The sequence below is a fragment of the Bombina bombina genome, chromosome 2 (assembly GCF_027579735.1).
Source record: "Bombina bombina isolate aBomBom1 chromosome 2, aBomBom1.pri, whole genome shotgun sequence".
NCBI classification, from domain to species: domain Eukaryota; kingdom Metazoa; phylum Chordata; class Amphibia; order Anura; family Bombinatoridae; genus Bombina; species Bombina bombina.
This window is the reverse complement of record NC_069500.1, coordinates 549,491,965-549,564,053: the sequence shown is the minus strand read 5'-3', so window position 1 is coordinate 549,564,053 and position 72,089 is coordinate 549,491,965.

The window sequence follows — 72,089 nt, the reverse complement described above, 5'->3', positions numbered from 1 at the left end:
ACCATACATGGAGATCTTAGATTATGCTCCCCACAGGGCCCATGTATCATGTGTATGGTAACAATTGCATGAACTTTGGCAGCTGGTTTACCCAAAACATGTTTCTTTGTGATATCATCAAGAAGTTCTTGAAGGTTTAAATGAAAAACTCTTGCCACTAAATCAGGTCAAAAAATTGAACTGCTTGACCTTCTTTCAAATTAACAACAATTTCAGACCATTTTGGGTTACATGTCATAGTTATGAAAAAAAATCAGGCTTCCCATACTTTCTTACAATAGCCATGGCATCTTGGTAATTCTGTTCCATGTTTCTTGAACTACCTTGGAATGAAGATGGAAGTATAACTACTTTGCCTGGAAGTAAGCCCTGCTCTGCAGTTACACTTTGAAGATGGTCCTTGAGACCTGTATACTTTTCCACCCTCAATTTTGACTGATTTTGTCTAACATAGTTTAAATAATTACCTTCTTTCTTAACATATGCAGCTACAAAGTACTGCTAAGTCAATTTGCCAGCACGCAGAAATGGGTTAAACTTGTGACGGATGGAAAGTATATACCCATAAAATTGTATTTGTGTGACCCTTTCTCTTGGCTTTGCTAAGGATTGAGTTCTTATATTTCTAACAATCGTGTTGTAATTAAGTTTCATTTTAGGTGACCAAATTCCCAAAAGGGAAAACAAGTGGATACAACGTTGGCTCCAAATTTGGATCTAAAATACTTATCCTTTCTGGGGGGTTTTCATTGTTAGGACTTTGACAATGAATAATAAGATCTCAAGTGGGGGTTCACCATCTGCATTTTGGAAAATAATAGCTACCTCATTACACCGAGGAGCATTATTTCTACGTTGATCGTTTTTGTGATCTTGTACTATTGCCATGGTCACAGTTGCAGGTGTAAGACCATTTTGAGATGCATCTTCTAAACATTTCTGTTCTACTTCATACAACATTTTAAATGCTTCAGTAAAAGGATTGTTTAAAGCCATAAAAAAACTCAACTCAGTCATTAATTCAGGGTTACAATTTGTATTTTCATCAATCATAATGCATAATATTCCCCCCATTAAAGCAAATGCTAAAGAATTATTAAAATAACTAATATTTTTATAAATTGTTTTTGAATGTTTGTGACCTGTCATTAAACTTTCTATTAAAGGAGCAACTTTAATAGGTTCAATATTTACTTTTCCTTTGCTGCAGCATTGGCTGAATAGTTTGTCTGATGGCTGCTCTTTTGCAAAATGTACAGCATCACAGTTGGTGCATATAACATTTAGCTCTCCACAGTTATGATGATCAAATGAATCATTATATCTCGCAAGTGCTGCAATGTGTTGAGTATGTTTTGCAAAATTTGTACAATGGTATTTAACATAACTTGCACTAAGTTTCCTTTTATGTTCCCTTTCTGTATTGCTTATGCTAAGCTGTTTTTGTGTCTCTGATTTTTCATTTTCTGTAATACCCTATATCTGCGCCTTTAATGTTATGATCCTCCCATCTTATGATGCCTACTTAAGCTCACTCCTACCATAACACACTGCTTGAATATTGGTAATTGTAGTTGATATCCTAAGCGCCTCCTGACTGAAATTGTTCAGCTAACCACCTCTGGATTTTACCATCTCTCAGCCTACTGGTAGCAAAACCTCTTTGGAGCTGTTCCTGTGTAAATCACTTTGTTGTGATGTGTCCAATACATCATTATTGCAAGGACGCCACCCGCTTTAGCTTCACACTGCCCTCTCAGCTTCTTCCTCTGAATGACAAGCTGTGTCTCTCTGAGCCGTTCCAGTTTACCTCCGGATACTACAGTCAATTGAAGTTTCTATTTTCCTCTGCCACATTGTCAGCTACTGCAATTCTATCTGACTTCATGCTGTGTAAACCGCTAGTTGTTTATTACCATACTCACCTGTTGTATGTTATGCTGCTTACACTGAGTTCTCCTGACATCCACCTTCTTGTTGAGACGTTTGCATATCCTAACGCAAGTGCTACTCACCAAATTCTGTAAATACGCTTCTGCTAAACTTGTGCATTGTTTGTTGCCATCTAATTAACTAACAGACTGTTTCATTACTAACTTTCAGCCAGATTGCGAGTTTGGCGTTATGAGTGAAAAAGCATTGTTATGGCCCATAATGATGCTTTTGCTCAACTGCTGCTATTACAAGTCTTGTCAGAATAGCTGTACCGCACACCTTTTTGGCTGTCATGCAACGTCAGTACCGCACTTTTAAAAAAGTCCTTTTTCAATGGGACGTTCATAGCGCCAGTATTACGAGTTTGCGGGGAGGACAAAAAGTGAGCGGTACAGCCTAAAATGACAAGATCTGTAACGCCATCTAAAGTCAGTAGTAATGAGATTTACGTTACAAAGCTGTTAACATAAAACTCAAAACTAAAGTGCTACAAAGTACACTAACACTGATAAACTACCTATTAACCCCTAAACCGAGGCCCTCCCGCATTGCAAATAATAAAATAAAATTATTAACACCTAATCTGCCGCTCCAGGCATCACTGCGACTTATAAAATGTATTAACCCCTATTCCACCGCTCCCCGACATCGTCACCACTATAAAAAAATTATTAACCCCTAAACCGCTGCCCTCCCATATCAAAAACACTATTTAAATATAATTAACCCCTAATCTGCTGTCCGCCTATTCCGCAGCTATAATAAACCTTTTAACCCCTAAACCTAACCCCAACGTAACCCTAACACCCCCTAACTTAAATATAATTAACTTACAAACTTACCTGTAAAATAAACCCTAAGCTAGCTACAATATAACTAATAGTTACATTGTAGTTAGCTTAGGTGTTATTTTTATTTCACAAGTAAGTTTGTATTTATTTTAACTAGGTAGACTAGTTAGTAAATAGTTATTAACTATTTACTGGCTACCTAGTTAAAATAAATACAAATTTACCTGTAAAATAAAACCTAAACTGAGTTACACTAACACCTAACATTACAATAAAATTAAATAAATTAAATTAACAAAATATAATTATCTAAATTACAAAAAAAAATAAACACTAAATTACACAAAATAAAAAAAGAAATGATCAAAAATAAAAACAAATTACTCCTAATCTATTAGCCCTATTAAAATAAAAAAAGCCCCCCAAAATAAAAAAAAACCCTAGCCTACACTAAACTGCCAATGGCCCTTAAAAGGGCCTTTTGCGGGGCATTGCCCCAAAGAAATCAGCTCTTTTACCTGTAAAAAAATACAACCTCCCAACAGTAAAACCCACCACCCACACAACCAAACCCCCCAAATAAAACCCTATCTAAATAAACCTAAGCTACACATTGTTTTGGATGGGCATTGCCCTTAAAAGGGCATTTAGCTCTTTTACATTGTTCAAAACCCTAGGCTAAAAATAAAACCCACCCAATAAACCCTTAAAAAACCTAACACTAACCCCCGACGATCCACTTACAGTTTTTGAAGACCGGACATCTATCCTCATCCAGGCGGCAGAAGTCCTCATCAAAGCCGGCAGAAGTCTTCATCCAAGTGGGCAGAAGTCCTATGAAGTCCTTTGAAGCCGGCGGGTCCATCTTCAAGATATCCAGCGTGGAGCATCCTCTTCTTACGATGGTTGCTGAAGAATGAAGTTTCCCTTTAAATGATGTCATCCAAGATGGCGTCCCTTACATTCCGATTGGCTGATAGAATTCTATCAGCCAATAGGAATTAAGGTTGGAAAAATCCTATTGGCTGTTGCAATCAGCCAATAGGATTGAGCTTTCTTCCTATTGGCTGATCCAATAAGCCAATAGGATTGAGCTTGCATTCTATTGGCTGCCTATTTGTGTTTCCAGCTGAGTTCGTTTAACACTTAACCCTTACTATCTGCAATTTCCATAGTAATCTGCTCTGTTTAACTAATAATTGGGCAGAGGCTATAATTAGCTACATTCCAAGCTTTAAAAACTATAGTTATTAACATTTAGGAAGCTTATATACTCAGACTATTACAGAATATTAAAGCCCAAAAAGGTAATAACTTAGTAGTGAATATGGATCATAATGAGATAAATAATCAATTCGCTACTCTCAACCAAAAAATAGATTACCTAGCAAGAGGGTTGACTGAAGTACAAGCTGAAAATACAGCCCTGAAAAGCTTATTAAAGGACTTTATGGCTCCGAAGACCATAGAAACCCCAGAACCACACATAAACCCTCCAATTCCGTTTTCAGGGAAAAGATCTGAATTCAGGGATTTTAAAAATGCCTGTAATCTCCTTTTTTCTATGAAACCTCCCACTTACCAAACTGATAGAATAAAATTGTGCACAACCATATCCTACCTTGCAGGGGAGCCCAGAGCTTGGGCTAACCGTTTTTTTTTTTTTTTAAATAACGATCCCATTCTTGACTCCTTGGATAATTTCTTTGCATCAATGACCAGTCTTTATGAAGATTCAAATAAACAAATAAATGCAGAAAATAAATTGCGCTCATTAAAACAGGGAAAACGCACTGTAGTGGAATATGTTACAGACTTCCAAATGTGGACATCTGATTCTCAATGGAATCAAATAAGTTTAAAAAAACAATTCAGATGGGACTCTCTGAAGCTTTGAAGGACAAACTGTCTCGGTTAGAGATGCCTGAATTGGTACTATAAAGGGTCCTTTAACCCAAGAAGAAAAGGCTCATCGATGCCAGGCTAATCTTTGTTTATACTGTGCCAGCAAAGATCATATTGTCACATCATGTCCTATATTGAACCGCCAGAAGAGGGGTAAGATACATACCATTGATTCACTCACAACACCTGCAACTATTAATGAACTTGCCATATCTTTTTCATTACAGTGGGATCAACAACACATCAAGACTAATGCCATAATAGATTCAGGAGCATTTGGTTTGTTTATGGATTCCAGTTTTGCTAGTAAGAATAAAATACCCATTGTGTTAAAGCATAATCCACTTTTGTTAAGGTTATTGATGGATCCTTTATTCAAAAAGGGCCTATTACTCATCACACCATGCCCCTGTTCCTTACTACACCTGATGGTCACACTGAGTATGCAACATTTGATATAATTCCCAAATCTCTACATACTGTAATTCTAGGTTACCCATGGTTGTCTAAGCATAATCCAACTATAGATTGGACTCATAATACTATCAAACTACTCTCACTTTGAAAAAAACCTTAAGAATTGGTTTATCTGGAAACCTAAGTAAGAGATTTTGACTATCCGGTGAAAACATGTCATCTGGAAATTGAAGAAAAAAAGACAAACACAAAAAAAAATTTCTACTAAAGAAACTATAACTAAAGAAATTATACTCAAGAACAATTTCGAAAAATATCCCACAAAAGCCTGGAGAAAATGAAATAACAGACAAATATAAACCTGCACCGATGTGAAATCTCTCCTTTGACTCGTTTCTGACTCATCTTAAACAAAAGCCCAGTCAGTTATTTGGTCCCAAATTATAAAGACTAATGCAATATATCAAAAGCTATCTAGTCCATTTTACAAGTTGAATACTAAAAGGTAGTACAAATTACAGTCTAAATTCATTTATAGCTAATAGCTAAAAACTCTGTTCAATAGAAGCATCTATAGAAACACCAATGATCGATTATAAAATCCGATCAATTTTTCACTTACTCAGAACAAACAATCAACAGTAATCCAACATCGTAACTGAGCACATATCCTCCATAAAATTTTTTTATAGAGGAGCACCACCTTTAGAATAGTATACACAAGCTTAAAATATTCCTGACTGGACCTTAGAAGGACCTTAGATACAATTAAGGAATGACCAAGCACAAAGGTCATGAGGGTAGAATGTAATAATCTCCCCAATTTTACTCGTATCCACGTTTCAAAGGCATACCTAATTCCTATAGGGCATAAGGGTAGAAGGAAATAGCCCTTCCATCTCTAATCTCATCCACATTCATAAAGGTAAATCTAATCCCCACAAACCTAAAAACACATTGAAAAAAACAAAAAGCGAACAAAAATACAGAACATTGAAGCTATAAGACCTATTAGAAAAAACGAGCTTCATGGAGTATCAGGAAAATCTAGAGGTTGGATAATCAGAGAGAGGTTTTGAGATCCAAGAAATTGGCACAATTATAATGAAAGCACAATTTTCATTTCTTTAGTTGAAGAAAATCGTAACTCTCACAATACAAAAACTGAAGAAAACCTGTGAATGAACAGCTTTTAGAAAAAGAGTAAACCACACTGTTTTTAAAAACCATGTTAGCAAAGAGAAAGAAACATATATCTGCATGACGTTTCACAATGTTAATATATAGCGGCTAAATGGAACTAAAGCTCTAACTATCTAAAAAAGTAAAACTTATTTATATCGTGAACTACTAGATCTTACAAAAAAACTCACTAAATGTCAATATGAAGAGTAAATCTGGGCAGACACTGTCAGTTTCTATAGACTGACACACTCACAAAATAAACAAAGAAACACAGCTGATACGGTAAACATACACACTTCTACAAAACCAATAGGGATTACTATAAGGAACACACCTTAAAAATTGACCAATGAGGTAACACCCACACTTCTATAACATTTGACAATAGCCAATGGGAGTGAGCATTTCGGACACACCTTAGGATTTAACTAATGAGGAAACGGAAGTTCAAAGTAAAATAAACATGAAAGAATAGCCCTAGAAAATATCTAACAATAGCCCCAAAGTATATCCAACTAAATACACAAAGAAACAAGTTAGACAAAACGAAGCAGTATAACAAAATAAGGAAAAGTTTTGCGTAACGCAAACCGGAAGTGGTAATCGCCACTTCCGGTATTACGAAAATGCTAATTAAACAGGGTATAAAAAGACCCCAAAGAATAAGAAAAACCAGTCTTGAGAAAGGTCAGTGTATGACCGAAACGCGTCGACTGGTAAGTGACACTCTGGTAGGATTATTTTGTCTAAAACCATCTGCACTATTATTATTTTTGTTTTTGGCAGAAAAGAATAGAGAACTGCTGAGAATTGCACTGACCGTTTGGGTCACCACCTAGAAGATAGATTGCACTTCACACTGGCGAGAGGAACATTAGGAGATAAGTTTCTACACTCCAATTGGGAGGAATAACAAGTACACACTTTTATCCTATTTTGACAGTTTTTTGGTTGTGTGATTGTTCACAATTTTTCAGGACTATTTTTTCATTTATTTTTTCATTTTTTCTTTTTTCACATTTGGAGTTTTATTTATTTTTGCTCTCTATCACTATTGTCTGTGATCACCATTTTTACCAACTACTGAATATCAAGTTTGTTCACACAGCATTTTAACAATCGTTTGTTCACTTTGTTCTCTAATAACATTTGTTTTTCAACATTGTTTGTTTTTCAACATTGTTAGTTTTTTAAACACTTTATCGTTTGTTCACCTTATTCTCTGAATATCATTTGTTGTTCAACATTGTCAGGAAACACCTTTAAACACTTTATCTTAGACACAATTACTATTATTATTTTTTGATACTATCAAACACTCCTTACTCACATTAGTTGATTGGGAGTTTATTGGGAGACCAAACTAGTAAAATTTGCACAACTAGTAAATATTGTACATCATAATTACCACATGATGCAAGACATTTAGTTATCTTTAGACAGACAAGGAAGTGTCTCTCTAGCAAAACCACCTACACTGTAATTTGACTTACATAAAATATTGTATAAGTAAACAATTGTTTTTATTTCTGATTTTAACTCATTGTAAAATCTTGGATCCTTGATTATTTAATTTTATTTTGATTTTATGGTTTAACGTAATGTTAACTTTTATGTATGTGTACAAATGAAATGACATAATTTTATATACCCTAGACCCGGCCATTTGGTTTTTGGCGCTTTAATTACCTCTTATCCTACTATCAAACTACAGTCTACATACTGCCAAAACACTTGCTACCCACAGTTTCATATCTCTCATATAGAAGCTGCCATTCCACCTATGTATCAGGATCTTATGGAAGTGTTTGATATCAAACAAGCAGAAACTTACCACCACACAGGATCTATGATTGCCCCATAGATATCATACCTGGTTCACAAGTCCCATTCGGGAAAATGTATCCTATGTCACAACAAGAACTCCAATACCTTCGCAAATATCTATATGAAAATCTAAAGAAGGGGTTCATTACTCCTTCAACCTCATTTACAGCAGCAGACATATTCTTTTTTAAGAACAAAGATAAAACACTTAGACCAATTATTGATTACAGAGCCCTCAACTCTGTTACCATAAAAAAACAATATCCATTACCTCTCATACCGGAACTCTTCGAACGGTTAAATGAAGCCACTATTTATACCAAATTGGATTTAAAGGGAGCATATAACCTTATTAGAATTAGAGAAGGTGATGAATGGAAGACAGCTTTCAGGACCAGGTACGGATTATATGAATATAAGGCCATGCCTTTTGGGCTATGCAATGCCCCAGCTACGTTCCAGCATTTCATAAATTATGTCTTTAGAGATTTGATAGATATTTGTGTCATTATCTACCTCAATGACATCCTCATCTATTCGAAAAATATTCATAAGCATCAGAAACATGTCTGATGGGTTCTCACTCGACTTCGAAATCACAGGCTTTTTGCAAAATTGGAAAAATGTCAATTTCATTACATTTTTAGGTTATATTATTACTCCTAACAGCATTCAGATGGGACCAAAAATAAATTCTATAATCATCAATTGGCCAACTCCTACTTCAGTCAAATCCATTCAGAGATTCCTAGGATTTTGTAATTTCTACAGAAAATTCATTTTCAACTTCTCCTCTATAGTTAAACCACTAACTACTTTGACAAAAAAGCAACCAAGGTTTCAATAGACGCCTGAGGCTCAACTTGCTTTTGCTCATTTAAAGAAGTGTTTCACTAGCGCTCCAATACTATGCCTACCTAATCAAAACTACCAGTATATTGTTGAGGTCGATGCATCAAACACAGGCATAGGAGCCGTTCTATCACAGTGTAAACAAGTCTCCACAAAACTTCACCCCATAGCTTTTTATTCAAGAAACCTGCTCCCTGCAGAAATAAACTATTCTATTGGAGATAAAGAATTGCTTGCTATTAAGTGTGCCCTATTAACCTGGTGACATTTATTAGAAGGGACCTCTAAACCATTTCTGATCTAAACAGACCATAAAAATCTTGAATATTTGAAAAGTAGCACAACTCTGTCATCACACCAAGTCAGATGGGGACTCTTCCTTGATAGGTTCGACTTCTTAATTATTTACCCTCAAGGCACAAGTAAGCACCAAAGCTGATGCTCTATCCAGACTCAATGACTGCAATAAAGAGACTACCAACCCCACTCAAGTCATACCTCTTGAAAAAATTGTAGGATCTCTCACTACTTTGAAAAAGAAACGCTAAACTCCCTGAAGACTGATCCTGAGCTACCCAAAACTGGAATTATGAAAACTTTCTCTGGTCTTTCTACCATGTTGATAGAATATACATACCCAAAACCCTGAGACATTCCATTTTCAATCACTTTCATGACACTCCACTTTCTGGACGTCAAGGAATGACTAAAACCAGTGAACAGGTTTGGAGACATTTCTGGTGGCCTCAAATGGATCAAGAAGTTCTAGAATACACCAGGAGTTGTCATACCTGTGCCAGAAACAAGATCCAGCAGTAGCAAAACCCAGACTTTTTATATATATATATATATATATATATATATATATATATATACACGTGTGTGTATATATATATATATATATATATATATACATACACGTGTATGGATATATATATATATATATATATATATATATATATATATAACCAACAGATGTAACAACACCCTTATTTTAAGTTTTTTAAACAATATTTTATTTGTATAATTAAGCTACAAAAGTAGCAACACTGTATTTTAAAAAAAAAAGTGTTTTTATATCTATTTAAATTAATCTACAGGTCTCATTAAACCCTATTTGGATGATCTACCATCCTAAGTATATAATTAATATACAGGTGAATTTGAATGGATTGCTGTCCTAAATATATTGAAAATATGTTATTTCTAATAAAGTTACAGGATATATAATAAAGCTACCAAAGTAGCAAAAATGTATTATGAAAACTGCTTTAATCTATATATAAATATTTCTGCAGGTGTAGCAACAGCCTTTTTTATGTTCAACTGTCCTATATATGTAATAAATATACCAGTTTAGCCAAACTTATTGAAAATGTATATATATATATATATATATATATATATATATACTTATCTTTAGCTTTTATAAAAGCTTTTTGATTGGAATAGCTAATAATGCTAAAAAGTTAAACAAAATATGATCTTCCGCTATTAAACTAATTGATCTCTCTCTACAGCAACTCTCCTAACGGACTGCTTTTTCCTTACTGCGTCAGATAATGTTAAAACGTAATATTTAAACTGACTAAACGACGCAAGGAAGGGGCATGGTTAGTCACAAGCGACACACATGATTTGCCACAAGTGAGAGGCGTGGCTTTCCACAAATGTTCAGTGTTTGATTGACACTGACGTTTATGTTAATTTCTATACCATTAAAATATTTTCGGAAGTTGCGATCAGCAATTTCCATAACTCCACCCACACATAATTTATACTGTAACAATGCAGTGTTACTGTATCAATAATGTAGACACTGACACTGAAATAATAAGCATTTAGTGTATATAAATCATGTACAAACTGACACTTATACATACACTTCCTTTCAATACATACGGCTAAATGCAAAATTATTTAGTGTCAGTATGTACATTTTATATATATATATATATATATATAACAAATGCTTATTATTGTAGTGTCAGTGTCTACATTATTTATACAGTCACTATGCATTGTGACTGTATAAATAATGTGTAGACTGAGCCGCCAATATTTCCACCATTACCAATATTTCGACCATTCCCAAAAAATCGCAAGTAAAAATAAAATGAATAATACCAAATCTGAGAACCCCCCACATCGCAATTTACCTAATATACAGGTAGATTACAAGTTGTGCGTTCGTCTTTTAACGCTGAAAAAATGGCCATTTCAGCATTAAAACAGCACCGCAGCCATTACAAGTCTTGCCGGTATAGCTGTCTCGCAAACACCTTTAGCCTGTAACGCAATGTCAGTCCAGCACTCATAAAAATGACATTCCAGCCTATACTGACACGATCCGTTCCGCCATCTGAGAACAGTAGTTATGAGTTTTAGGCATCAAAACTGTTACATAAAACTAAAATGTTACAAAGTACACTAACACCCATAAACTACCTATTAACCCCTAAACCGAGGCCCTCCCGTTTTGCAAACACCATTTTTAAGTTATTAACCCCTAATCTGCCGCTCCTGACATCGCTGCCACTCATAAAATTTATTAACCCCTCTTGCTCTGCTCCATTACATCGTCACCACTATAATAAAGTTATTAACCCCTAAACCTCCGCCCTCCCGCATTGCAAACACTATTTAAATCTTATTAACCCCTAATCTGCTGTCTGCCTACATCTCCCCCACTATACTAAAGTTATTAAGACCTACACTACCGCCACTATAATAAACCTATTAACCCCTAAACCGCAAGCCTCGCACAACGAAATATACTTAGTTATTAACCCCTAATCTGCAGCTCCCAACATCGCCGCCACTCATAAAATGTATTAACCCCTATTGCTCCGCTCCCTGACATCATCACCACTATAATAAAGTTATTAACTCCTAAACCACCGCCCTCCCACATTGCAAACACTATTTAAATATTATTAACCCCTAATCTGCCATCTGCCTACATCGCCCCCACTATACTAAAGTTATTAAGCCCTAAAATGCCGCCACTATAATAAACCTATTAACCCCTAAACCGCAAGCCCCCCACAACAAAATATACTAAATTAAACTAATAACCCCTAAACTGCAAGCCCCCCACATAAAAAAATAAACTAATTTAAACTAGTAATCCCTAAACCTAATGCCCCCCCTAACTTTATAATAAAATTACAATTTCCCTATCTTAAATTAAATTAAAACTTACCTGTCAAATTAAAAAACTAAGTTTAAACTAACAATTAAACTAATATAACTATTTAACTAATATTAAACTAACTACCAATTAAATAAAACTAAAATTAAAAAACACTACTATAAAAATTACAAACTAACAGCTAGATTACAAGTTTTGAGCGCTATAGTGAAATTAACGAGCGCAACAAAAGTGGCATTACAAGTTTTAAAAAACCAGGCTTGTGCGAGCGATATGGGGTTTTTAAGCTCCATACCGCACCAAAAACAAGCGCTGTTTTGACGTGCTCGTGCACGCTTTCCCCATAGACATCAATTGAGAGAGCGGGTCAGAAAAAAGTCTAACACCTGCAATCGGGGAAAGAAAAGCTCCCTAACGCAGCCCCATTGATGTCTAGGGGGAAAATAAAAATACGGTTTAAACGTAACACCCTAACATAAACCCCACGTCTGAACACCCCTAATCTGCTGCCCCAGACATCGCCGACGCCTGCCTACAGTTATTAACCCCCTAATGTGCCGCTCCCGATATCGCTGCCACTATACTAAAGTTATTAACCACTATTACGCCGCACACCAACATCACCCACACTATAATAAATCTATTAACCCCTATTCTGCTGCTCCTCGACATCGCCACAACTAAATAAAGCTATTAACCCCTAAACCTCTGGCCTCCCACATCACTACCACTAAATAAACCTATTAACCCCTAAACCACCAGCCTCCCACATTGCAACAACCTAAATTAAACTAGTAACACTAACCTTAATGTAACCTTAACTCTAACACCCCCTAACGTTAACATAATTAAAATAGAGCTACATTAAACTTACAATTATTAACTAAATAAACCTAATAACCCCTAAACCGCCAGCCCCCCACATCACAACAACCTAAATTAAACTATATTAATCCCTAAACCTAACCCTAATGTAACCCTAACCCTAACACCCCCTAACTTTAATATAATTAAAATATAGTTAATAGTTAATAACTATTTACTAACTAGTCTACCTAGTTAAAATAAATACAAACTTACCTGTAAAATAAAAATAAAACCTAAGCTAGATACAATATAACTATTAGTTATATTGTAGCTAGCTTAGGTTTTATTTCACAGGTAAGTATTTAGTTTTAAATAGGTATTATTTAGTTAATAATTGTAAATTTAATTTAGCTATGTTTTAATTATGTTAAAGTTAGGGGGTGTTAGGGTTATGTTAGGGTTAGGGGTTAATAGTTTAATTTAGGCTGTTATGATGTGGGGGGGCTGGCGGTTTAGGGTTAAAAGGTTTATTTAGTTTATAATTGTAAGTTTATTTTAGCTTTATTTCAATTATGTTAAATTTAGGGGGTGTTAGGGTTACATTAGGGTTAGGTTTAGGGGTTACTAGTTTAAATTAGTTTATTGCGATGTGGGGGGCTTTCGGTTTAGGGGTTAATAGTTTAATTTATTATATTTCATTGTGGGGGCTTTCGGTTTAGGGGTTAATAGGTTTATTATAGTGGTGGCGGTGTAGGGCTTAATAACTTTAGTATATTGGGGGCGATGTGGGCGGGGTTAATTAGGGGTTAATAATATTTAAATAGTGTTTGCGATGCGGGAGGGTGGCAGTTTAGGGGTTAATAACTTTAGTATAGTGGTGATGATGTCGGGAGTGGCGGAATAGGGGTTATTAATTTTTATTAGTGGTGGCGATATTGGGAGCGGCAGATAAGGGGTTAATAAGTTTAATATAGTATTTGCGATGCGGGAGGGCCTCGGTTTAGGGTTAAGATGAAGTTTATGGGTATTTAGTGTACTTTGTAGCAGTTTAGTTATGATTTTTATGTTACAGCTTTGTAGCATAACACTCATAACTACTGACTTTAGATGGTGGTACAGATCTTGTTATTTTAGGCTGTAACACACACTTTTTAGCCTCACCACAAAACTTGTAATACCGGCACTATGAGAATCCCAAGAAAAAACGTAATTTTTATGAGTGCAGTAATGACGTTGCGTTACAGGCTAAAAGGCTTACGGTACACCTATACTGACAAGACTTGTAATGGCTGCGGTGCTGTTTTAACGCTGAAAATACCATATTTTCAGCATTAAAAGACAAACGCACAAACTTGTATCTAATTACAAAAAAAAAAAATACTAAATTACAAAAAAACAAACACTAAATTACTAAAAATAACAAACAAAATTATCAAAAATAAAAAAGAATTACACTTAATCTAATAGCCCTATCAAAATAAAAATAAACCTAGCCTACAATAAACTACCAATAGCCCTTAAAAGTTAAACAACTGTAAAAAAAATACAAAGACTCCCCCAACAGTAAAACCCACCACTCAACCAAACCCCCCAAAATAAAAAAACCTAAATCTAACAAAAACCTAAGCTACCCATTGCCCTGAAAAGGGCATTTAGCTCTTTTACGAAAAGCCCAAACCCTAAACTAAAAAAAACAAACACCCAAAAAAGATTAAAAAATCCTAACACTAACCCCTGAAGATCCACTTACAGTTGTTAAAGTCCAGCTTGAAGGATCTTCATCCCGGTGGCTCCATCTTCATCCAGGCGGATCCATCTTCATCCAGGCGGCAGGCAGCTCCATCTTCATCCAGACGGCATCTTCTATCTTCATCTCGGCAGCGTCTTCTATCTTCATCCCAGCGGTGCGGAGTGGGTCCATCCTGAATACATCTGGCGCGGAGCATCTTCTTCATACGGTCGCCATACGGCGGGTGGTTAGTTTTTTTTAAATACTTATTGCGGGCGGTTATATTTTTTATGTAATGCTCAGTTTGCCTTCGCTGGATCCCGGTGAATTCCGAAAATGGCAGTGTGGTCAAAGAATCCACCACCTTCGGTGGATTCTTTCACCATCCTGCCATTTTCGGAATCCACCTGGATGCAGCTTCCAGGTGAATTCTTTTGGCCTCGTGCTGCCAACATTCCATTGAGGATGTGTTCGTAACTGCCAATGGCGACGGACAGTACAAAAGCAATTATAGTATCAATATATTTAACAAGAGTCAATAAGAGGGTGCAACTTCAATAGAATATCCAAGTAACAGAAGTAAAGAAAAAGGCACTCACTGGTGTTGCAGGGTAAAAATTAACTTTTAATGTTAGCAATTAAAAGCAGGATATATATCTGTATATATCTATACCTATATATACTCATGCGTATATATAAATATATATATATATACATAAATATAGGTATAGATATTGTACCAAAATACCATCAGATATGTGTAGAAATATGTATTTAATGAATAAATAGAACATATTCTTCTATGTGAAGAACATTGGAATGTGAAATATTCATATTTTCATGTTGGGTTAGTGCATTTAAGAATATCTGTTCAGGTTAGCACACGAGTGGGGTGTAAGTTTTTTTCTTCTCCATTGATTTGTATGAGGGAATAGGATATTATGCTCGATATTCTAAATTCAGCTTTTTGCGCGCAAGCGATAACGTTTTACTTTCAACTTGTAATACAAGCGCAACCTGACACATGCAAAAAGATTACTTCTAGCGCTCCGCTCATAATCTGTGCCTAAGTATTTTATTAATCTAAAAATTAATTTTACCCAGCATTTTTTAATCTTAGGGCAATCCCATGACATATGAGATAGTTTGGCTCCAGGAAAGCTGCGACGGGCACAGGAGGTTAAAACATTCTTATTTCATGTATTCATTCTAGTTGGTGTTAGATAATACTTAGTAACTAATTTAGTATGGGATTCATGCCAAGATGCAAATAAAGAGGCTTTAGTGACTCTAAAAAACTATCATTAATAGAAGATACTTCTATATCAGTAAACTCTTTTTGCCAATTATTTGTTAATGCTTGCAAGTAATTTTCCCCCTCAAAAAACTGCACTAAACATTTTAGACCCTTCTTTGCCCATCCTACAAAAATGTATTGTTTAGACCTTCAATAAAAAGAGGGTTGCCAACAATAAGCATAAAATCTGAAACTTTAAAATTACAATCAATTAGTAGTTGAGGCATTTTGTGACTGATCTCCTACACATTGGCAATACGGTTATGAAATTGCTATATGCCAAAAAGAAGTAAGAGATTGTGAACAAGCCCCATTTTCTGTCTGTGCACCAACATGATTACCTGCTTCCTAAATATGACAGTTCACAAAGGCTATTTAAATTACCTATGGAAATATGACAAAGATCTGTGTCTCTGTTTACAGATTTAAGAGTTTAGTGTTAGAGGGCTACAGTATATTTTTTCACCAGTTATCAGGCTTGAGGTTAGTGTCTGAGAAGTGGCAGTAAAATACACTGTGCCAATACACTGGATAGGACCCAGACCATGGCTCAAATAGGAGGTAGTAATCTAAAAAGAAATACTGAAAAAGAGTTACTTACAGTTCAGGAAGGCAGGACCCAGAAGGTTCAGGAAGGACACTAGTAGTAGCCCAGGAGGAGGGGTATGAATGCTGAAGTAAAGTAGTCAAAGAAGCCGAGAACTAGTAACCGTGCAGGCAACAAAGAACAAATTCACAAGACTTAAAGGGACAGTCATAATTAGAGCAGGCGGACAGACATCGCCGCAATTCAACCCGATCGAGTACGATCGGGTTGATTGACACCCCCCTGCTGGTGGCCTGCAGGGGGCGGCGCTGCACCAGCAGCTCTTGTGAGCTGCTGGTGCAATGTTGAATACGGCGAGCATATTGCTTACCATATTCAGCGATGTCTGTTGGACCTGATCCGCACTGTCGGATCAGGTCCGACAGACATTGATAACTAGAGGCCTAAGCATACAATTTTAAACAACTTCTATTTGTTTTATTTATTTTTTTAAATTATTTGCATTATTTAATTTGCTTCCTACTCTTGTTATTCTTTGCTGAAAGGTTTATCTAGGTAAGCTCAGGAGCAGCAAAGAACCTAGGTTCTAGCTGCTGATTGGTGGCTGCCTATATATATACACTGATTGCCATTGGCTCACTCATGTTTTCAGTTAGAAACCAGTAGTGAATTGCTGCTCCTTCATCAAATGATACCAAGGGGCCAAATTATCAAGCTCCGATTTATCGATGTGCGGCGGACATGATACGCTACATCGTATCATGTCCGCTCGCACATTAATAAATAGGCCCCAAGATAATGAAACAAATTTGATAATAGAAGTAAACTGGAAAGTTGTTTAAAATTGTATGTTGAAAGAAAAGTTTTGACTTTCTTTTCCCTTTAAGAGAGCTCAGATTCAGGCTAAGGGGCCGAATTATCAAGCTCCGCTGCTCCATAACTTGTCCACCTGCTCTGAGGCCGCAGACAGAAATCAACCCAATCAAATACGATGGGGTTGATTGACACCCCCTGCTAGCCACCAATGGGCCGCAAATCTGCAGGGGGCGGCATTGCACCAGCAGTTCACTGCTGTCGGCATTTATCGATGTGTGGTGGACATGATACGCTACATTGTATCATGTCCGCTCCCACATTAATAAATAAGCCCCTAAGGGTTTGGTAACAGGCTGGCAACAAATATACAGATTTGAAAAGGAGAAGAGTGTTTATGTTCAGGCTAAAGTTCCGGTTACAGGCTGGGTACAAAGGTACAGATTTATAAGGCAGTAGAGTGTTCAAATTCAAACAGAAGGTCAGGCAACAGTTCAAGCTTCAATAGAATAGTGCACCCAGAATATTGCTGAACAATACACAGGCAAGGAATAACTCCAAGACGCATAGCACAGGAAACTATCGAAGTGTGCTAACCTCTATAGGTCACATAGAAATAGCATGTATAAAAAGTAACAAGCCTAGCAACAGTAGGGCGTCAGGAGAGACACGTTACTAGTAGTGCTAATACTGAGAGAAACACGCTAAAAATGAAGCAAGCATAACACCACACCAGTTTTGTTAGTTTATTATGCATGATTTTTACTGCTGTAATAATGAAAAATGGAACTGAGGATTGCAAGTTATGAGAAACAACAAACTGTACCTCATGTGCACATGCTTCTTTTTTTAAACAGAACAGTGTGTAAGATAAGTGCAGCTTTCTTTCTTTTTTCTTTTTTTTCTGAACAGGATTTTTCTTGCATTGACTTACTCAATGCTGGTATTTCGGGGCTGGACTGACCTTACATGGCGGGATCAGACTGATATACTTCAGGAAAGTTTTCTTCTGTGAAAAGCACACTGGTCTAAAAGAGGCTGCTTCCGGGTGGTAAATCGCCATAGAACAAGCCACTGAGCTGTTGTTCGTTCCTGGTAGAGCGCTTCTCTCTTCGTATGCAAATTATTATGACCCTGGGGAAGTCTCCCTATGGGTGATGGGGGAAACCAGACGTGGACTCCTTGCCCAGTGTGCTTAGAGGAATGTGGCTGCACCTCACTGACGAGGCCCATAGGAGGCCGAAACGATCGTCTGGGGTTGTCATGTTCCTTGTTCAGAGGAGAATTGCCTGGTATTTCGGGGCTGGACTGACCTTACATGGCGGAATCAGACTGATATACTTCAGGAAAGTTTTCTTCTGTGAAAAGCACACTGGTCTAAAAGAGGCTGCTTCCGGGTGGTAAATCGCCATAGAACAAGCCACTGAGCTGTTGTTCGTTCCTGGTAGAGCGCTTCTCTCTTCGTATGCAAATTATTATGACCCTGGGGAAGTCTCCCTATGGGTGATGGGGGAAACCAGACGTGGACTCCTTGCCCAGTGTGCTTAGAGGAATGTGGCTGCACCTCACTGATGAGGCCCATAGGAGGCCGAAACGATCGTCTGGGGTTGTCATGTTCCTTGTTCAGAGGAGAATTGCCTGGTATTTCAGGGCTGGACTGACCTTACATGGCGGGATCAGACTGATATACTTCAGGAAAGTTTTCTTCTGTGAAAAGCACACTGGTCTAAAAGAGGCTGCTTCCGGGTGGTAAATCGCCATAGAACAAGCCACTGAGCTGTTGTTCGTTCCTGGTAGAGAGCTTCTCTCTTCGTATGCAAATTATTATGACCCTGGGGAAGTCTCCCTATGGGTGATGGGGGAAACCAGACGTGGACTCCTTGCCCAGTGTGCTTAGAGGAATGTGGCTGCACCTCACTGACGAGGCCCATAGGAGGCCGAAACGATTGTCTGGGGTTGTCATGTTCCTTGTTCAGAGGAGAATTGCCTGGTATTTCGGGGCTGGACTGACCTTACATGGCGGGATCAGACTGATATACTTCAGGAAAGTTTTCTTCTGTGAAAAGCACACTGGTCTAAAAGAGGCTGCTTCCGGGTGGTAAATCGCCATAGAACAAGCCACTGAGCTGTTGTTCGTTCCTGGTAGAGCGCTTCTCTCTTCGTATGCAAATTATTATGACCCTGGAGAAGTCTCCCTATGGGTGATGGGGGAAACCAGACGTGGACTCCTTGCCCAGTGTGCTTAGAGGAATGTGGCTGCACCTCACTGACGAGGCCCATAGGAGGCCGAAACGATCGTCTGGGGTTGTCATGTTCCTTGTTCAGAGGAGAATTGCCTGGTATTTCGGGGCTGGACTGACCTTACATGGCGGGATCAGACTGATATACTTCAGGAAAGTTTTCTTCTGTGAAAAGCACACTGGTCTAAAAGAGGCTGCTTCCGGGTGGTAAATCGCCATAGAACAAGCCACTGAGCTGTTGTTCGTTCCTGGTAGAGCGCTTCTCTCTTCGTATGCAAATTATTATGACCCTGGGGAAGTCTCCCTATGGGTGATGGGGGAAACCAAACGTGGACTCCTTGCCCAGTGTGCTTAGAGGAATGTGGCTGCACCTCACTGACGAGGCCCATAGGAGGCCGAAACGATCGTCTGGGGTTGTCATGTTCCTTGTTCAGAGGAGAATTGCCTGGTATTTCGGGGCTGGACTGACCTTACATGGCGGGATCAGACTGATATACTTCAGGAAAGTTTTCTTCTGTGAAAAGCACACTGGTCTAAAAGAGGCTGCTTCCGGGTGGTAAATCGCCATAGAACAAGCCACTGAGCTGTTGTTCGTTCCTGGTAGAGCGCTTCTCTCTTCATATGCAAATTGACTTACTCAATTCAGACATTATTCAGGACTAGAATTTATCACAATTTCTCTGAAATTACGCTACACGATGGTTGAGAAAAAGATCAACCTTTTTTTTTTTTTTATATAACTATGTACCAAAAGTGCAAAATGTTAAAGCTCAGCTACTAAATTCTCATAAGAATACAACTGATTCACAATTTTATCAATTTTGATATGTCATTAGTTCTCACTAATTTACTAACAGGTAGATTACAAGTAATGCGTGCTATAGGAAATTTAAAGAACGCAACAAAAGTTGCATTATTTAACCCCCTATAGTGCAGCCATTACCAGTTTTGAAACAGCCGGCTTGTGCGTGCGATATGGTGGTTTAAAGCTCAATACCGCACACAATACAAGCGCTGTTTTGATGTGCTCGTGCACACTTTCCCCATAGACATCAATGGGGAGAGCGGGTCAGAAAAACACCTCACACCTGTTATCGCGGAATGAAATGCTCTGTAACGCAGCCCCATTGATGTCTATGGGGGGGGAAAAAGTTATGTAAAATGTTGGCTGATTTGAATAGCCAATAGAATTTCAGTAGCTCTGGTCATATTGGCTGATTTGAACAGCCATTAGGATTTCAGTAGCTCTCATCCTATTGGCTGATTTGAATTTCCGAAATCAAATCAGCCAATAGGAATGCAAGGGACGTTATTTTGAATCGCATACCTTGCATTAAAGATTCAGAATATGGCGGCGACCATATGAAGAGGATGCTCTACGCCGGATGTCTTCAGGATGGACCCGCTCCACGCCACCAGGATGAAGATAGAAGACGCCACCTGGATAAAGATAGAATATGCCGCCGGGATGATGATGGAGCCGCTTGACGCCTGGATGAAAATGGAGCCGCCTGGATGAAGATGGAGCCGCCAGGATGAAGATGGAGCCGCCGGGATGAAGTGGGACTTCAACAACTGTAAGTGGATCTTTGGGGGTTAGTGTTAGGATTTTTTAAACTTTTTTGGGTGGGTTTTTTTTTTAGTTTAGGGTTTGGGCTTTTCGTAAAAGAGCTAAATACCCTTTTCAGGGCAATGCAAAAGAGCTAAATGCCCTTTTCAGGGCAATGGGTAGCTTAGGTTTTTGTTAGAGTTAGGTTTTTTTATTTTGGGGGGTTGGTTGGCTGATGGGTTTTACTGTTGGAGAGTCTTTGTATTCTTTGTCTACAGGTAAAAGAGTTTAACTTAGGGCAATGCCCTACAAAAGGCCCTTTTAAGGGCCCTTTTAAGGGCTATTGGTAGTTTATTGTAGGCTAGGTTATTTTTATTTAATTGTAATTTTAATATATTATACTATATATTATATATTATATTGTATTATATTAATATATATATATATATATATATATATATATATATATATATATATAATATATATTTTTAATATAATTTAAGTTAGGGGGGCTTAGTCTATTGCGATGTGGCAGGCTTTTGGTTTAGGGGTTAATAGTTAAATTTAGTATATTTCGTTGTGGGGGGCTTGCGGTTTAGGGGTTAATAGGTTTATTGTAGTGGCGGCGGTGTTGGGCTTAATAACTTTAGTATAGTGGGGGCGATGTGGGCGGACGGCAGATTAGGGGTTAAAAATATTTAAATAGTGTTTGCGATGCGGGAGGGTGGCAATTTAGGGGTTAATAACTTTATTATAGTGGTGACAATGTCGGGGAACAGCGGAATAGGGGTTAATAAATTCTATTAGTGGCGGCGATGTGGGGAGCGGCAGATTAGGGGTTAATAAGTTTAATATAGTTTTTGCAATGCGGGAGGGCCTCAGTTTAGGTGTTAATAGGTAGTTTATGGGTGTTAGTGTATTTTTTACACTTTAGTTATGAGTTTTATGTAACAGTTTTGTTGCGTAAAACTCATAACTACTGCTCTCAGATGGCAGTACGAATCTTGTCGATATAGGGTGTAACGCAAGCTGTTTAGCCAGAACAAAAAACGCGTAATGGCAGCGCTATGGGAGTCCCATGAAAAAAACGTAATTTTTACGAGCGCGGGACTGACGTTGCGTTACAGGCGAAAAGGCTTACAGCTATACTGACAAGACTTGTAATGGCTGCGGTGTTGCTTTAACGCTGAAATTACCATTTTTTCAGCGTTAAAACACGAACGCGCAACTTGTAATCTAGGTGTAAGAGTTGTTAAATTTTTACTGATGCATCTAAAATAATAATAATAATAATAACAATAATAATTTTAAAAAAAAACTACTTACTAGTCTACAGCTCTGTATTTAAACTTTGCATAAATACCAGTGACATTGTTCATTCAAGACAACTTGAAGAAAAAAAAATATATACTAAAAATAAAATAAAAAAAAATTTGGCAATATGTTAATCTTAATACAAATTGTCTATGTTCAAGACTGTATTAATGCTTCTAAATCAAATAGTGAAGTTATTGCTATTCATTCACAAGTTTGTGAAGCAATATTTGTTTTCTCCACCTTTGTTAGAACTCTGCGTCTTCCAAGTATCATAATTTTCAACGACTGCATTCCAATACTAAAGTAAACAAAACCTTTGCAGTGATAAAATTGTCTTGTATTCATAAGTGAATTGATAGATGACACTGACCTCTGCAATATATGCCCACTTCATAGAGCCATAATAAATTATTAATCTTTTTGCTCTCTCTTTCCTCAGTAACAGCCCCTACGTTTTCTTTATAGTAGTCACCTTCTCTGACCAATATCTCACTTTTTTTTAACCTGTAAAATGTCTATTGTTTTGCCTGCATTTTTGTTCTGCCTTTCCCCTACAGGTGTATGATTCTTTTGGTTCTCTAGTGAATGTAACCACATTGTCACTGACAATCTATAGTTAGAGGAAAATTTCTGATCTCATTTGAGTGTCTTTGACATCAACTTTTTTATAAGCTAGATATATAATTCTCTATTCCAAAAAAAAAATAGCTTCATTTCATTAATGAGGAACAACAGACTTTAAAGTCAATATTGTATTAAACTCTTATTTCAGGTGTAAACAGTAAAAACAACAATCTAAATTGCAGCCTAGGAAGATTTGGGTTGTTCCTACCACTTACAAATGGAAAATGTTCTAGCCCTTGTCTGTCTTTCTGTCTATCTATCTTCTATCTATCTATCTGTCTATCTATCTATCTATCTATCTATCTATCTATCTATCTATCTACTTAATACAAATGCTTTCTGGTGAATATTTAAACTCAATGACTAGATCAAGGTTGTGTAACCTAATACCTGGGGCCTAAACAACATTTTTCAGCATAGATTTACTGGGACTAAATGTTACCCAGGTTGCTAATGTTAAGCACATGGTTGTGTGAAGTTACTGTGAAGCTTTTTTTTTTTTTAGAGAAAGGGAGAGATAAGTTTCATAGATGAAGAATAATCCATGCAAGGAATTGCCAATAAATGGAAGATCTTGTACAATAGAAAGAGAAGTGGGAGGCTCCAATGCACAACAGAGCAAGAGGACAAATACATTAGAGCATCTAGTTTAAGAAACAGACGCCTCACAGGTCCTCGACTGGCAGCTTCATTAAATAGTACCCGCAAAATACCAGTCTCAACTTCAACAGTGAAGAGGCAACTCTGGAATGCTGGACTTTTAGGAAGAGTTGCAAAGTAAAAGCCATATCTCAGGCTGGCCAATAAAAAGAAAAGATTAAGGGCTAGATTACAAGTGGAGCTGTATTTTATGCTCCCACGCTAACTCTGCTAGAAGTAAGCTTTTTGAGCGTGTCAGGTAGCACTGGTATTACAAGATGAAAGTAAAATGTTTTTGTTTGTGTGCTAACACAACAAGCAAAAAGCCAAACTTCGAACACCGGGTTAACATATTCCCCTTTTGACTTCAATGAAGCATGAAAATAGGAAAAATAATAACACCCTACTCGCACAAATGTGCTAACCCAAATATTTCACATTCCAATATGTTCTATTTATTCATAAATACATATATATGATTTTTTTTGGTAAAATATATATCTTTACATATATATATATATATATATATATATATATATATATATATATATATATATATATATATATATATATATATATTTATATATATAAAATTATATATAGGTATAGATATATACAGATTTATATATGAATATATATTTAAAAATACAGTACATAGAACGTATTCCCCTATGTGAAAAACATTGGAATGGGAAATATTTACAGTACCAACACAGTTAAACAGTTTCACCTAGATTATGAGTTTTGCACTAAACAGGGTGTGAAACTAACGCAAACTCCATAGCGCTGCCATTACAAGTTACTGAAAAGCCTCCTTGTGCATGCGATATGGTGGCGTTAAGCTTCATACAACAGAAAAGCCAAGGGATGCTTTGACGTGCTCATGCCGCCATAGACATCAATGGGGAGAAAATGTTAGAAAAAACCTAACACCTGAAGTGCGGAATAAAAAATCTCTGTAACGCAACCCCATTGATGTCTATGGGAGAAAAAAAAAAATTACGTTTAAACCTAACACCCTAACATAAACCCAAGTCTGAAAAAGCACCCAACATCGCCAAAACTAATAAAAGTTATTAACCCCTATTCAGCCACTCCCCCAACATCGCCGACACTAATAAAAGTTATTAACTCCTATTCCTCCACTCCAGACATCGCCGAAACCTAAATAAAGTTATTAACCCCTATTCCGCCGCTCCCTGACATCGCCAACACTATAATAAAGTTATTAACCCCTATTCTGTCGCTCCTCAACATTGCCACCACAAGCTATTAATCCCTAAACCTCCGGCCTCCCACATTGTCGCTGCTAAATAACCCTATTAACCCCTAAACCTCCGCCCCCTCATTGCCGCTACTAAATAAACCTATTAACCCCTAAACCGCCAGCCCCCCACATCACAAAACACTAAATTAAACTATTAACCCCTAAACCTAACACCCCCCTAACTTAAAATTAAAATTATAATATAACTCTCTTAAAATAAATAAAAACTTACCTATGAAATAAAAATAAACCTAATATTAAACTATAAATTAACCTAACATTACTATTCTAATAAAATAAAAAATACTACCAATAAAAAAATCTCAATTACAAATTTAAAAAAAACCTTACGAAAAAAAATTAAAAATCTAAAATTACAAAAAATAATAAACACTAAATTATGAAAAATAAAAAACACTAAGCTTACAAAAAATAATAAACAAAATTATCCAAAATAAAAACAATTACACCTAATCTAATAGCCCTATAAAAATAAAAAAGCCCCCCAAAATAAAAACACCCCCTAGCCTACAATAAACTACCAATAGCCCTTAAAAGGGCCTTTTGTAGGGCATTACCCTAAGTTAAACAGCTCTTTTACCTATAGAAAAAATACAAAGTCCCCCCGACAGTAAAACCCACCACCCAACCAACCCCCCAAAATAAAAAACCTAACTTTAAAAATAGGATTTCTGAAGCTCTCATCTTATTGGCTGATTTGAATTTGAAGAATCAAATCAACCAATAGGAATGCAAGGTACGCCATTTTGAAACGGCTACCTTGCATTCAACTTCAGTGTACGGCGGTGACCATATGAAGAGGACGCTCTGCGCAGGATGGGATTGGCTTCCAAGATGGCTCCGCGCCGCCGGGATGAAGATAGAAGACGCCCCCAGGATGGATGACGATATTGCCGCCTAGATGAAGACTTCTCGCCGCCTGGATGGAGATGTCAATGGGTAGCTTAGGTTTTTTTAGAGTTAGGTTTTTTTATTTTGGGGGGTTGGTTGGGTTGTGGGTTTTACTGTTGGGGGGACTTTGTATTTTTTCTACAGGTAAAAGAGCTGTTTAACTTAGGGCAATGCCCTGCAAAAGGCCCTTTTTTGGCTGTTGGTAGTTTATTGTAGGCTAGGGGGTGTTTTTATTTTGGGGGGGCTTTTGTATTTTTATAGGGCTATTAGATTAGGTGGAATTGTTTTTATTTTTGATAATTTTGTTTATTATTTTTATAATCTTAGTGTTTTTATTTTTGATAATTTATTTTTTATTATTTTTTTGTAATTTTAGATGTTTTAGGTTTTTTTCCTAGTGTTTTTTAAATTTGTAACTTAGATTTTTTTTATTGGTAGTATTTTTTATTTTATTAGAATAGTAATTTTAGGATAATTTATAGTTTAATATTAGGTTTGTTTTTATTTCACAGGTAAGTTTTTATTTATTTTAAGAGAGTTATATTTTAATTTTAAGTTAGGGTGTGTTAGGTTTAGGGGTTAATAGTTTAATTTAGTGTTTTGAGATGTGGGGAGGTTGGTGGTTTAAGGGTTAATAGGTTTATTTAGTAGTGGCAATGTTGGGAGCCGGAGATTTAAGGGTTAATAGGTTTATTTAGTAGCGGCGATGTGGGAGGCCGGAGGTTTAGGGGTTAATAGCTTTATTATAGTGTCAGCGATGTCGGGAGCGGCAGATTAGGGGTTATTAGCTTTTTTATAGTGTTTGCGATTTAGGGGTTCATAGGTAGTTTATGGGTGTTAGAGTACTTTGTAACACTTTAGTTATGAGTTTTGTGAAACATTTTTGTTTTGTAAAATCCATTACTACTGGTCTCTGATAGTGGTATGGATTGTGTCAGTATAGGCTGTAACGCAAGCTTTTTAGCTGGACCGCACAACCTGTAATAACGGCGCTATGGAAATCCCATAAAAAAGCGTAATCTTTTTGAGTGCGGAATGGAAGCTGCGTTACAAGCTAAAATGCTTGTGGTATAGCTATACTGACACGACTCCTAAAATGTGTTCCTGGCCATTACGCTGGAATTGCCATATTTTCAGCATTAAAAGCCGTACCGCAACACATGTAATCTAGCCATTTATTAAGTATGAATGTTGCATAAATATGTTATTACATGTTTTCAGCTACTTAACTGCAAAGGGCTCCAAAGCAGATATACACATACATATCTAGACATGTATATGTATGTATCTCTATGTTAAAGCCCTTTACCTGCCTTTTTTTCTAACACTTGAGATCTCATATTTTTGAATCCTTATAACTTTTTTGTGCAATATATATATATATATTTTAATTGTATTAGATGGTGTTATTATAAGTACAAGTGTACTTTGTAATGTATTTATAATGCATTTTGTGACACAAGCAAACAGCCGTGATATACCTGATATCGCTTGCATGCAATTTTTAGAGCACCACTCATAATCTAACCCTAAGATGGGCAAAAGAACACAGACACTGGACAGAGGAAGATTGGAAAAAAGTGTTATGGACAGACAAACCTAAGCTTGAGGTATTTGGTTAACAAAGATGCAGACAAAATGAAAAGATGCTGGAGTACGCTATCTGTCAAGCATGGTGGAGGTAATGTGATGGTCTGGGAGGTGCTTTGGTAAAGTGCGAGATTTATACAGGGGGAAAAAAAGGAAGAAGGAATGCTATCATTCCATTTTGCAATGCCATGCCATACCATATGAACAGCACATGATTGGAGCCAGTTTCCGCTAACAACAGGATATTGACCCAAAGCACAGCTTAAAACTATCCAAGAAATATTTAGGTAAGAAGCAGTCAGCTGGTATTCTGTCTTTAATTGAGTGGCCAGCATAGTCACCAGATCTCAACCCTATTGAGCTGTTTTAGAGCAGCTTGACCCTATGATAAATAAGAAGCCAATCTAACATTGTGGGAGGTGCTTCAGGACGCATCGGGTGAAATATCTTAAGAATACCTCAACAAATTGACAACTAGAATGCCTAAGGTCTGCAAGGCTGTAACTGCTGCACATGGAGGATTCTTTGACAAAAGCAAAGTTTGAAGCACACAATTATTATTTCACTTAAAATTAATTATTTTTAACCTTGTCAATGATTATATTTCCTATTCAAACTAATTTCTTGTTTGTTTTCATGAATAATAAGGAAATGTCTAAGTGACCCCAAACTTTTGAACGCCAGTGTGCAATTGCGTGTGTATAGATATAGATATATATATATATATATATATATATATATATATATATATATATATATATACACACACACACACAAACACAAATATTTATATTTATATATATATATATATACACACACACACACACAACACACTATAAAATATACACAATATACACATTCTAACCACTATTAAACTCTTGCTGCTCTTACATCACACAGTGAAGTGTACTAAAATTTCTCATTGCGGGACAACCTTCAATGAATTATCAGATCTCTTTACAACATTTCACATGCACATTCAATTTGCGATACTGAGGAAACAGCACAGCCACAGTCAAGGAATTTGTAGAAGAGAACCAGAGGACCGAGAGTGATAGTGTCTATGGCTTTACCAGCTAGAAGGACACAACATCAGGATCAAACTGTGGCAGAAACTGAACAGGATATAAAGAGAGATGAGAGGGAGGCAGCTTGTAAGAGAGGCCTGTCACACAAATGCAGGTGTGAGGGCGTGAACCCAAAAGAGTAAGAAAAAGGCCCAGAATAGAAATGATAAAAAATATTTTGCTTTGGGGGCGGAGCCGAACAGCTATCGAGATGGTGTCATGAACAGAGAGCTCCATGCAGTCGGCAACTAAAATGCTTTTAAAGTGACGGAAAATAGGTGACCTTTCTGGGCTGAGTGCCTGTACTCTCAGGGGAAGCTCCAGACAAGCTGTGAAGCAGATGACAGGTCGGTGAGCTAAAGCAAACAGACTCACTAGCCGTTGAGAGGGAGCGGCAGAAGTAGGTACAGCGCCATCTTGGATCCCGGCTCTCCGACAAGAAGAAGAGAGTTATAGCCAAAACTTAAAGGCCAGCGTAGCAGAACACTCCCAGCAAGTAAGCTAGCACACATGGTACAGCACACCGGAACCGCTTACAGGCACAATAGTCTCTGGGCAGCAATTTGGGAGCCGTCTGGGCAGCCAGGCGGTTTTGATAAAAGGCCTTTGCAGTAGTAACACCTTAAAGCACGCCACGTATAAACAGCCTAGCAGCTTCAACGCACAGGTGCAAGTCTCACTCTAATATACACCCCAATATATATAGGGGAAGGAATCTGCCCATAAATTTGAAACAAAATGCTTACAAGACAGGATCCACAATACCCAGATATGATTAAATGTTAAAGGTGGTGTCAGAGTGCCCAAATAGCAGAATCTCTATGAGGTGATTTTTTTAGTTCATGTACCCTTCTTAAAAGGGTTCTAACACACCTAGCGCCAAAATGCATAACTTTTTTAAAAAAATGTTGAAACCACCCAGGGGGACCCGCAAGAAGCTGATGGATCTGAGATTGATGACATGGATCCCTCTTCAGATAAAGATGATAGTGCACCGCTCATCAGAGCAGATCTCAAATCATTACCATCCAAAGAGGACTTCTCTTACCTCATCAACCAAGTGAGCCAATTATTCAAATCCAGTTTAACAGAGGTTAAAAAGGACATACATGAGATTGGCAATAGGATTGAAATGCTGGAGGAAGATGAAGAACAAACTAACAAGCATCTAGACTTACATGCTAGGCAATCCACACTCCAGCAAAATCAAATACAGCAACTACAAGATCAAGTTGAAGACCTCGACAATAGGAGACAATGCCAGAATATTAGGCTGTGGTGCATCCCTGAAACGGTGGTAGCTGGACAGCTACTTTCTTATCTACAAAGACTTTTGAATTCTATTACAGAAGGCGAAGAGGAGATAGAGTTCCCCATGGACAGATACCATAGGGCCTTAAGGCCTGTACCTAAGGATCAAGTCCCACCTCGTGATGTAATTATTAAGTTCTCTAGTTTCAGAGACAAGGAAATTATTCTCTCAGCTCCTAGGAAGAGGCACCCAATATCTATCGAGGGGAGTTTGTTCTCCTTTTTTGCTGATCTTAGCCCCATGACTCTAGCCAAACAAAGAGAAGCCAGATTCCTTACCATTCATCTTCAGGATTTGGGAATCCAGTGGGGGTTCCAATTTTGCTTAAGAGTTGCCAAAGGAAATAACATGGCTATATACAAATCGCCAGAGGACACTGTACAATTTTGCTTCTCACTGGATATTCCTATCCCGAAGCTGCAGGGATCCAACAAAGACATCAGCGGTCCTCCAGAAAGCTCACAAAGGCAAGCCCGCCCTATCTGGAACAAGGTTTCAAAGAAAAGGAAAACTAGAGAGCATAATGTCTGTGGACCCCACTTAAATTTCCTTCTGCCTTTCAGGGGCTCTCCTTTAAATAAGAGGACTGCAAAGTTAAGTCTAAATTTGCCTGCCTTTAAAGGTTGTAGGTAGTATATACCCTACTTGTAGTCCAAAGGCACAATATATATTCACTAGAATTATCTTTTCAGTTGAATAGTATTGCTTACCATCCTTTAAGTACAAAGGACATGTAACTCAATACTCAGAGATCTTGATAGTATGTTATATAAGTTTACAAGGTCCACCTATTAGGTTTAAAATGAATATAATCGGTGGCGCACCATTGAGAGATACGACCCTCTCTTAAACAGGAATTTCCTGTAAAAACACTGAGCTAGTTAAATTGCAGTTAATGCATAAATAGTTTTTTAATGCTTGTTTCATTGTTGTTATTATTGTTGAACATCATTTTTTTTTGTTATTTGTTGTCACAGAATTCCTACTGATGCAGTAATGGTCCTGTCCTTATCTCTCTCTCCATCCTCTATACTCGCTTTCTCCTTCCACTTCCGTATGAGTTCACCAAGAATAGAAACGCAAAGGTACGATTTGTTCTTAAACACGGGGATACAGTTTTTACACACAGGGTCCAGACCCTCTCCTACAGTAATGAGTAATCTTAAAGTTAACATATTCACACAAAATGTGAAAGGGCTAAACTCGCCAACCAAAAGATTGGTGGCTCTATCAAACTTTCAAAAAAGGGCGGGTAATATCGTTTTTGTTCAGGAAACACATTTTTCTAGCAATAATACCCAACAATTTCATATTAGGGAATACCAAATAGATTATTTTGCTTCCCATGTGAAAAAAAGGAATGGAGTCAGAATAATATTCTATAGAATGACACAGTTTCAGTTACTCCAGAGAGTAGAGGACACAGAGCTTATTTTGGTGGGAACACTACATAATAGGTTAACTATGCTGGTGAATGTATATGCACCTCATAAGAAACAAGCTAAATTTTACCAAACACAAATAAAATAATTGAAGTACAGAAGGGAGCTTTGATATTAGCAGGGGACTTAAATGTGGCATTAGAGCCAAATATTGATTGCTCATCAGGACATGGTTCCGTTTCTCACACCACAATTCGTAAAATATGCAAGAACTTACGTAAACTATCTCTAATAGATATTTGGCTAACAAATTACCCTTGACAAAAAAAAATACACATTTTACTCTATCCCTCATAAGAATTATTCACGTATTGATTGTTTTTATCGACCAACTAACTTATAGCCTAGTGGTAGATACAGATATTGAGGCCGTAAGCTGGTCAGAACACACATCGGTCAGTGCTAAATTAAACTTAACACATCGCCCTCTCTCTCCGTATGTGTGGAGATTGGATGAGACTCTACTTAAGAAACCCCTAGTTTTGGGAAAAATCAGGAATACACTACAGGAATATTTCAGCTTCAATACATGCTCCCTCCCCTATGGTCCTATGGAAAGCGCATAAAGCAGTAATGCGGGGGGAACTCATCAAGAAGAAAGCTATAATAAGAAAACAGTACATTGCTCAATATACTGCAGCTACACATTAACTACAGCTAGCCGAGTCCCTCCATAAGCAGAACCCATGTGACCAAACATTTAGTACACAGCTGCAAACAGCTAGGGGGCACCTTAATCGTATAATATATAAAGAAGCACAGGATAAAGCGTATTTCCTTAGGAAACTATATTTTGTGGAATCTAATAAATCAGGCGCACTGTTAGCAAGGCTACTCCGGGCGAAAAGAACTAATTCACATATTTATAAAATAAACCAAACTATTGGAAACCTGTTGCAAGACTCCCAAAGTATAGTTGAGCAATTTAGACTCTACTATAAAAAATTATACAATCTCCAACAGCCTGAGTTAGCGAAGGATCCAGATACAATACCAGCCTATCTTAGTGAAATAGACCTACCCACTATCCCTTTGGACATAGCAAAAACTATGGAAGATCCCATCACGATACAGGAAGTGCTGTCAGCTACAAGTTGCCACTCATAAAAGTCCTGGCCCTGACGGGTTCTCTAATGCATATTATAAGCAATTCAAGCATATACTGACCCCATATCTCACCTCCATGTACCAAACACTTGATACAGATACCAGTTGGCCCTTACTATCTTTAGAAGTGCATATTACGGTAATTCCCAAAGCAGGGAAGGACCCCACACAAGTAGGAAATTATAGGCCTATATCGTTACTTAATACGGATATTAAAATCTTCACTAAAATTCTATCCAAACGAATATATTCTATTTTGCCCAAATTAATCCATGTGGATCAATCAGGGTTTGTCCCTGGGCGAGAAGCAAGGGATAATACCATAAGGACTCTACACCTTATATACCAGGTTAAAAGAACAGGGGAGCATACAGTCTTGATATCTACGGATGCTGAAAAAGCGTTTAACCATCTGGACTAGGGGTTCCTCAGGGCATGCCTCGACAGATTTGGATTTGGGAACATAATGATAAAACAAATCTTTAGTGTATATGGAAACCCTTCAGCTAGAGTTAAAGCTAATGGTATTCTATCCAACAACTTTCAGATATATAACGACACTTTCTTTTTGCACTCTAAATAGAAACGCTAGCTGCCCACATCCGGGAAAAACATAATTTATGTAAGAACTTACCTGACAAATTCATTTCTTTCATATTGGCAAGAGTCCATGAGCTAGTGACGAATGGGATATACATTCCTACCAGGAGGGGCAAAGTTTCCCAAACCTCAAAATGCCTATAAATACATCCCCCACCACACCCACAATTCAGTTTAACGAATAGCCAAGAAGTGGGGAGATAAGAAAGGAGCGAAAGCATCAACAAGGAATTGGAATAATTGTGCTTTATACAAAAAAATCATAACCACCACAAAAAGGGTGGGCCTCATGGACTCTTGTCAATATGAAAGAAATGAATTTATCAGGTAAGTTCTTACATAAATTATGTTTTCTTTCATGTAATTGGCAAGAGTCCATGAGCTAGTGACGAATGGGATAGCAAATACCCAAGATGTGGAACTCAACGCAAGAGTCACTAGAGAGGGAGGAATAAAAAAAAAACAGCCAATTCCGCTGAAAAAAGAATCCACAACCCAAATCAAAAAGTTTTAATCTTATAATGAAAAAAACGGAAATTATAAGCAGAAGAATCAAACTGAAACAGCTGCCTGAAGAACTTTTCTACCAAAAACTGCTTCTGAAGAAGAGAAAACATCAAAATGGTAGAATTTAGTAAACGTATGCAAAGAAGACCAAGTTGCTGCTTTGCAAATCTGATCAACAGAAGCTTCATTCTTAAAAGCCCAGGAAGAAAGAAGCTTCATTCTTAAAAGCCCAGGAAGTAGAAACTAGTAGAATGAGCCGTAATCCTCTGAGGCGGGGATTTACCCGACTCCAAATAGGCATGATGAATCAAAAGCTTTAACCAAGAAGCCAAAGAAATGGCAAAAGCTTTCTGACCTTTCCTAGAAAAGATAACAAATAGACTAGAAGTCGTTCTGAAATCTTTAGTAGCTTCAACATAATATTTCAAAGCTCTTACCACATCCAAAGAATGCAAAGATCTTTCCAAAGAATACTTAGGATTAGGACACAACGAAGGGACAACAATTTCTCTACTAATGTTGTTGGAATTCACAACCTTAGGTAAAAATTTAAATGAAGTCCGCAAAACCACCTTATCCTGATGAAAAATCAGAAAAGGAGACTCACAAGAAAGAGCAGATAATTCAAGTAATTTAATGTCCAGAGAATGCATAGGCTCAAACGGAGGAGCCTGTAAAGCTCTCAAAACCAAATTAAGACTCCAAGGAGGAGAGATTGATTTAATGACAGGCTTGATACGAACCAAAGCCTGTACAAAACAACGAATGTCAGGAAGATTAGCAATTTTTCTGTGAAAAAGAACAGAAAGAGCAGAGATTTGTCCTTTCAAGGAACTTGCAGACAAACCCTTATCCAAACCAACCTGAAGAAACTGTAAAATTCTAGGAATTCTAAAAGAATGCCAAGAGATCTTATGAGAAGAACACCATGAAATGTAAGTCTTCCAAACTCGGTAATAAATCTTTCTAGATACAGATTTATGAGCCTGCAACATAGTATTGATCACTGAGTCAGAGAAACCTCTATGACTAAGCACTAAGCGTTCAATCTCCATACCTTCAAATTTAATGATTTGAGATCCTGATGGAAAAACGGGCATTGAGATAGAAGGTCTGGCCTTAACGGAAGTGGCCAAGGTTGGCAACTGGACAGCCGAACAAGATCTGCATACCAAAACCTGTGTGGCCATGCTGGAGCCACCAACAGTACAAACGAACGCTCCATTATGATTTTGGAAATCACTCTTGGAAGAAGAACTAGAGGCGGAAAGACATAAGCAGGTTGATAATTCCAAGGAAGTGACAACGCATCCACTGCTTCCGCCTGAGGATCCCTGGACCTGGACAGATACCTGAGAAATTCCTGTTTAGATGAGAAGCCATCAGATCTATTTCTGGAAGCCCCCCTAACTGAACAATCTGAAGAAACACATCTGGGTGAAGAGACTATTCTCCCGGATGTAAAGTCTGGCAACTGAGATAATCCGCTTCTCAATTGTCTATACCTGGGATATGCACTGCAGATATTAGACAGGAGCTGAATTCCGCCCATGCAAGTATCTGAGATACTTCTTTCATAGCTTGATGATTGACATATGCCACGGTTGTGACATTGTCTGTCTGAAAACAAATAAACGGTTCTCTCTTCAGAAGAGGCCAGAACTGAAGAGCTCTAAGAATCGCACGGAGTTCCAAAATATTGATTGGTAATCTCGCCTCTTGAGATTTCCAAACCCCCTGCGCTGTCAGAGATCCCCAGACAAATCTGAAAGATTTGCATCTGTTGAAATCACAGTCCAGGTTGAACGAAGAAAAGAGGCCCCCTGAACCAAACGGTGGTGATCTAAGCACCAAGTCAGAGATAGTCGAGTATTGGGATTTATGGATATCAATTCTGATATCTTTGTATAATCCCTGCACCATAGGTTCAGCATACAAAGCTGAAGAGGTCTCATGTGAAAACGAGCAAAGGGGATCGCGTCCAATGCTGCAGCAGTCATGAGACCTAAAACTTCCATGCACATAGCTACTGAAGGGAATGACTGAGACTGAAGGTTCCGACAAGCTGAAACCAATTTCAGACATCTTTTGTCTGTTAGAGACAAAGTCATGGATACTGAATCTATTTGGAATCCTAAAAAGGTTACCCTTGTCTGAGGAATCAAGGAACTTTTTGTAAATTAATCCTCCAACCATGTTTTTGAAGAAACAACACAAGTTGATTCGTGTGAGATTCTGCAGAATGTAAAGACTGAGCAAGTACCAAGATATCGTCCAAATAAGGAAACACTGCAATACCCCGCTCTCTGATTACAGAGAGAAGGGCACTGAAAACCTTTGAGAAGATCCTTGGAGCTGTTGCTAGGCCAAAAGGAAGAGCAACAAATTGGTAATGCTTGTCTAGAAAAGAGAATCTCAGGAACTGATAGTGATCTGGATGAATTGGAATATGAAGATAAGCATCCTGTAAGTCTATTGTGGACATATAATGCCCTTGCAGAACAAAAGGCAGAATAGTCCTTATAGTCACCATTTTGAATGTTGGTATTCTTACATAATGATTCAAAATTTTTAGATCCAGAACTGGTCTGAAAGAATTCTCTTTCTTTGGTACAATTAACAGATTTGAATAAAACCCCAGACCCCGTTCCAGATATGGAACTGGCACAATTACCCCAGATGACTCTAGGTCTGAAACACACCTCAGGAAAGCCTGAGCCTTTACTGGGTTCACTGGAATACGTGAGAGAAAGAAACTTCTCACAGGCGGTCTTACCTTGAAACCTATTCTGTACCCATGAGAAACAATGTTCTGAATCCAATGATTTTGAATTGAATTAATCCAAACATCTTTGAAAAATCATAGTCTGCCCCCTACCAGCTGTGCTGGAATGAGGGCCACACCTTCATGCGCACTTTGGGGCTGGTTTTGATTTTCTAAAAGGCTTGGATTTATTCCAGACTGGAGAAGGCTTCCAACTGGAAACCGTTCCTTTAGGGGAAGGGTCAGGCTTCTGTTCCTTATTCTGAAGAAAGGAACAAAAACGGTTAGCAGCCCTAAATTTACCCTTAGATTTTTTTATCTTGAGGCAAAAAAGCTCCCTTCCCCCCAGTGACAGTTGAAATTATAGAATCCACCTGAGAACCAAACAATTTATTACCTTGGAAAGAAAGAGATAGCAACGTTGACTTAGAAGTCATATCCGCATTCCAAGATTTAAGCCATAAAGCTCTTCTAGCTAAAATAGCTAAAAACATATACCTGACATCAATTATAATGATATCAAAAATGTCATCACAAAGGAAATTATTAGCATGTTGAAGTAGCTTAACAATGCTATACACATTATGATCTGGTACTTGTTGCGCTAAAGAAATAGCAGGCCTAAGAAGATGACCTGAACATAAATAAGCCTTCCTTAGCTTCCTATCTAAAGGCTCTTTAAAAGAAGTACTATCTGCCGTAGGAATAGTAGTACGTTTAGCAAGAGTAGAGATAGCCCCATCAACTTTGGGGATTTTTTCCCAAAACTCCAATCTATCAGACGGCAAAGGGTACAATCTCTTAAACCTTAAAGGAGTAAATGAAGTACCCAAATTATTCCATTCCCTAGAAATTACATCTGAAATAGCATCAGGAACTGGAAAAACCTCTGGAATAACTACATGAGGTTTAAAACCCAAATTTACTGGTTTTAATATCAAGAGGACTAGACTCCTCCATATCTAATGCAATCAACACTTCTTTTAATAAAGAATGAATAAACTCCATTTTAAATAAATATGAAGATTTGTCAGTGTCAATATCTGAGGCACAATCTTCTGAACCAGATAGATCCTCATTAGAGATAGATAAATCAGAATGCTGGCGGTCATTTAAAAATTCATCTAATTTATGAGATGTTTTAAAAGACCTTTTACGTTTTTTTACGTTTATTAGAAGGAGGTATAACAGACAGGGCCTTATGAATAGAATTAGAAACACATTCTCTCACATTAACAGTAATATCCTGAACATTAAATGTTGAAGGAACAACAACAGGTAATGGACTACTACTAATGGAAATATTGTCTGCTTTTGAAAGTTTATCATGACAACTAACACAAACTACAGCCGGAGGAACAGTTACCACAAGTTTACAAAAAATGCACTTAGCTTTGGTAGAACCGACATCAGGCAGCAGCATTCCAAAAGTAGATTCTGATACAGGGTCAGATTGAGACATCTTGCAATATGTAATAGAAAAAACAACATATAAAGCAAAATTATCAAATTCCTTAAATGACAGTTTCAGGAATGGGAAAAAATGCAAACAGAATAAGCCTCTGGAAACCAGAAGCAAAAAGAAACAAAGACTTAAATAATGTCAGAAAAACTGGCGCCAAGTATGACGCCCACAATTGACAATTTTTTTGGCGCCAAAAACGTCTGCAACAAACAAGAGTGTCATAGATGACGCAACTACGTGAAAACTCTCGGCGCCAACTAAGACGCCGGAAATGACGTCATTACATCAACAAACGTAATTCTCGCGCCAAAAAAGTCTCGCGCCAAGAATGACGCAATAAATTATAGCATTTTTTGCTCCTGCGAGCCTAACAGCCCGCAATTTAGAAAGAAAAGTCAATTTGAAAAATTTTCAGGTAAGAAAATAAAAATATATATATATATTTTTTTTATTCATATGCATTTCCCAAAATGAAACTGACCATCTCTAAGAAGAAATTATACTGATTAACCTGAATCATGGCAAATATAAGTATAAAACATATATTTAGAACTTTACATATAAAGTGCCAAACCATAGCTGAGAGTGTCATAAATAAAATAAGACATACTTACCAAAAGACACTCATCTACATATAGCAGATAGCCAAACCAGTACTGAAACGAGAATCAGCAGAGGTAATGGTATATAAGAGTATATCGTCGATCTGAAAAGGGAGGTAGGAGATGAATCTCTACAACCAAAAACAGAGAACCGATGAATTAGATCCCCGATATGATGACCATTGCATTCAATAGGCAATACTCCCTTCACATCCCTCTGTCATTCACTGCACTCTGAGAGGAAACCGGGCTTCAGGATGCTGCGAAGCGCATATCAACGTAGAAATCTAGCACAAACTTACTTCACCACCTCCATAGGAGGCAAAGTTTGTAAAACTGAATTGTGGGTGTGGTGGGGGGTGTATTTATAGGCATTTTGAGGTTTGGGAAACTTTGCCCCTCCTGGTAGGAATGTATATCCCATTCGTCACTAGCTCATGGACTTGCCAATTACATGAAATAAATGAAAATATACAGGGCATTAAAATAGATCTAAATGAACACAAGCTTACCCTTTATGCGGATGATGTCTTGGTCTCCATGACTTTACCAACTATATTTCTCCCACATCTTTTAATGGAATTCACAAGATTTAATGATCTTTCAAATTACTTGATAAACTCCCAAAAATCTGAAATCCTGAATATTAATATGGATAATGAACAATTCCGTCTCCTTAAAAAAATCTGCCCATATAGGATCTAACAACGAAAATTAAAGTATTTAGATATAGAATTAGCACCTTTACCCCACCAAATATACCAATACAACTATACTCCATTGCTGAATAAATTGAATAATGACCTCCAAAAATACAGGCTATTAAAATGGCAATACTCCCTCAGCTACTATATAGTCTACAAACCGTTCCAATTCATCTCCCCAACATATATATAGTTAAGATGCAATTGGCTATTAATTCATTTATCTGGGGGAGGATTAAACTCTGAATAATAAAAAGTACTATGTATAATCCATTGGGGGAGGGTGGACTGGGGGTACCATGTAAAGAGAAGTATTACAGAACGGTACCTTACAACGCATGCTGGACTGGCACAGGGAGGCAACACAAAAGGCCCACTATAGTTTTGCACATATTAAAGAGCCCTTTACTAGGCACTTTATGCTGGGTTAGTTTGAATGTTAGGCTGAACACTGTTAATACTTCATATTTATACACACATATTTTTGATAGCTGGGACTACCTGAGGGACGCATCAAACGGTATATCTATTAGGGTTTCCCCTTGATCACCTGTCTCTTATAATACTGAATTTTTAGGTGGATTGGGCCCATACACTCTTCAGGGCAAATAATTAGGTTACACTGTTTCATTTATAAAATTGACACATAATGGCAAATTGAAACAGAGACAAGACTTAACAGAAATAGCTGAAGGGAATTATTCATCATGGCTTAAATACGCACAATTGTGCCATCTCCTTCAAAATTCCTCCCATAGAGGCAATATTTTGAGAACTCCCACCTTATTTGAAAAACTATGTCTTATAGAATCACTCCCCTCTGGTACTATCTCGTTAGCTAGGGGGCCATTAGAAGAATTGACCAACATACACAGCGGGTTGGCAGCAAGAACTTGGAAAGTCTTTAGAAATCAAAGATTGGAAAAATATATTCTACAACACTCGTAAATCATCTGCCGCTCCAAAAATTCTGGACCTTAACCACAAGATACTGATACAATGGTACCTGACTCTGGTCCGTTTAAAGCACATATACCCAAATGCTAGTAGTGAGTGTTGGGGGGTGTGGGGTGTGGGGAGAGGGGGACTATGGCCTATATATGGTGGCAATGTGGAATATTTAGACCTTTCTGGTCACAGATAGAGTACAGTCTTAGTAGTATTATGGGGGAGCACTTTACATTAGATCCTATTACTGTATTGCTAAACTATAGACCCACTAGAATGTGCACAATCAAATGGAATCTGTTGTTAATTGGTTTGAACAGCGCTAGAACACTAATTGCTAGGAAGTGGAAATCTGTACTTCCTCCTTCCCGGGCAGAATGGACTCAATATACTTCAACACTCATGTCACAAAAGGAATATGTACAGTTTAGAAAAGGGACTCTCAAAAAATGTTATGATGTCAAATTTTATTGGGAAACACTGTTAAGGAGTTTGGATACTATGAGGCCAATTTATTAAAGGTCTTGCGAACCTGATCCGACAGTGCGGATCAGGTCCGCAAGACCTCGCTGAATGAGGAGAGCAAAATACACTCCATATTCATCATTGCACCAGCATTGCGCCGCCCCCTGCAGACTCGCGGTCAATGGGCCGCCAGCAGGGGGTGTCAATCAACCTGATCGTACTCGATCGGGTTGAATTGTGGCGATTCCTGTCCGCCTCATCAGAGCAGGCGGACAGGGTTATGGAGCAGGTGTCTTTAGACCGCTGCTTCTTAACTGCTGTTTCTGGCGAGTCTGATCACTCGCCAGAAACACGGCCCATTCGGAGCTTGATAGATAGGCCTCTATGTCTCCACGGATAACTTACATAACTTTATTCTCTTCCCTATTCACGTTTCATTCCTCTGCTCTCCTTTCCTCTACTCTTCTTAAAAAGACTCAGCTCCACATATGAGATAGGACATGTTTATAAACTACTGCAACAGAAAAACTGTTTATTTGATAGTAGGATTGTGACTAGGTTATGTTGGTTAATGAATTTTCATAGGTTGTAGATTGAAGTCTGAACGTCTGTACATCAAGCTGGACCAAGTAAATGGACTATATAGATATAGGTCTTGGTGTATAATGTATGATGCAAAAGTTTATTTGTCTTATTGATGAAAACTTCAATCAAAATTATTTATATAAAAAAAAATATTTTGCTTTAGGGGATGATGGATTTGGATCAATTTATTTTATTTTTTTATAGCTCAAAACTAATCTTTTATTTTAATTTTTTAACTCACACATACATATGAAAGCATACACTGTTTAGAAAAATCTGTGTTCTGACTTAAATGTATAAACTATTTGGCCTACATACATATACACCTTTAAGCCCTTACCAGTCCAACACCTTGTCATACACCATATCCCTTTACCCCCTTAGTGACCAGATCATTTTCAATTTTCTTACCGTTAAGGACCAGGGCTATTTTTACATTTCTGCAGTGTTAGTGTTTAGCTGTAATTTTCCTCTTACTCATTTACTGTACCCACACATATTATATACCGTTTTTCTCGCCCTTAAATTGACTTTCAAAAGAAACCATTATTTTCATCATATCATATAATTTACTGTAAAAAAAATAAAATAAAATATGATAAAAAAAAATTAAAAAACACACTTTTTCTAACTTTTTTTTTTTTAAATAGTTTTTATTGAGGTCAAAATTTTGGCATACAAAGAAAATATGATAACATTGCAAATAATTGCATGGCTACATTTTTAAAAAAATAAAAAGGAAAGACTTATGGAAAGGTACATCATATAAGGTACATATTAATAGAACATATGCAATTGGCAATATCCACTATATCACTAGAGCATGGTGTGGAGTGCATGTAACAAACAACATCTATTATCTATATGCTATAAGGTCCTGGTAAGAAACAGATGCCGCAGAGGGAAAAGAAAAGAAAAACACGGTAAAGTACACATTTTGGTACATATAAAAATCTATACCCCCGCGTAGTCACACTTCCCCAGAACACATAGTAAGGTACAACCTATGAATTACATATTAAAAGGCATACGCAATTAGCAACAGCTGTTACATTCAAGGAACATAAAGTGGAGTTTAAAGTAATAGTTTTGTATACAGTAAATTATGTCTGCCCTGTATATGATATAAAGCTCTGCGATTAAACTTTTGCTAAAAAAAAAAAAAAGGAAAGAGAAGCACATGCCACTAGTCATCTAAGCCTTCTATGGAGAACAGGAGGCCACTCTTGGACCTCATATTTTATAGGGCAATAACATGGGCCGAAGGTTATATTAAAGAAAGGAGACCACATGTGGGTCTCATTAGTTAGACCTCAGGTATATTTTCCATTAACTGAAAAAGTATGTTAACATATGCAGGTATGGTACAATATCAAAAATGTGGAAGATGAATTAGAAGGTAATAATTCAGGTAGATTACGGCATAGGTAAAATAAGCCATATAGTTAATCCTCCTAAATTAGGAGTTGTATTATAGGGGGGGGAGGGGGGGGAGGAGGAGGTGGAGAATTAAATAATGGACATATTGGTGCTTAGATGCTACTTCCACCGAATATATACTGTTTTGGAACAAGGGTATATCTCTTGTGGGCAGACTGTACTCTGGCCTATAGAGGATGAAAACATATAAGCTGACATGCAAATATATGTACCTCAAAATGCTGGTTCTCTGGGCAATATTCAAAACAAGGGCCAGCCTCATTTTATGCATTAAAGCCTAGCAACCACTTAAGTATGAATAGGGATTCTAGGGAGCAGTCTAGTGTTTAGATATGTGAATGCTGAAGCAAAAAATAAAATTGAATTACCGCGAGGCATGCGCCCTATGCCCAGCAGCAATAAAAGTAAAACCCCTTTCAGGCGTTCTTCATAGGCAGTAGGCATAGAAGTTACTCAGTAGTATACATGCAATTGTTATTCACATTTAGTAGAACAATAACTAATATATACCCTATAAAGATAGTGTGGTTGAAAATTGGTACTACTGTTAGTGTGTGCTCCAATCTTATAGTCATGTCAGGTATGCTAGTTAGGCTTTGCGTGTTAGATACTGAGCTGTCAGCAATCCTGACAACATCTATGTATATATATCATTAAGCTATTAAGGTACTTTGCAATCTCAAGGAACAGTGCAAAGAAAATGTGTGTCAATGAGAGGTTTAACATGTCAGGGTGCAAGCAATGTACAGGATTGAGAATATGCGGCACTTTATAAAACTAAAACGAGGGAGACAGCTATGTATGGTTTATAAGCAGCATTATCGGCAGTCATGAAATGACAGTACAGTAATTAGATAGGGATATGTGTACAAGCCTGGGTATCAAGCCTGTGGGAGTGCTTTATAAATCCAACTGAAGGACTTCGCAGTTGCAAGCTAAGAGAGGAGTTAGTAGGGTGTGGCTTAAAAGGATACACATAAGTAAGGAGTGCATGATGAGAAGAAAAGATTCATAAGTTAAAAACTATATAACACACTCAGCATCACACTTATTGAACGTAGGTAACTAGGTAAACATAAACGGCCAGGGCATTAACCACCTTCTATAAGACAACAGGGTACATTATATATTATAACAAAAAAACGGGTATTAATACTCTGTATGTGAGCAGTTGTTATATACACATGTTCAGCCAATCCCAGATGCAGAGTTAGAAGCATAGCAAAAATGTTAAGTGGCCAAACAATGACAGGCTTGTTATCTTGAAGACCAAAACTCATCTGCCATGATACATGAAAAAGTCTATTATGTATAGCTGTGAGGGAATGTCAGTATTCTCATGAAAACCCTCTAACAGACTTAATAGCAGGAATCATTTGTCTCACATCAAAACGCAGGATTAAAGTCTCTCCATGTCCTTAACAGGTGCAAACTTGCAGATAGCGGTATGAGGTCCATATGTGCTAAGATCCTATATACAGGAGTCTCAAGTCGCGACGCTAGTTGGAGAGGGTAGGGAGACAAACCCCCGGGGTCCCACTGCAGTTTTGGCAAGTGTGCGTGGTGGTAATAGCAGCAGGGATGATGAGCTAGAAGCCAGAAATAGCTGAGCGAGGGGCATCCCCAATAGCGATGTCCCTTGTGCAGGTAAGATTGACTCAGTGGGCTCTCCTTTCTAGTATGCTGCGCTAGCCAGTCAAGCAGGCCTAAGTGCGTGGGCAGGTATAGGGCCTAATTAACATTGCAGCTGTTCCGGGACTCACCCAAAATCCTTATTGAAGTGTGGATAGTTAGCAGTGCTTCTCTTGGGTTAAGAGCTTCTGTCTGCAGGTCATGCTGCTCCATATCAGAGATCTGCGCAAATTCGGCTCCCTGTACCTCTGAGGCCACTATTTCTTGAGGCAAGGCAGTGTGAGATGGGAGCATCGCTACTGGCTGCTGAGACTCCATTACAGGTTGGCATCTGATCGCAACTCTGCACACATCCAGGAGCTTATGCATTTGTGCCAAAGTGTGTTCTGCGTCCTCCCTGGTGGGATAGAGTAGCGGTCCCCTAATGTGGGGGTTAAAGAAAATATCCCTCTGTTAGCCTTGCTTCCGAATGAAAGTGTCAAATAGGCCGCAAGATGGCTGTTTTAGGCTACGCAGTCAATGAAAACACATCAGGGTTATGAAGATCTGTGGAGGGGGTATTACTCCCTTTAGAGGTGGTTGTCAGGAACGGCTATGATTTCAGGCAAGTTTTAGTTGCTTTATAGTGAGGTATTTGGGCACAGACGGTCGCTAAGTTTATCTTTTATAAAAAGTATGGTAGGAGCTGCTGAAAAATGCGCCGTCTAGTTTCCCAGTTGGCTCCGCCCCCGCCCACTTTTTATAACTTTGACCCCTGAAATCTCTTATGCATCTACAACCACCAAAAAACTCTAAAGCTAAATAGTTTTTAAATTTTGTCCTGAGTTTAGAAATACCAAATGGCAATACCCTGAGAGCAGCTGGAATCGATCATAATCGCTTCCAGCGCTCAGTTTAACTGAGAACATGCTATGTACGTCCTTGGTCTTTAACTGCCATTTTTTTTTAGGCCGTACATAGCACGTCCTTGGTCCTTAAGGGGTTAAAGCACTGTTAAAACACTTTTATAAAAAATAAACCTCTATGTGTGTGCATGTGTGATATTTTATTTTCTTATATTATACATATGTTTTGTTATGCATTTATTCTAACACTAAATTTTTGAGGGCTAGTATGTGTTACGCTTGAGTGCAACACATAAATCATCACTTGTAATAAGAGCGATGATCATATAATAGGGAGTGCTAAAAAAATTGTCAATTTGTCTGCTATTCTTAGCGTGAGGTTTGTAATATGGATAGTGCACCCGTTCGTTATCAATATTGCTTCACTCATAATACAAGGCTTTATGATCATGTTTTTAACTATTTTTATTTTTTTTAAACACTTGTTCTATTTTTTAACAAACATATTAGTAAATTTGTATGACTTGAAATTCTGATTATTCTGCCGTTGCGCATAATCTAGTTTTTATTAAAGATGTAGAAATTAGTACTTTGCTCCATATGCAGCATTTAAAAGCAATATAAAATAACACTAAACAAATTCACATAATTTAAAAGGATAGTAAAGTAAAAAATTTAACTTTCACAATTCAGATAGAGCATGCTATTTTAAGTGACTTTTCAATTTACCTACAATGTCAAATTGTGCAGTAATTTTATATGCATACTTTCTGATGCACCAGCTACTACTGAGCATGTGCAAGAGTTCACAGTGTATATTACAGCTAGATTACGAGTTTTGAGCGCTATAGGGATTTTAACGACCACCACAAAAGCGGCGTTATTTCACCTCCCTATAGCGCTGCTATTACAGGTTTTGAGATCCATACCGGTTTTGAGCTCCATACCGCACCGAAAACAAGCGCTGCTTTGATGTGCTCGTGCACGATTTCCCCATAGACATCAATGTGGAGAGCCGGAAAAAAAAGTCTAACATTTGCGATTGCGGAAACAAAAGCTCCGTAACGCAGCCCCATTAATGTCTATGGTGAAAAAGAAAATAATGTTTAAACCTAGCACCCTAAAATAAACCCGAGTCTAAACACCCCTAATCTGCTGCCTCTGACATCGCCGCCACCTACATAATGTTATTAACCCCTAATCTGCCGCCCCCAACATCGCCACCACCTACATAAAACTATTAACCCCTAATCTGCCGCTCCCAATGTTGCCGCCACTATACTAAAGTTATTAACCCCTAAACCTCTGGCCTCCCACATCACCACCACTAAATAAATCCATTTACCTCTAACCCTAACGTAACCCTAAGCCTAACCTTAACACCCACTAACTTTAACATAATAAAAATATAGCTAAATTAAATTTACAATTATTAACTAAATAAACCTATAAACCCCTAAACCGCAAGCCCCCCACATCACAACAAGCTAAATTAAACTATATTAACCCCTAACCCTAACCCCCCTAACTTTAACATAATTAAAATAGAGCTAAACTAAAGTTACAATTAAACTAAATAATACCTATTTAAAACTAAATACTTACTTAGCATAATTCTGTCACTATATAAAGCCCTGGTAAGACCTCACCTTGAGTATGGAGTGCAGTTCTGGGGACGGATCGCAAAAAAAGATATTGCAGAACTAGAAAAAGTTCAGAGAAGAGCCACAAAGCTAATAAGGGGATTGGAGAATTTAACCTATGAGGAGAGGCTAGCCAAACTGGGTCTGTTTTCTTTAGAAAAAAGGCGCTTAAGAGGTGACATGATTACTTTATATAAATATATTCAAGGCCCATTGGTAGTTTAACACTAACCCCCGACGATCCACTTACAGTTCTTGAAGTCCCGCCAATAGGAACAGCCAATAGGATTTTAGCAGCTCTTTCAGCCAATAGGAATGCAAAGGACGCCATCTTGGATTAGATGACGTCACTTGCATTGAAGTTCCAGTTTACGGCGCAGACCGTATGAAGAGTATGCTCCGCGCCGGATGTCTTCAGGATGGACCTGCTCCGCGCTGGATGGATGAAGATAGAAGATACCGTCTGGATGAAGACTTCTTGCCACCTGGATGAGTACTACACCAGCTGGATGAAGATGGAAGAGGCCGCCTGGATGAAGACTTATTGCCGCATGGATGAGGACTTCGCCGGCTGGATGCATCCTTCAAGCGGGACTTAAAAAACTGTAAGTGGATCGTCGGGGGTTAGTGTTAGCTTTCTTTAAGGGTTTTTTAGGTGGGTTTTATTTTTAGATAAGGGTCTGGGCATGTAAAAGAGCTAAATGCCTTTTTAAGGGCAATGCCCATACAAATGCCCTTTTCAGGGCAATGGGGAGCTTAGGTTTTTTTAGATAGTTATTTTATTTAGGGGGTTGTTTGTGGGGGGGGGTTTACTGTTGGGGGGGTTTGTATTTTTTTTACAGGTAAAAGAGCTGAATTCTTTGGGGCAATGCCCCACAAAAGGCCCTTTTGAAGGCCATTGGTAGTTTATTGTAGGCTAGGGTTTTTTTATTTTGGGGGAGCTTTTTTATTTTTATAGGGCTATTAGATTAGGTGTAATTCTTTTTTATTTTTGATAATTTGTTTCTTATTTTTCATAATTTAGTGGGGTTTTTTGTAATTTAGTTATTTTATTTTTTTCTAATTAGATACTTTTTGTAATTTTTAGAGTAGGGTTAATAAATTTATTATAGTGTTTGCGATGTGGGAGGGCCTCAGTTCAGGGGTTAATAGGTAGTTTATGGGTGTTAGTGTACTTTTTAACACTTTAGTTATGAGTTTTATGCTACAGCTTTGTAACGTAAAACTTATAACTACTGACTTTAGATGGTGGTACGGATCTTGTGGTTTTAGGGTGTACCACTCACTTTTTGGCCTCCCATTCAAACTCGTAATACCGGCGCTATGGGAGTCCCATTGAAAAACGACTTTTTTTAAAGTGCGGTACTGATGTTGCGTGACAGGCTAAAAGGTGTGCGGTACACCTATACCGACAAGACTTGTAATAGCAGCGTTAGGGAAAAATCAGTGTTATGGGCCATAACGCTGCTTTTTCAATCATAATGCCAAACTCGTAATCTAGCTGTTAGTTTGTAATTGCCTGATATCTGTCACATGATATAGTGACCTGGAAAATTGAAGTAAATTGTAAAATTTGTTATGAAGAATCTGCTGCTCATAAGGTGCTTTTGCATTGTTGTTTTATATTGCACTTGTTGCAATTCTACAATATTTAATGGTTTTAAAAATACATGACAGAAGTAAAACTGCAGAAACACAGATGACCAATGAGTGTATGAGATGACAAGCTCAGACAGACAGGTTCCTTGTTAGGGAACCTTGTCTGCCTGTAACTTTAATAAATGGGGTCCATACTATCTATGCCATAATTGCATTTGTAACGCGTCTGTCAGTGTCGCCAGTTGAACATGCATCCTCAAAGGAATGTTGGCTGCACAAGGCAGCCAAAAGAATGTTGGATGCGCGCACAGCCAAAAGAATCCACTTGTATGCAGCAAAGCTGCATCCCGGAGGATTCCGAAAATTACAGGGTGGTTAGAGAATCCACCGCAGGTGGATTCTTTCACCACCCTGCCATTTTCGGAATCCACCTGGATGCAGCGTAGGCAAACCTAAAGCCTTAAAAAAACCTTTCAACCACCCGCAAGAAATAAATAAAAAACACGTAACCGCCCGCACAAAGTATAACAAACACTGAAACCACAAACCCCCACATCACGAAATAATAAAGTAATTAACCCCTAATCCGCAAATAACATAATTAATCTATTAACCCCTTAACCACCAACCCCCACATTGCAATAAACCTAATTAACGTTTTAACCCCTAAACCAACAACCCCCCATCGCAATAAACCTAATTATCCTATTAACTAATAAACTGACAAAACCCCACATCGCAATAAACCTAATTAACCTATTAACTCCTAAACTGCCAACCCCCTACAATGCAAATAACTAATTTAATTACTAAATCCCCTAACCTAACACCCCCTAAATTAACCCCAATACTAAGTTACACTTAAATATAAAACTTAACATTAAATAACAAAAAATATAATCTAAAATTACAAAAAATAAAAAACTCTAAAATTACAGAAAAAAATAAACAAAATTATCAAAAATTAAAAAAATGAAATCATCCTGTTTACTCGGTTCCACCTCAGACCTCTGCAGTTAAACATGCTCAGACAATGGAACGGAGATTAAACGGACTTGTCTCCTCGAATACTACTGGTGCAGGAGACAAGGAATTCTCTTCAATGGTGGTTGTCTCTCGATCATCTCTCCAAGGGAACCTGCTTTTGCAGACCATCTTGGGTGATTGTGACAACAGACGCCAGCTTTATAGGATGGGAGCAGTCTGGGGCTCCCTAAAGGCTCAAGGAGTTTGGACTCAGTCAGAATCTGTTCTACCTATAAACATTCTGCAGCTGAGAGCAATCTTCACTGCTCTTCTGGCCTGGCTCCAGTTAGCCTCGGTCCAGTTTATCAGGTTCCAGTCGAACAACATAACTTCAGTGGCTTACATCAATCATCAGGGAGGAACGAGGAGTTCCTTAGCGATGACAGAGGTAACCAAAATAATTCAGTGGGTGGAAACCCACTCTGTCTGTCTGCGGATCCACATCCCAGGGGTGGACAACTGGGAGGTGGACTTCCTGAGCAGGCAGACCTTTCATCCGGGGGAGTGGGAACTCCATCTGGAAGTGTTTTACAGCCCAATTCTCAAATGGGGTCAGCCAGAATTGGATCTCATGGCATCTCGGCAGAATGCCAAGCTTCCGAGGTACGGGTCAAGGTTCAGGGACCCTCAGGCGGTACTGATAGACGCCCTGGTGGTACTTTGGACCTTCAGTCTAGCATTCCTATTTCCTCTGTTTGCTCTTCTTCCTCGGGTCATTGCTCAAATCAAGCAGGAGAGGGCCTCAGTGATCCTCATTGCACCGGCTTGGCCTTGCAGGATTTGGTATGCAGATCTGGTGGACATGTCGTGTTTGCCACCTTGAAGACTTACGTTGAGGAAGGACCTTCTAATTAAAGGGCTCACCCAAATCTAGTTTCTCTGAAGCTGACTGCTTGGAGTTTGAACGCTTAATTTTATCCAAGCGGGGCTTTTCAGAATCGGTCATAGAGACCATGATTCAGGCTTGTAAACCTGTTACTAGAAAGATTTATCATAAGATATGGGGTAAATATCTCTATTGGTGTGAATCCTAGGGCTACTCTTGGAGTAGAGTTAGGATTCCTAGAATTTTGTCATTTCTCCAAGAGGGCTTGGAGAAAGGATTATCAACAAGTTCCCTAAAGGGCCATATTTCTGCCTTGTCTATTTTGTTACACAAACATCTGGCAGATGTTCCAGATGTACAATCATTTTGTCAGGCCTTGGTCAGGATCAGGCCTGTGTTCAAACCAGTTACTCCTCCATGGAGTCTTAATTTAGTTCTTAAAGTTCTTCAAGGGGCTCCGTTTGAGCCTATGCATTCCTTAGATATTAAGTTGTTATCTTGGAAAATTTTGTATCTGGTTGCTATTTCTTCTGCTCGTAGAGTGTCAGAGCTCTCTGCATTGCAGTAGGAGTCTCCTTACCTTATTTGTCATTCTGATAAGGCAGTTTTATGTACTAAATTAGGATTTCTTCCTAAAGTAGTTTCTGATTGGAACAGTAATCAGGAGATTGTTGTTCCTTCCTTGTGTCCTAATCCTAACTCTCAGAAGGAACGGCTTCTACACAATTTGGACGTGGTTCGTGCCTTAAAGTTTTACCTGCAGGCGACTAAGGATTTTCGTCAGTCTTCTGCCTTGTTTGTGTTTTTCTCTGGCTACGGCTACTTCTCTTTATTTTTGGCTGAAGAGTATCATACATTTTGCATATGAAATTGCTGGACAGCAGCCTCCAGAGAGAGTTACAGCTCATTCCACAAGGGTTGTTGCTTCTTCATGGGTGTTCAAGAATGAAGCTTCTGTGGAACAGATTTGCATGGCTGCAACTTGGTCCTCTCTTCACACTTTTTCAAAGTTCTACAAATTTGACACTTTTGCCTCGGCTGAGGCCGCTTTTGGGAGAAAGGTTCTTCAAGCAGTGGTGCCTTCCGTTTAGGTTCCCTGTCTTGTCCCTCCCGTATCATCTGTGTACTCTAGCTTGGGTATTGATTCCCAATAGTAATTAGATGATCCGTGGACTAATCGTGTCATTAAAAAGAAAAGGATATTTATGCTTACCTGATAAATGTATTTCTTTTTTGACACGATGAGTCCACGGCCTGCCATATTTTATAGACATGTTGTTGTTTTATTATAAACTTCAGACAACTCTGCTCCTTGTTGCTTCCTTTCTTTTCTTTACTTCGGTCGAATGACTGGGTTGGGAGGGAAGGGAGGTGATATTTAACAGCTTTGCTGTTGTGCTCTTTGCCGCCTCCTGCTGGGCAGGAGTGATATTCCCAATAGTAATTAGATGATCCGTGGACTCATCGTGTCAAAAAAAAAAAAAAAGAAAATTTATGCTTACCTGATACATTTATTTCTTTTTTGACACGATGAGTCCACGGATCATCTTAATTACTAATGGGATATTCACCTCCTGGTCAGCAGGAGGAGGCAAAGAGCACCACAGCAGAGCTGTTAAATAGCTCCTCCCTTGCCTTCCACTCCAGTCATTCAACCGAAGTTAGGAAGAGAAAGGAAAAGCCAAGGTGCAGAGGTGTCTGAAGTTTACAATAACCCACAACCTGTCTAAAAAAACAGGGCGGGCTGTGGACTCATCATGTCAAAAAAGAAATACATTTATCAGGTAAGCATAAAGTTTCTTTTCTTTTATAAGATACAATGAGTCCATGGATCATCTTAATTACTAATGGGATTCAATACCCAAGCTAGAGTACACAGATGATACGGGAGGGACAAGATAGGGAACCTAAACGAAAGACACCACTGCTTGAAGAACCTTTCTGCCAAAAAAGGTAAAAGAATCAAATTTGCAAAACCTTGAAAAAATGAGAAGAGAGGACCAGGTTGCAGCCTTGCACATCTGTTCTACAGAAGCTTCATTTTTGAATGCCCATGAGGAAGTAACAGCCCTTGTGGAATGAGCCGTAACTCTCTCGGGAGGCTGCTGTCCAGCTGACTCATAAGCAAAACGTAATATGCTCTTCAGCCCAAAAGAAAGAAGTATCCGTAGCTTTCTGTCCCATACGCTTTCCCGAGAAAACCACAAACAAGAAGAAGACAAGCGAAAGTCCTTAGTCGTCTGTAAATAAAACTTTAAAGCACGGACCATGTCCAAATTGTAATAAATATACCGAATATCACAAAGAAAAAAATGTGAAATAAATGTGATAACAAAAATCATAAAAGGAAAACCAAATAAAGTTCTGAATCAAGGATATGTCTGTGTCCTCTGGATGAGTTTTTCAGCTTGTTAGCATTCCTCAGTGAGATCCCATAAAAAAGGAAACAGAAAATTGCAACATAGTGTGAATCTGTAATGGCACTTTGAGGAAGTAGTTGTTTTGTCACAAATGACTACTCACATTTGTTGGAGCTTTCCACTAAGCTCAAGGATATGCACACTCCCACTTTATACTGATGGGAAAACAGTACACTAGGCAAAACTTGGATACAAATTTATTTTAAAATATATAAAAGCGTCACATAAGCCTTGATAACACCACAATGTAAGGGTACAAAAGCAGATATGCTGTAGCAAATGCTTCAAATCGCCAAACTTGCAAAGAGGTAAATGGATCAGCAGGAGTGTGACCGCCGAAACCAAAACCTTTTTAGTAGCAAGACAAATAGCGCTAAGCCCCCAGGTGTCCTGGCTAGTGTAGAGACACAATAAAACTCAATATAGAACAGTTCAGTTCCGACGTACGTTTCGCTGGTATGCTTCCTTGACAAAGCATACCAGCGAAACGTACGTTGGAACTGAACTGTTCTATATTGAGTTTTATCGCGTCTCTACACTAGCCAGGACACCTGGGGGCTTAGCGCTATTTGTCTTGATACTAAAAAGGTTTTGGTTTCGGCGGTCACACTCCTGCTGATCCATTTACCTCTTTGCAAGTTTGGCGATTTGAAGCATTTGCTACAGCATATCTGCTTTTGTACCCTTACATTGTGGTGTTATCAAGGCTTATGTGACACTTTTATATATTTTAAAATAAATTTGTATCCAAGTTTTGCCTAGTGTACTGTTTTCCCATCAGTATAAAGTGGGAGTGCGCATATCCTTGAGCTTAGTGAAAAGCTCCAACAAATGTGAGTAGTCATTTGTTACAAAACAACTACTTCCTCAAAGTGCCATTACAGATTCACACTATGTTGCAATTTTCTGTTTCCTTTTTTATGGGATCTCACTGAGGAATGCTAACAAGCTGAAAAACTCATCCAGAGGACACAGACATATCCTTGATTCAGAACTTTATTTGGTTTTCCTTTTATGATTTTTGTTATCACATTTATTTCACATGTCCAAATTGTGCAGAAGACTTTCCTTTTGAGAAAAAGGATTAGGACACAAGGAAGGAACAACAATCTCTTGATCAATGTACCAATCAGAAACAACCTTAGGAAGAAATCCTAATTTAGTATGTAAAACTACCTTATCTAAATGGAAAATAAGGTAAAGGAGACTCATATACTGTAATGCTGAGAGTTCTGACACTCTCCAGGCAGAGGAAATAGCCACAAGAAATAAAACTTTCCAAGATAGTAACTTAATATCTAAGGAATGCATAGGCTCAAACTGAACCTGAAGAACTCTGAGTACTAAATTAATCATCCATGGAGGAGTAACTGGTTTGAACACAGGCCTAATCCTAACCAAGGCCTGATAAAATGATTGAACATCGGGAACAACCACAAGACGTTTGCATAACAAAATAGATAAGGTCGAGATCTCTTAGAGAACTCGCCGATAAGACCTTCTCCAAACCCTCTTGGAGAAAATACAAAATTCTAGAAATCCTAAACCTACTCCATGAGTAGCACTTGGATTCACACCAATAAAGGTATTTACGCTAAATTTTATGGTAAATCCTTCTAGTCACAGGCTTACGAGCCTGAATCATGGACTTCTAGGATCGAATCAGAAAAACCCTCACTTGGAAAAACGTAAGCGTGCAATCTCCAAGCAGTCAGCTGCAAAGAAACTAGATTTGGATGAAGGAAGGGTCCCTGAATCAGAAGGTCCTTCCTCAACGGAAGTCTCCAAGACGGTAGAGATGCGACCTCCACCAGATCCACATACCAAATCCTGCGAGGCCAAGCCAAAGCTATCAGAATCACCGAAGCCCTCTCCTGTTTGATTTGAGCAATTACCCGAGGAAGAAGAGCAAACGGAGAAAATAGGTATGCTAGCCTGAAAATCTAATGGACCGCCAAGCATCTTTCATCTGATGGAATTAGCCAATCAGATTGAGTTTGCATTCTATTGGCTGTTCCGATCAGCCAATAGAATGCAAGCTCAATCTGATTGGCTGATTGGATCAGTCAATTGGATTGAACTTGCATTCTATTGGATGATCGGAACAGCCAATAGAATGCGAACTCAATCTGATTGGCTGATTCCATCAGCCAATCAGAATTTTCCTACCTTATTTCCGATTGGCTGATAATATCCTATGAGCCAATCGGAATTCGAGGGACGCCATCTTGGATGACGTCATTTAAAGGAACCGTCATTCATCGTCTAGTCATCGGTGAAGAAGGATGTTCCGCGTCGGTGGGATGAAGATGGATCCGGAAGAAAGAAGATTGAAGATGCCGCTTGATAGAAGACTTCAGCCGGATGATGGATCTCTTCAGCCCGATGATGGACCTCTTCAGCCGGATGATGGACCTCTTCAGCAGGATGATGGATCTCTTCAGCCCGATGATGGACCTCTTCAGCCCGATGATGGACCTCTTCAGCCCGATAATGGATCTCTTCAGCCCAATGATGGACCTCTTCAGCCCCCGCTTGGGCTTGGATGAAGACTTCGGAGGCTCCTCTGGATGGAACGGTGATACCCGGCGTGGTGAAGATAAGGTAGGGAGATCTTCAGGGGCTTAGTGTTAGGTTTATTTAAGGGGGGGTTTGGGTTATATTATGGGTATGTGGGTTGTGGGTTGTAATGTTAGGGTGGGTATTGTATGTTTTTTTTACAGGCAAAGAGCAGAATTCTTTGGGGCATGCCCCGCAAAAGGCCCTTTTAAGGGCTGGTAAGGTAAAAGAGCTTTTCTATTTGTATTTTAGAATAGGGTAGGGCATTTCTTTATTTTGGGGGCTTTGTTATTTTATTAGGGGGCTTAGAGTAGGTGTAATTAGCTTAAAATTGTTGTAATCTTTTTCTAATGTTTGTAAATTATTTTTTTATTTTTTGTAACTTAGTTCTTTTTTTATTTTTTGTACTTTAGTTAGTTTATTTAATTGTATTTAATTGTAGGTATTTTATGTAATTAATTTATTGATTGTGTAATGTTAGGTTTAATTGTAGATAATTGTAGGTATTTTATTTCATTAATTTATTGATAGTGTAGTGTTAAGTTTAATTGTAACTTAGGTTAGGATTTATTTTACAGGTAATTTTGTAATTATTTTAACTAGGTAGCTATTAAATAGTTATTAACTATTTAATAGCTATTGTACCTGGTTAAAATAAATACAAAGTTGCCTGTAAAATAAATATTAATCCTAAAATAGCTATAATATAATTATTATTTATATTGTAGCTATATTAGGGTTTATTTTACAGGTAAGTATATAGCTTTAATTAGGATTAATTTATTTAATAAGAGTTAATTTATTTCGTTAGATAAAATTATATTTAACTTAGGGGGGTGTTAGTGTGAGGGTTAGACTTAGCTTTAGGGGTTAATAAATTTAATAGAGTAGCGGTGAGGTCCGGTCGGCAGATTAGGGGTTAATACTTGAAGTTAGGTGTCGGTGATGTTAGGGAGGGCAGATTAGGGGTTAATACTATTTATTATAGGGTTATTGAGGCGGGAGTGAGGCGGATTAGGGGTTTATAACTTTATTATAGTAGCGGTGAGGTCCGGTCGGCAGATTAGGGGTTAATAACTGTAGGTAGGTGGCGGCGACGTTGGGGGGCAGATTAGGGGTTAATAAATATAATATAGGGGTCGGCGGTGTTAGGGGCAGCAGATTAGGGGTACATAGGGATAATGTAGGTTGCGGCGGTGTGCGGTCGGCAGATTAGGGGTTAAAAAATATATTAGAGTGGCGGCAATATGGGGGGACCTCGGTTTAGGGGTACATAGGTAGTTTATGGCTGTTAGTGTATTTTAGAGCACAGTAGTTAAGAGCTTTATGAACCGGCGTTAGCCCAGAAAGCTCTTAACTCCTGGCTTTATGCTGCGGCTGGAGTCTTGTCGTTAGATTTCTAATGCTAACTTTAGCCAAGACTCTAAATACCAGCGTTAGAAAGATCCCATTGAAAAGATAGGATACGCAATTGGCGTAGGGGGATCTGCGGTATGGAAAAGTCACGGCTGGAAGTGAGCGTTAGACCCTTTCCTGACTGACTCTAAATACCAGCGGGCGGCCAAAACCAGCGTTAGGAGCCTCTAACGCTGGTTTTGACGGCTAACGCAGAACTCTTAATCTAGGCGCTAGTACTTTAAAATTGCAACTAACATGTATTAGCCAATTTTAATAGTTCACCTTTATTTTCCTGACAAAATTATTATTGCTTCCAAACCCTTCAGGAACCTCATTATGCACAGCAAATTACCGTGTTCTACCTGAGTAGAACAATCATGGCAGCCCACATGTGCATTTCCTATCTATTATGGTCCACGCATGCGCAAATTTGATCTTTCTGTGTGAGCTGGCACATCATCATCCCTACACTGCTGTTCTGTCGAAATATGCGACAGTGACGTCACCCCAATTCTGAGCACACACATGACTGGTTGCAAAATCTGACAGAATAGCTATCTGTCATCGGATTTTGCAACCACAATGTGCGCATGGGACAGACAGGTCATAGAATCTGACAGGCAGCTGCTCTTGCTCACCGGTATGTACCTCCCCCTCAGCCCCCATTCTCTATGTACTAGTAGCACAGGCCAGGGAAGGAGCATTTCAGCTGAAATGTGCCTGTTAGAATATTGACAGTTTAAGAGAAGGGGGTTCCTAAGTCACAAAGTGCTGGGCTGTATGCTCTGGAACCGATCACTGTTTAGACTCAGCACTTCCCCTAAATTACAGCTTGTGTCACGCACAGCTAGGGTGGGTACAATGTTGGGGCTTGTAAGGGGCTGGCAGATGGCAGTAATTTACTCCATCACACCTAAATGGTTTCAGTAAATGAAGATTCTATTTGTAGAAAAATAAAAATGCTGAACGGAAGTTAAGGTAAACAGCCCGTATATGGTTATTTTTAAATTGTACAGCGCATGCGATCTTTCAAGTGGCATAACATAATGAATATTCAAATTAGAGGCATGAAGCTGCGGCGCGATTGGAGAATGTGAGAGCCTGAATAATTCTGAATTCCAGCTTTTTCTTGGGGCGGTCGTTAGAGTCATTTATAGAAGATATAAAAATATGAATTATATATAAGAAGAAGCTTTGTTTTGGGATAAAAGTAAATGCATTTAAATCTTTTATTATTGAAGTATCTTATAATGTATTTGTTATTCATACAAATAAGAAAAAAATTATAACCCTTTAATAAAATTCAGTACATTCAAAAATCTAAATCCAGACAGTTAACCACACTCCAAAAAATATTTTTTTTATATAAACAAATCTGGTATACAATCTCCTGTGTGGCAGCTACAAACTTCAGACTTTTTTTTAACATACAGGGCGCGATCCGATATACGGCGCAGGTTTCGGCGCAAGCGTGGAAACATGCGCCGCCCGTAGTTTCAGCTCGCATATCGAGCTATCCCATATACGGCGCCGGCATTTGCTAAAGTACCGTAAGTCTGACAAACTAGCGATGTCCAGAAATCAGCGTAAGTACAAATTTCTGGAGTCGCCAGTGACTTACGGCACTTTAGAAACTGCTGCCGCATAAAAAAACTGACTAACATATTAAATCTCCTGTTACTGTCTAACACGCCTCCCAAACATAGCCCGACACGTATACCCCTCTATCCGCAATCCCCTCTCTCACTTCTAACAATAAATATATTAACCCCTAAACCGCTGCTCCCGGACCCCACCGCCAGCTACATTAACTATATAACCTCCTAATATGATCCCCCTACACCGCCGCCACTTATTTTAACTATATTACCCCCTAATGTGAGCCCCCTACCCCGCCGCCACCTACATTAACTATATTACCCCCTAATATGATTCCCCTACACCGCCGCCACCTATATGAACTATATTACCCCCTAATCTAATCCCCTACCCCGCCGCCACCTATATTAAAATGATTAACCCCTAATCTAATCCCCCTACACCGCCGCCACCTATAATAAATGTATTACCCCCTAAAATACTAAAATGTCCCTACCCTAAACTAAATTACAAATAGCCCTGAAAAGGGCCTTTTGCGGGGAATTGCTCCAAAGTAACCAGCTCTATTACCAGCCCTTAAAAGGGCCTTTTGTGGGGCATTGCCCCAAAGTAACCAGCTCTATTACCAGCCCTTAAAAGGGCCTTTTGCAGGGCATTGTCCCAAAGTAATCAGCTCTTTTACCTGTAATCTGACCCCCCTACACTGCCGCCACCTATATTAAATATATTAACCCCTAATCTGACCCCCCTACACCGCCGCCACCTATATTAAATATATTAACCCCTAATCTGACCCTCCTACACCACCGCCACCTATATTAACTATATTAACCCTAATTATATTAGGGTTAATATAGTTAATATAGTTATTATATTATATATATTAACTATATTAACCCTATCTAACCCTAACACCCCTAACTTAATTATTATTACAATAAATCTAAATAATATTAATCGTATTAACTAAAATATTCCTATTTAAAACTAAATAATTACCTATAAAATAAACCCTAAGATAGCTACAATATAATTAATAATTACATTGTAGCTATTTTAGGGTTTATATTTATTTTACAGGTAACTTTGTATTTATTTTAACTAGGTACAATAGCTATTAAATAGTTAATAACTATTTAATAGCTACCTAGTTAAAATAATGACCAATTTACCTGTAAAATAAATCCTAACCTAAGTTACAAATACACCTACACTATCAATAAATTAATTAAATAAACTACAATTATCTAAACTAAAATATAATTAAATACACTAACCTAAATTACAAAAAAAAACCTAAATTACAAAAAATAAAAAAAGATTACAAGAATTTTAAGCTAATTACACCTAATCTAAGCCCCCTAATAAAATAACAAAGCCCCCAAAAATAAAAAAATGTCCCTACCATAAACTAAATTACAAAAAGTAATCAGCTCTATTACCAGCCCTTAAAAGGGCCTTTTGTGGGGCATTGCCCCAAAGTAATCAGCTCTTTTACCTGTGAAAAAAATAGAACAACCCCCCCCCATTACAACCCATCACCCACACACCCCTACTCTAAAACCCACCCTATCCCCCCTTAAAAAAAGTCTAACCCCCAAGTGCTCCTTACCTGTCCTGAAGACCGGCAGAGAAGTTCCTGTTCCAGGCGGAGAAGTCTTATTCCAGGTGGCGACCTCTTCTTCTTCCAGGAACCAGCCGGCATGGAGCGGAGGAGTTGAAGATCGATGACCGCGGCGCTGAAGACCGTCCTCTCTGGAACTGAAGATCGGCGATGCAGGAACTGAAGATCGGCGACGCTGGAACTGAAGACCGGAGCCATGGAGCGTGGAGGATCCTCTTCATACGATCGTCGCCGTACACTGAATCGGAATTCAAGGTACGCAATTAAAAATGGCGTGCCTTGAATTCCTATTGGCTGATTTGAGCCTTCAAATTCAAATCAGCCAATCGGATGAAAGCTACTTTAATTCTATTGGCTGATTTGAATAGCCAAATAGAATAAGACCTACTGTAATTCTATTGGCTGATATGGTTAATATAGTTATTCTAGGTGGCGGCGGTGTAGGGGGGTCAGATTAGGGGTTAATATATTTAATATAGGTGGCGGCAGTGTAGGGGGGTCAGATTAGGGGTTAATATATTTAATATAGGTGGCGGCGGTGTAGGGGGATTAGATTAGGGGTTAATATATTTAATATAGGTGGCGGCGGTGTAGGGGGGTCAGATTACAGGTAAAAGAGCTGATTACTTTGGGACAATGCCCCGCAAAAGGCCCTTTTAAGGGCTGGTAATAGAGCTGGTTACTTTGGGGCAATGCCCCGCAAAAAGGCCCTTTTAAGGGCTGGTAATAGAGCTGGTTACTTTGGGGCAATGCCCCGCAAAAGGCCCTTTTCAGGGCTATTTGTAATTTAGTTTAAGGTAGGGACATTTTAGTATTTTAGGGGGTAATACATTTATTATAGGTGGCGGCAGTGTAGGGGGATTAGATTAGGGGGTAACATAGTTAATATAGCTGGCGGCGGTGTAGGGGGATCATATTAGGCGGTAATATAGTTAATGTAGGTGGCGGCGGGTAGGGAGCTTACATTAGGGGGTACTATAGTTAATATAGGTGGCGGCGGTGTAGGGGGATTAGATTAGGGGGTAATGTAGTTAATATAGATGGGGGCGGTGTAGGGGGATCATATTAGGGGGTAATAATTTTAATATAGATGGCGGCGGTGTAGGGGGATTACATTAGGGGTAATAATTTTAATGTAGGTGGCGGCGGTGTAGGGGGATCACATTAGGGGGTTAGACATTTAATGTAGGTGGCAGCGGGGTTCGGGAGTGGCGGTTTAGGGGTTAAACACTTTATTAGGGATTGCGGCGGGGGATTGCGGTTGACAGGTAGATAGACATTGCGCATGCGTTAGGTGTTAGGTTTTATTTTGCAGGCAGTTTAGGGAGCTACGGGGCTCCAATACTCAGAGTAAGGCTTACTACGCCTGCATTTTATGGCGAGGTGAAAATGGAGTAAGATTTCTCCATTTTCGCCACGTAAGTCCTTACGCTGTATATTGGATACCAAACTGCGCGGGTTTGGTATACCTGCCTATGGGCCAAAAAACTACGGCTGAAGGCAGAAATATACGAGCGTAACTTCTATGTTACGCCGTATATGTGATACCAAACCAGCGCAAAATTTGTCGTCGCCGGCTTTTGCGGGCGACGCTGCATATCGGATCAGGCCCACAGTGTTAAGATCTGTCTCTGGGTCAGTTCTTCAAGAAAGTTGAGAAAAACTCATTTATTGATAATTTTTAATCTTCCCCTTTCGCCATTAAAGATAGATAGATAGATAGATAGGTAGATAGATGATAGATATTTTTCTTTAATTAACAGTTATTGAACTGTTTTTAATTTGTTTTATGTTTGCAATTTGTATGCAAAGCCACGATTGCAAAATATGTTTCCTACCTCATAACACAGCAATAGGAAAGGAATGAGATTTTTTTCATAATAATTAAATATATTGCCATTTAATCTTGGAAACCCAAAAACAAATCCTAGCCCACATTTGCCTTATTTTAGGACAAAACCTTAAACAATGCAGAAGATTTGGTCCTCTGCTTAACATTTACAACATTTATTTAGGCATGACTTCCATTTTGAAAAGTATAAGGAGTAAAATAATCTTTTTTTTGCATTAGTCTCATATGTGACTCCCTGAAATACGCATCTAGGGCGCGATCCAATATACAGCGCAGGTTTCGGCGCAAGCGTGGAAACCTGCGCCGACCATAGTTTGACCTCGCACATCGAGCTATCACATATATGGCGCCGACAGTTGCTAAAGTGCTGTAAGTCTGACAAACTAGCGATGTCCAGAAATAAGCGTAAGTACAAATTTCTGGAGTCGCCAATGACTTACGGCACTTTAGAAACTGCCGCCGCTTACAAAAACTAACTAAAGTATAAAATCTCCCGTTACTGTCTAACACGCCTCCCAAACATCATCCCGACACGTATACCCCTCTATCCGCAATCTCCCCTCTCACTCCTAATAATAAATATATTAAACCCTAAACCGCCGCTCCCGGACCCCGCCGCCACCTATATTATATGTATTACCCCCTAATCTGACCCCCCTACACCGCCGCCAGCTACATTAAATGTATTACCCCCTAATCTTATCCCCCTACACCGCCGCCAGCTACATTAAATGTATTACCCCCTAATCTGACCCCCTTACACCACCGCCACCTATTTTAAATATAGTAACCCCTAATATGATCTCACTACACCGCTGCCACCTATTTTAAAAATAGTAACCCCTAATATGATCTCCCTACACCGCCGCCACCTATTTTAAATATAGTAACCCCTAATATGATCCCCCTACACCGCCGCAACCTATTTGAAATATATTAACCCCTAATTTAATCCCCCTACACCGCTACCACCTATATTAAATATATTAACCCCTAATATGATCCCCCTACATCGCCGCCACCTATATTAAATTTATTAACCCTTAATCTGACACCCTACACCGCCGCCACCTATTTGAAATATATTAACCCCTAATATGATCCCCCTACACCGCCGCCACCTATTTGAAATATATTAACCCTAATTTAATCCCCCTACAACGCCGCCACCTATATTAAATATATTAACCCCTAAACCTAAGTCTAACCCTAACACCACCAAACTTAATTATTATTGATATAAATCTAAATAATATTAATATTATTAACTAAATTATTCCTATTTAAAACTAAATACTTACCTATAAAATAAACCCTAAGATAGCTACAATATAATTAATAATTACATGGTAGCTATTTTAGGGTTTATATTTATTTTACAGGTAACATTGTATTTATTTTAACTAGGTACAATAGCTATTAAATAGTTAATAACTATTTAATAGCTACCTAGTTAAAATAATTACAAAATTACCTGCAAAATAAATCCTAACCTAAGTTACCATTACACCTAACACTAACACTATCAATAAATTAATTAAATAAACTACAATTATCTCAACTAAAATACAATTAAATACACTAAACTATATTACAAAAAAAAAACACTAAATTACAAAAAATAAAAAAAGATTACAAGAATTTTAAGCTAATTACACCTAATCTAAGCCCCCTAATAAAATAAAAAAGCCCCCCAAAATAATAAAATTCCCCTACCCTAAACTAAATTTAAAAAGTAATCAGCTCTATTACCAGCCCTTAAAAGGTCCTTTTAGATTAGGGGTTAATAAATTTAATATAGGTGGCGGCGGTGTAAGGGGGTCAGATTAGGGAGTAAGACATATAATATAGGTGGCGGCGGTGTAAGGGGGTCAGATTAGGGGGAAAGACATATAATATAGGTGGCGGGGGTGTAAAGGGGTCAGATTAGGGGGTAAGACATATAATATAAGTGGCGGCGGGGTCCGGGAGCAGCGGTTTAAGGTTTAAACACTTTATTAGGGATTGCGGTTGACAGGTAGATAGACATTACGCAAACGTTAGGTGTTAGGTTTTATTTTGCAGGTAGTTTAGGGAGTTACGGGGCTCCAATACTCAGCGTAAGGCTTACTACGCCTGAATTTTGTGGCGAGGTGAAAATGGAGTAAGATTTCTCCATTTTCGCCACGTAAGTCCTTACGCTGTATATTGGATACCAAACTGAGCGGGTTTGGTATATCACTCTATGGGCCAAAAAACTACGGCTTCTAGGTTACGCCGTATATAGGATACCAAACCAGCGCAATATTTGGCGTCGCCGACTTTTGCGGGCGACGCTGCATATCGGATCGGGACCCTAATGTGACCTGTCTCACCATGTAAAAAAACAGAACTCAGTCTACCAGGAAGATGCCACAAAAAAAGTTTTATGCAAAGGGGATTTGTCCCAAAATTTGGGATAAAGTTTAATAAGTTATATGATATAATGTTTCACTTGTATATATGCAAAATGGCAAGCACTTAATAAACAATGAACATTTTAATTTCCTCAAATGATAGTCATTACCGAAGTTCAGGAAATTACCTACCTTATTAATACCTAATTATTTACAATAATCGCAACCTGCTTGAAAATTAGGATTTCCTATAATAGGTAAAAAAGAGAACAAAAAAAAATAGATTTTCTTATAAGTAAGCTTCCAAGCGTTTAATATGTCCTTATACATAATGTTATTTCATATACTCTTCGGAATCTCCAACTGTGAGGCATAAGCTAAAAAGTCAGGAGACACATTCATTAAAATACTCTCTGCAAGTTGATAATTTGAAAATTGATCTCTATTTACCAATCAATCTATACACTATCTATATAACGCTGTCAAGTTATGTAAAGAAATATTAGGAAGACCTAATCCCCCTAAACCCATAGGTTTACTCAGTTTACATAATACAATATTAGCCTTTTTAACATGTCATATGAATAACCTACATATTTTATGAATTATTATATCTATTTTTGTTAATACTAATGGCAGCATATTCAAGGGAGAACATTTTGGAAGCATCTTTATCAAGTAAACTCTTCCCAATAGCGATAAGGGAAAATTACCCCACCCATTAAGGTTTTTTCAATCTGTGCAATCATTTTACTATAATTTAGTCCCTACTATGTATTAGGTATATTTACTCCTAACTATGTTAAACAAGCTCTAACATCAAGAGATAGAAGTCTACTATTTCCCTGGGCAAATTATATATATAAAAAAAAAATATTAAGGGAATTTCAGACTAACTTTGATTAAAGGGACAGTCTTCTTCAGAATTTGTATTGTTTAAAAAGATAGATAATCCCTTTATTACCCATTCTCCAGTTTTGCATAACCAGCACGATTATATTAATATACTTTTTATCTCTGTGATTACCTTGTATCTAAGCCTCTGCAAACAGCCCTCTTATTTTAAATCTTTTGACAGACATGCATTTTAGTAAATCAGTGCTGACTCCTAGGTAACTCCACAAGAGTGAACACAATGCTATCTATATGGCACCAATGAACCAGCACTGTGTAGTTGAAAAAACTGTACTGAGATAAGGGGCAGTCTTTAAGGGCTTAGATATTAGTTTAAGAGCCTTCCTAAGTTTACCTTTCAACAAAGAATACCAAGAGAACAAAGCTAATTTGATGCTAAAAGTAAAGTTGTTTAAAATTGCATGCCCTATCTGAATCATTAAAGTTTAATTTTGACTAGACTGTTAACATTTTAACTAAACTGTCAAAACTTGAAAATTCACTTAAGTCATTAATTGTTTTCATAAAAAAATTAATATATTTATAAGTATCTTGTCTAAATAATAACATGGCATAAGCATAACGTGATAAATGATAGTTAGAATCCTAGACTTCAAGATCAGGAAATACTGTTCACAGTTTAATGGCTAGAGGTTACAAAGCTAATCAAATAGCAGAGGTGACAAAGAACACCCTTGCCTAGTGCCTCCAAAAATATTTTAGCTGAATAATGTCTATTTATAGCTATATGTGCTACTCGGTTTGCATATATATTTTGTATTAGCTTTAAAAATAAACTGTGTATGTTTAACCTTAATCCATTGGCCCAAAAGGACGTATATATACGTCATGCGGTACTTTGCTCCTTGTATCGCAGAATGTATATATATACGTCCTTGCTTTATGAAGCAACAGCAGCCTCGGCCTTGAGCTGCAGGCACCTGTCTGCATATGGAACCGGAGCACAATCGATGCTCCGGTTCCATATGAAAGCAGATGCCTGATTGTTACGGACAGTGACATGGTGTGTGTCAATGTCTGTAACAAACTTCTGTTTGTGTCGGTGGGAAGTTCAGGAGCGATGGACGGAGGCAGGTGGGCAGCAAAGTGGTGGAGATAAATTATTGTGGAAGGAATGTTACACTGCTGAAAAAAATTAATTTGGGTGGGGGCCCTACACAAGTGATTGGAAAGGGGTGGGTTGGACATAAAAACATTAAAAATAATAAATACATTTAAAAAAAATAATCAAAATAAATCGGTAAACTGGGTACTGGCAGATATTTGCCAGTACCTAAGATGGCAGACACCCTTAGGAGGGGGAAGGTTAGAGAGCTGTCTTAGAGGGATCAGGGAGTTGGGAGGGGATTCTACACTGCAGAAAAATAAATACATTTAAAAAAAGTATTAAAAACCAAACAAACTTCATACTGGTAGGCTGTCTGACAGTACTTAAGATGGTGGTGAGGAGTGTGGGAGGAGAGAGAGCTGTTTTGGAGGGATAAGGGAGGTGGGAAGTGTCAGGTGGGAGGGAAATCTCTGTTTTCAAATACTATTACCCTTACTAGCTAACTGATTTACCCCTCACTGCTGGGAATTTCAGAAGTGTGGTGTACAGCTGCAATTAGCAGACTTCTAATTGCTAAAAACTAATTGAAAAGCTATGCATGTCTGCTATTTCTGAACAAAGGTGACCCCAGAGAACCTTTTACAACCATTGTTCATATGACTGCAGCAGTTGTGTGTAAATAATTTCAGTTAGAAATCAAAAGTTTGTGAAAAAGTTAACAATTTGTTTTTATCAATTCCTTGGGTTGTCTACTAATAAAAGTACAGTAAGTGTAGGAAATTACATGAAAGTTTACAAAATGCCTTATGTACCTTAAATGTTCTATGCTTATTTCATGCTGAAAATCTACATGAGCTTAAAATGTGAGTGTCTCTTCTAGCCGCCTTCCGATGTTGTGTTTTTTTAAATGTGGATTGTAGCCCATCCTGTGGCTACTGATCTCGCTTATGTTTGTAATATGGGTGCACATTTAAGTTTCTCAATATGAGCCCAAATTGTGACAAGTTGTTGGAACAAGTATGCACCACTTGACTGCTCAGAGAAGCTGGGCAGGTAAGAAAAGCTCATGAATGAGCTTGGAACAGAGGAAAAGGCTCAGGGCTAGATTACAAGTGAGGCGCAAACGATTTTGCACTAGTGCCATCGTGTATAAAGCAGGAATAGTTGATCAAGACCACAAAAAGAATATTATGGGAAAGTGTGAAGCTTCCTAGGGTCCAGCAATAAATAGTAGAACAAATAAATGCACCAATTTCTGTTAAGGAAATTTTAGATGGTATTAAAGAATCTAAATTAAGCAAAGCCCCAGGTCTTGATTGTCTACCTATCAAATTTTATAGAATGTTACAAGAACAAGTTACCCCTATACTTGATAGGTTATTTAATACATATTTTTCTTCAAATGTACCAAGCCCTAGATATTTTGCTTCATTAAATATTGCATTAATCCTTAAAAGGACAGTCAACACCAGAATTTGTGTTGTTTTAAAAGATAGATAATCCCTTAATTACCAAATCCCCAGTTTTGCATAACCAACACAGTTATAATTATACACATTTTACCTCTGTAATTACCTTGTATCTAAGCCTCAGCAGACTGCCCCCTTATTTCAGTTCTTTTGACAGACTTGCATTTTAACCAATCAGAACTGTCTCCATAGTAAATTCATGTGCATGAGCTCAATGTTATCTATATGAAACACATGAACTAATGCCCTCTAGTGGTGAAAAACTATCAAAATGCATTTAGATTAGAGGCGGCCTTCAAGGTCTAAGAAATTAGCATATAAACCTCCTATGTTTAGCTTTCAACTAAGAATACCAAGAGAACAAAGCAACAAAAGTAAATTGGAAAGTTGTTTAAAATTACATGCCCTATTTGAAACATGAAAGTTTTTTTTGGACTTGACTTTCCCTTTAAGAAAAAGAAGGATCCTGAATTGCCCACTTCATATCAGCCAATTTCACTTTTAAATGCTGACTATAAATTGTTAGCTGCAATCATTGCCAGTTGCTTGAAACCCCAGCTGGGCAAGATAATACATGAAAACCAGATTGGTTTTATGCCTGGAAGAAGTCCCGTCAAAAACATGCGTAAGGTTATGGTATTACTTGATTTTTTCTGGAACAAATTAAAACAACAAAGAAATAAAAACCAGATAGACTTATCCTTACTCACAGTAGATGCAGAAAAGGTTGATTATATAAGCTGGGACCATCTCATACATTAGATAGATTTGGTTTCTATGGTCAATTCAAGTATTTCGTGCAGACAATCTATAGTAAGCCACTAGTCAGGGATGGTCATTCAATTACTAGTGAGAATATCACTCCTGGCCAGCAGGAGGAGGCAAAGAGCACCACAGAAAAGCTGTTAAGTGTCACTCCCCTACCCATAATCGCCAGTCATTCGACCGAAGGGAAATGGAAAAGAAATAACACCAAGGTGTAGAGGTGCCTGAGGTTTAGTAAAAAAATAACTGTCTTAATAAAGGGTGGGGTCGTTGACTCTCCATATCCCTAAAGAAAGAAATTTATCAGGTAAGCATACATTTTGTTTTCTTTCCTAAGATATGGAGAGTCCACATCATTCAATTACTAGTGGGAACCAATACCCAAGCTAGAGGACACAGAATAAACAGGGAGGGAGAACAAGACAGGCAGACCTAAACAGAAGGCACCACCGCTTGAAGAGCCTTTCTCCCAAAAGAGGCCTCACCCGAGGCAAAAGTATCAAATTTGTAAAATTTGTAAAAAGTATGCAGAGAGGACCAAGTTGCAGCCTTGTAAATCTGTTCCACAGAAGCTTAATTTTTGAAAGCCCAAGAAGAGGAGACAGCCCTAGTGGAATGAGCTGTAATTCTCTCAGGAGGCTTCTTTCCAGCAATCTCATAAGCAAAATGAATCATATTTCTCAACCAGAGGGAAAGAGAAGTAGAAGTAGCCTTCTGATCCTTACGCTTTCCTGAGAAATAAGCAAACAGGGCAGAAGACTGCCAAAAATCATCTGTTGTAGAATTTTGAGCATGCACAACATCCAAGTTGTGCAACAGACGTTCTTTATGAGAAGAAGGACTAGGACAGAGAGAAGGAACAACAATTTCCTGATAAATATTTCTATCCGAAACCACTTTAGGAAGAAACCTCAATTTAGTATGAAGAACCGCCTTATCGGCATGAAAGATAAGGTAAGGTGAATCACACTGCAAAGCCGAGAGTTCCGAAACTCTCCGAGCAGAAGAGAAAGATAAAATAAAAAAATAAGAAACAAAACCTTCCAAGATAGCAACTTAATATCTATGGAATGCATTGGCTCAAACAGAGCCTTCTGCAAAACTTTAAGAACAAGATTAAGGCTCCAAAGAGGAGCAACAGGTTTAAACACAGGCCTGATTCTAACCAGGGCCTGATAAAAATATTGAACATCTGGCAAATCCGCCAGACGCTTGTGTAACAAAATGGATAATGTAGAAATCTGACCTTTTAGAGAACTGACTGACAACCCTTTCTCCAGACCTTCCTGGAGAAAAAACTAAATTCTAGGAATCCTGATCCTACTCCAAGAGTAGACCTTAGATTCACACTAATAAAGGTATTTACGTCATAACTTATGGTAAATTTTTCAAATAACAGGCTTGCGAGCCTGGATCATGGTCTCAATAACCGACTCAGAAAATCCATGCTTAGACAGAACTAAGCATTCAATCCCCAAGCAGTCAGCTTCAGAGAAACAAGATTTGGATGGAGGAATGGACCCTGAGTTAGACGGTCCTTCCTCAGAGGCAACCTCCAAGACGGCCAAGGTGACATCTTCATACCAGATCCTGTGAGGCCATGCAGGAGCCATTAGAATTACTAATGCTCTCTCTTATTTGATACGAGCAATAACTCGTGGAAGGAGCACAAACCGAGGAAACAGGTATGCTAGATTTCGGTCTAGCATACCTGTTTCCTCCGTTTGTGCTCCTTCTCCCATCTATCAGAGAGGCCTGAGGATCTCTTGACCTTAAACCATACCTTGGAAGCTTGGCGTTCTGCTGAGACGCCATCAGATCCAACTCTGGCACCCCCCATTTAGGGTTAACCTGGAGAACACCTCCAGATGGAGAGCCCACTCCCCGGGATGAAATGTCTGTCTGCTCAGGAAATCCACTTCCCAGTTGTCCACTCCAGGTATGTGGATGGCAGATAGACGAAAATTGTGAGCTTCTGCCCACTGAATAATCCGAGTCACCTCCATCATGGCTAAGGAACTCCTAGTTCCTCTCTGGTGGTTGATGTAAGCCACTGAGGTGATGTTGTCTGAATGAAACCTGATAAACCGGGCTAAAGACAATAGAGACCAAGTGATCAGAGCATTGTAAATCGCTCTCTACTCCAAGATGTTTATGGGGAGAGCAGACCTATGAGTCTATAGTCCCTGCACCTTTAACAAGTCCAAGACTGTTCCCCAGCTTAGCAGGCTGGCGTCCATGGTCACAATCACCCAGGAAGGTCTCCGGAAGCATGTGCCCTGAGACAGATGGTCCTGAGAAAGCCACCACAGGAGAGAGTCTATTGTCGACTGGTCTAGATCTATCCTCTGAGACAGATCCAAATGATCTCGGTTCCATTGTCTGAGCATGCATAATTGCAGAGCTCTCAAATGGAATTGCACAAAGGGAATGATGTCCATGGAACCGACTATCAGACCAATTACCTCCATACATTGAGCCACTGATGGCTGAACAGTAGACTGAAGAGAAAGACAAGAGGAGAGAATTTTGGATTTTCTGACCTCCGTCAGAAAAAAATTCATAGATAGGGAATCTATTATGGTCCATAAGAAAACCACCCTTGTAGCTGGAACAAGGGAACTCTTTTCCAGATTCACTTTCCAACTGTGGGAACGTAGAAAAGACAACAAAATCTCTGTATGAGAGTTTGCTTGTTGAAAAGATGGAGCCTGAACCAATATGTCATCCAGGTATGGCACCACTGCAAGTCTCCGAGACCTGATCACTGCCAAGAGAGCCCCCAGAACCTTTGAGAAAATTCTGGGAGCTGTGGCAAGTCCAAACTGAAGAGCCACAAACTGAAAGTGTTTGTCTTGAAAGGCAAATCTCAGGAATTTGTGATGATCCCTGTGTATGGGAACATGAAGATATGCGTCCTTCAGGTCTATGGTCATCATGAACTGACCCTCTTGGACCAAAGGAAGAATGGAACGAATGGTTTCCATTTTGAAGGACGGTACCCTGAGAAACTTGTTGAGGCACTTTAGGTCTAAAATGGGTCGAAAAGTTCCCTCTTTTTGGGGAACCACAAACAGATTTGAATAGAATCCTAGACTTTGTTTCCTTACTGGAACTGGAACAATCACTCAAAGGAAGGAAAGGTCCTCAACACAGTTCAAGAATTACTCTCTTTTTACCTGGTCTGCAGATAATCTTGAGAGATGGAATCTGCCCCTGGGAGGGAAAGTTTGAAATTCTATTTTGTAACCCTGAGATACTATGTCCACAGCCCAAGGATCTGGGACATCTCATGTCCACACTTGACAAAACAGGGAAGGTTTGCCCACCACTTGATCCGATCCCAGACTGGGGGCCGGCTCTTCATGCTGACTTAGACTCAGCTGAGGGTTTCATTTGTCAAAAGACATAGAGTCTTGGTCCATGTCCATAATACTGAATTAAAAAAATCCCCAAATTGTAGAAATTTTATAAATACACTGTCACTTTAAAATTTTTTAATACCACAGCCACTTAACGTAATGCAAAAATTCTTTAAAATAATAAACCAATCAGGCCCCCTACACTTCATACAGGCTTGGGTGCCTTTATACACAATTTGACTACCAGAAGTCTCTAAAACTATTGTCACGCTCCACTTCCTATCTTCTGGTTCTTCCGGAAGTTCTGTCTGTTGCGCTACGTTGCCTAGCAACGTTATGCACATTCTGAGCTGTCCCACTCTGCTGACTAAGAAGAAAAAATGGGGTTTATTTAGCAGCGCTCTGTCCACTCTGCTGACTTCAGGTGGGCTTCTTATTCCGGCGGCTCGATCCTCTGGTGCCCATTTGTTTGTTAAACTTCTGTGGCTATCGTGAGTACTATCCTCTAAACTACTTGAATTCTTGTTACTGAGCTCTTGCCTGCTTGACTACATTATTGCCTTACCCAATTCTGCCTGATATTGTGTTCTGAACTTTTGCCTGCCTGACTACGTTAATGCAATTACTTTAAGGGACTGATACTTGATGCCAAACTCTGCTAATCTGACTATGCTATTGCTTAACCCTAAACTGCCTGATTACAAGTTGCCAAACTCTGCTCATCTGA